This window comes from Pithys albifrons, chromosome Z (genome assembly GCF_047495875.1).
Source record: "Pithys albifrons albifrons isolate INPA30051 chromosome Z, PitAlb_v1, whole genome shotgun sequence".
NCBI classification, from domain to species: domain Eukaryota; kingdom Metazoa; phylum Chordata; class Aves; order Passeriformes; family Thamnophilidae; genus Pithys; species Pithys albifrons.
This window is the reverse complement of record NC_092497.1, coordinates 78,948,607-79,020,695: the sequence shown is the minus strand read 5'-3', so window position 1 is coordinate 79,020,695 and position 72,089 is coordinate 78,948,607.

The following is a 72,089-nucleotide window of genomic DNA, read 5'->3' as shown; positions in this document are numbered from 1 at the left end:
TTTGGAATAGTGATTATCTGCTCCGTTTTCCTTCTCCCCCGCCTCAGTCCCTCAAAAGCAAGGGATAGATTATTTCCAGCTCAGCTGTGGACATTCTTGTTTTCATATTTCCTACCAGAGGATTAATTACCATCATATCTTATCTGCCTAATGAAAAGTGGCATTAATTTTTGAGCTTGTATTTAGGCTATATGTCAGTGTGGACCTGTCTCGGTTTGAGGGGAAAAACCAAAATGTTTTACCCACAAGCAGGGGAGGGGCCTCCTCCACAATAATCACACCACTCTTTATCAAATTTAAGAAAAGGAATTTTAATACAAGAAGGATAACTGCTATATATATATATATATGTAAACAGACTAGTGCAACCCACTTCCCCAACACCATAAGAGAAAAAAAAAACAACAACAAAACCCAGCAGGTTTTCCTCCGGGAGAAAAAGTTATACTTAAGTGTCCTTGTCACAGCTCGGCTGGCTGCAGAGTGAGTTTCAGTCCCTCTCCAGCGAAACAGACGAGCAGTGGGCTTTCAGATGGACTCAGTCTCTTCCCCCTGTGTTCCCCGTCCAAGAAGCAGAAAGGTACGAGCAACCAGCAGCAAATCCAAGGCAGGCAGCAGCACGGCAGGAAAAGGTGGTCCAAAGTAGGCAGCGGCAAGACAGCCAGGGAAAAACCCCAGCAGTAACCAGCAGGGCAGCCTGCCTCCTTGGAGTCCCCACTCCCCCCTTCCGCCGAGCCAAGACTGAGGAGAATATCCAAAAAAAAAAACCAAAAGAGACAAACCTGCCCCCACCCCAGCGATCACAGTTAACTGCTTCTTTTGTTAACCGCTGGCCTGGGCAGTTAAGTGGCAGGGGAGAGAATTTACATAATAATCCCAAACTACAACATTATCCACCCCTAAATTCTCTTCCATGCCGATACTCTACATTAAACTTAAATTTTCTTTCAAATAATTAAGTGTTTACAAATACAGTAATATGAGTCGTTTACCCAGAGATAAGTTCCCCTTGAGGTATACATCGTGTCTCTCCATCTTCCTGCATCACCCACCAGGTGGAACCAGATCCTTGAGCAAAGACAACCCCATGAATGGGTTTGCCTTTGCCTGAGGCAGGGTTGATCCAGACTGTTTTCCCTAGCATACCTCTCAGGTGTATTACAGGGACTTTGTCTCCATCTACAGTGTGAAGGGGTTCTGATTGGGCAGGGCCGGCTCGATTGACAGAGCCTCTAGTGTTGACTAGCCATGTAGCCTTTGCTAAGTGTTGATCCCAGTGTTTGAAAGTCCCTCCACCCAACGCCTTCAAAGTGGTTTTTAACAGTCCATTACACCGCTCAACTTTCCCGGCAGCTGGTGCATGGTAGGGGATATGATACACCCACTCAATGCCATGTTCTCTCGCCCAGGTAGCAACTAAGCTGTTTTTGAAATGAGTTCCATTATCTGACTCAATTCGTTCTGGGGTGCCATGTCGCCACAGCACTTGTTTTTCCAGGCCTAGGATGGTGTTCCGAGCAGTGGCGTGAGGCACTGGGTGTGTCTCCAGCCACCCTGTGGTTGCTTCCACCATGGTGAGCACATAGCGCTTGCCTTGGCGGGTCTGTGGCAGTGTGATGTAGTCAACCTGCCAGGCCTCCCCGTACTTATACTTATCCCAGCGTCCACCATACCACAGGGGCTTCACTCTCTTAGCCTGCTTAATGGCAGCACATGTCTCGCAGTCGTGGATAACCTGAGAGATAATGTCCATGGTTAAATCCACCCCTCGGTCTCGTGCCCATTTATAAGTGGCATCTCTGCCCTGATGGCCCGAGGCATCATGGGCCCATCGAGCCAAGAACAGCTCTCCCTTGTGCTGCCAGTCCAGATCTGTCTGTGATACTTTCACTTGCGCAGCTCGGTCTGCCTGTTGGTTGTTGAGATGTTCCTCATTGGCCCGATTTTTGGGCACGTGTGCGTCTACGTGGCGGACTCTCACAATCAGCTTCTCTACTCGGGTGGCAATATCTTGCCATATATCGGCAGCCCAGATGGGTTTCCCTCTGCATTTCCAATTGGTTTTCTTCCATCGGTCTAACCATCCCCAGAGAGCATTGGCCACCATCCATGAGTCGGTGTAGAGGTAAAGCTTTGGCCATTTCTCTCGTTCAGCAATGTCCAGGGCCAACTGCACGGCTTTAAGCTCTGCAAACTGACTCGACCCACCTTCTCCTTCAGTAGCTTCTGCAACTTGTCGTGTGGGACTCCATACAGCTGCTTTCCATTTGCGATTAGTCCCTACAATGCAACAGGAGCCATCGGTGAAGAGGGCGTAGCGTATTTCCTCTTTTGGCAATTGATTGTATGGTGGAGCTTCTTCCGCACGTGTCACCTGCTCTTCCTCTTCATCTGCTAGACCAAAATTTTCACCTTCAGGCCAGTTTGTGATGATTTCCAGGATCCCAGGGCGATTTGATTTTCCTATACGGGCGCGCTGCGTAATCAGGGCAATCCACTTGCTCCAGGTAGCATCAGTGGCGTGATGTGTAGAGGCAGCCTGTCCTGACAACATCCACTTCAGCACTGGTAGTCGAGGTGCCAGAAACAGCTGTGCTTCTGTGCCAATCACCTCTGAGGCGGCTTGAACTCCTTCATAGGCGGCTAGGATCTCTTTCTCTGTGGGGGTATAGTTGGCTTCAGATCCTCTGTAGCCTCGGCTCCAGAATCCAAGTGGTCGGCCTCGAGTCTCACCAGGCACCTTCTGCCAAAGGCTCCAAGACAGGCCATTATTCCCGGCAGCGGAGTAGAGCATGTTCTGTATGTCTGGTCCTGTCCTGACTGGTCCAAGGGCTACAGCCTGAGCAATCTCATGCTTAATCTGGTCAAAGGCTTGTTGCTGCTCAGGGCCCCAGTGGAAATCATTCTTCTTACGGGTTACCAAGTAGAGAGGGCTTACGATCTGACTGTATGCTGGGATATGCATCCTCCAGAACCCTATGGCACCCAGGAAGGCTTGTGTTTCCTTTTTGCTGGTGGGTGGAGACATTGCTGTGATCTTATTGATGACTTCTGTTGGAATCTGACGGCGTCCATCCTGCCACTTCACTCCCAGGAACTGGATCTCTTGGGCTGGTCCCTTAACCTTACTCCGTTTGATGGCAAAGCCAGCTCCCAAAAGGATCTGGATGATTTTCTCTCCTTTCTGAAAAACCTCTTCTGCTGTGTCCCCCCACACAATGATGTCATCAATGTATTGCAGGTGTTCTGGAGCCTCACCCTTCTCCAGTGCAGTCTGGATCAGTCCATGACAGATGGTGGGACTGTGTTTCCACCCCTGGGGTAGTCGGTTCCAGGTGTACTGCACGCCCCTCCAGGTAAAAGCAAACTGTGGCCTGCACTCTGGTGCCAGAGGAATGGAGAAGAACGCATTAGCAATGTCAATAGTGGCATACCACTTTGCTGCCCTGGACTCCAGTTCATACTGGAGCTCCAGCATGTCCGGCACAGCGGCACTCAGCGGTGGGGTAACTTCATTCAAGCCACGATAGTCCACAGTCAATCTCCATTCTCCATCACACTTATGCACAGGCCAGATGGGGCTGTTGAAGGGTGAGTGGGTTTTGCTGACCACCCCTTGGCTCTCCAGTTCACGGATCATCTTATGGATGGGGATCACAGCATCACGGTTCGTTCGGTATTGCCGACGGTGCACTGTCGTGGTGGCAATTGGCACTTGCTGTTCCTCAACTTTCAACAGTCCAACAGCAGAAGGACTTTCTGAGAGACCTGGCAATGAGTTCAATTGTTCAATCCCTTCTGTCTGTACAGTGGCTATTCCAAAAGCCCATCTATGCCCCTTTGGGTCCTTAAAATATCCATTCCTGAGGTAGTCAATGCCCAGGATACATGGGGCGGCTGGACCAGTCACAATGGGGTGTTTCTGCCAATCTCTCCCTGTCAAGCTCACTTCAGCTTCTAGCACAGTCAACTCTTGAGATCCCCCTGTCACCCCAGAAATAGAAATAGTTTCTGAGCCCACATGTCCTGATGGCATTAATGTGCATTGAGCGCCAGTATCAACCAAAGCCTTATACTTTTGTGGGTCTGATGTACCAGGCCATCGAATCCACACAGTCCAATAGACACGGTTGTCCCGTGCCTCTACCTGGCTAGAGGCAGGGCCCCTCTAACACTGATCCTGGTCATAGCGGTCAGAACCTTTTCTCGATGAGTACACCTGGGAGGTGCCCTCCTGTGGGTCAGATTCTTGCCCGTGGGAAACTGGGACTGCACTTACTCTCACTGACCTTCTTCCATTCTCCTTCAGTTCTTGTACTCGGGCTGCAAGGGCACGGGTGGGTTTCCCATCCCACCGTCCCATGTCTTCTCCATGTTTGGCCAGGAAGTACCACATCTCAGTTCGTGAGGTCTGTCCAGTTCCTCTGGCTGGGGGGCGTCTGGCTCTGACTTCAGAGGTTCTCATTCGCACTGGTGCCACTTGGAGACTTTCCCTAATTTCCTCTCTGATCGCTTTTACCTCTGCAGGCAGCGTCTTGAGACTCTCAACCAATGTCTCTACAGCAGAAATACGGGCCTGCATTGGGCTGTGGGTCATGCTTTCATATATCCGGAGCTTATTTGCTACTGCGTCCACTGTTTCATGGTTCTCTTCCCTATACATGGATGCCAGGAAATCGGTGTATTCAGCTGGCCCCGAGCGTGAAAGGTCCCACCACATATGTGGTGTGCATCTGACCTTGTCAGGGTCATTATTGGCTTGCCCACCTCTTCCAAAAAGCACGTCCATCATTGCCATCTCCCTCAGACGTAAAATTCCTTCTTCCATCGTCTTCCAAGTCTTCCTAATATGATGTTCCTGCAGGATTTCTCTATAAACAAACTTCTCTCTTACACTCGTTAGAAGTCGTGCCCAGAGTGAAAGGGGCTTTGATTCCCTCACGAACACCTGTTCAATAGCCACGTCCTGGGCCAGAGCCCCCAAAAACCTGGCTTCAGCACCATCCAGTTGTAAGGTTTCACCCATAAGGTCCCAAACTCGGATCAACCAAGTCAGGATGGGCTCACCCGGGTGTCGAGCAATGTCTTTCCGCAAACTACGGAGATTATCAAATGACAATGACTCAGTGATGATCTCAGGCTCTGGGTCTGCTTGCTGTGGAGGTGCAGCAGCCCCCTCATCGTCTGCTGGATGGTCTAATTTGGTCTTATATTTCCTTTTCTGAATAGGGGCAACTTCCATAGGCTTGGCCTGTCCTCCTGGTTTAGCCTCATCCTTTTCTCCCTTCACTGTGGCATCAGGGGTTTTATTCTCTCGCTTTTCCCCCTTCACTGGGCTAGGTTTCTGAATGCATTCTGGAAAAACCCTGGCCCTACCTTCAAACATTCTGTAAGCTGCAGGGATACAACCCTGCAGAAAAACCATAAAGAGCAAGATATCTCTGGCATCCAGGGAGAATTTAAACATCTCAAAAGCTGTTGTAGCAGACTTGAATGGGGAATGGACAAAGGGTTGGGAGAAGAGATTCCCCTTTGTTCCTTCCCAAGGGTCCGTACTATTATCACTGAATCCCCAGAGGTAGCAGCTTAGGTTGCGGCAGGAAAACAGCCTGGAGAGCACCACCCACATGACATCCAAAGGCATCGAATTCATGGCACCATAAATCCAGAGTAAGAACTCAATAATAATTGCGGCTATTTGAGTTTTGCTCATTGATTTGTTGATAAGACTTAAACCTGCCGCTCCTTTTGGCATGAATTTGTACCAACAAAAAGCCAATATATTATACAGGATGGTCCTGATGAACCCTAAGCTCAAGACCCACATGGTGCCACAAAATAGCAGTTATCCTTCTTTGTTTACAAGCCCCACACGTTGGGCGCCAAGAAATGTCTCGGTTTGAGGGGAAAAACCAAAATGTTTTACCCACAAGCAGGGGAGGGGCCTCCTCCACAATAATCACACCACTCTTTATCAAATTTAAGAAAAGGAATTTTAATACAAGAAGGATAACTGCTATATATATATATATATATGTAAACAGACTAGTGCAACCCACTTCCCCAACACCATAAGAGAAAAAAAAAACAACAACAAAACCCAGCAGGTTTTCCTCCGGGAGAAAAGGTTATACTTAAGTGTCCTTGTCACAGCTCGGCTGGCTGCAGAGTGAGTTTCAGTCCCTCTCCAGCGAAACAGACGAGCAGTGAGCTTTCAGATGGACTCAGTCTCTTCCCCCTGTGTTCCCCGTCCAAGAAGCAGAAAGGTACGAGCAACCAGCAGCAAATCCAAGGCAGGCAGCAGCACGGCAGGAAAAGGTGGTCCGAAGTAGGCAGCGGCAAGACAGCCAGGGAAAACCCCAGCAGTAACCAGCAGGGCAGCCTGCCTCCTTGGAGTCCCCACTCCCCCCTTCCGCCGAGCCAAGACTGAGGAGAATATCCAAAAAAAAAACCAAAAGAGACAAACCTGCCCCCACCCCAGCGATCACAGTTAACTGCTTCTTTTGTTAACCGCTGGCCTGGGCAGTTAAGTGGCAGGGGAGAGAATTTACATAATAATCCCAAACTACAACAGGACCTGTTTCACTATTTTCTTTTTTTTTTCCCTTCCATCATGAAAAAACCCTAAATGTTCTTGAACAGATCTGGTTAGAAAGGTCTTTTTTCACACATACTTTCCTTGCTGTCAAGCACTGTCTTCAACAGTCTCCCTTTTTCTTACTGTTTACAAAGATTATTCATCGAGGTAGCCCCTCTTTGCAGACCAGTCGCCTTCCTTTCCTTGGCATACAAGCTCCAATTTGAATATAAGGCAGTGCTTCTTCATCTTCAATCATCTAGAACTCTTCAGTTCAAAATTTCAGTGTAGTTATTCTGAAAACATGATTTATTTAACAAAATTTATGCTTTTACATAGTTTTACAGAAATAACTAAATCACATGTTTAACTTCAATTTTGTCTAAACTCTTACTTTAAATGAATTCAGTCAGTTCAAGGTGTCTTGGTCTGAGGACATTTTTAAAGCTGAGATTTTGTGAGTTTTTTGCTAGTTATAGCGATATATCCAAAATATCTTCTAGGTGAATATTTGGTGGAGAAATCTAACAGCTGTCATTCCTGAGAGACTTCTCCAGTGGGGACTGTTTATTATTACATTAACAGTTCCATTACTGCCATTTTCTATCCAGAGCCCAGGAAACTGAATGTCATGAGGGATATGATTACTTCTATGAATACACTGAAGTGATGTGGCAAGTGATGAACTGGGATTAGGAGTTTTTTGAATTTCAGAGCATTGAGAATCTAAAATTTGCTATACCAAAAACTATCTAGAAATACTTAAAACAGCCTAAAAGTAACCTAGATCAAAACATATGGTTACTTGCAAGCAGTGAAGCTTGCATTTAGTATAATCTCTTCTTCTTAAAACAAAAATGCTATCAGGAATACATCTAATTTAGTTATCAAAATATTTCAATTTTATTCTCAGTCATTTCTCAGTATTTCAATTATTGCAGTAGTCCTCTTCTCTAAGATAATATTAACATTTTCTCTGTTAAATAAATCTATTCCTCATCATCCAAATTTGAACATTGAGTTAAATAGTACCAGGAATTACTGAACTTCCATGTGGAAAAAAAAGTGTGTCTGAGAGGACATCTCTGCAATGCTTTAGTAAGCTTGTCTACAGGTACAGTAATCACAACCTATGGGGGAAAATTCATATGGGAATTTTACAGTGACCTCTGCTCAGGTAATGGTAATACTTAGTTTTGATTTGGATCAGTCTGAGCCTATAACATGATTAATAATTTAGAGATAAAACCATAAAAGTGCCTAAAAGGATTCTAGACCAAAGGCTACTGATTGCTCAAGTGAAGTGTCTCTTCAATTCCACAGTGAGTAAATAAAACACTTCTCTCTTTCTCACCAGTGATATTTAAAAACAAGAAAAAAACTCCACAGTCTAAAGAAATGAAAGTCAAAAATATAGTAGATAGATGGCCAATAGCAAAAAACCTAAATAGATTGAATTAAGCTATAAAATTTCAATAAAGCAAATTAAAAACAGAATCAGTGTCAGAGGGAGGAAAATGGGAAAATGTAAGTTGCAGGACGAAATTTTAAGAGTAAATGTTATGATATTTTAAGCATATAAATGGCTTTCTAAAGCTATAAAAGATTTAGCTTCTATGTGGATAGAATATTTTAAATTGAGTAACATTTATAACAAAGGTCTGTTTAAAATAATTATTTTTGAATTTGACAATACACAGAAAATTTATGGCATTTTCCCCTCTTCCAATTAAAGTAATAGTGAATGTGACCTATGTCCTTATAGGTTCATCATAAAGGATAAAACTGTCTGACTAAATTTCTCTAGACTTTCTCTTCCTGATAAAAAGACATTTTTACCATATTAAAGAGAGTTTTATGATCTTAGCATTTTCTGACCATCACAGCTGTACTTATAAAAGTTTATATCAATTTATCAGTTTTCTTTAATTGCTATATTGAGATGACTCAACATTCAGTCCTTACACATCAAACTGAAACGGGATCTACTGGAAGGATGGGAAAGAATTCTTTTTAGGAACACTTGTGACAGGAAGAGGGATAACAGTTTTGAACTGGAAGAGGGTAGCTTTAGACTGGATACTAGAAAGAAATTCTTTACTGATAAGGTGGTAAAATGCTGGAACAGGTTGCCCGGAGTAGTTGTGGGTATCCCGTCCCACAAGGCCAGATTTGATGAGGCTTTGGGCGACGTGGTTTAGTGAAAGTTGTCCCTGTCCCTGGCAGGTGGCTTGGAACAAGATGATCTTTGATTGCCCCTTCCAACCCAAACCCATCCATGATTTTATGATTCCAGTCACTTTCTATTCCATCTTCATTCCTTCTCCAGGTAATGAATTCTTCTTGCAATAATAATAATCTATTCAGGTTTGAGTTTTTCCATTAGGTTTGTAAAAAACAGCCCTTCATTTAAACAATCTCTGTGAAGAAGGGAAGTAAAGCACCAGGGTTTTAAAGAACTACTGAGACGTTCTCAGAAAAATAACAAGGGATTTACACTGAATTTTTTGGGAGCTGAGAAAGTGTGTGCTTTGACCTTCTTCACCCTTCAGTGGAGAGTAATTGTCATTTACTTATCTGTCTTAAGATGTGAAAAAGAGCTGAGAAGCAAAACTACTGATTTAATTTCTGTAGCTCAAGAACTATCACAGGCTTTTTTTTCCTCCCACCCCCCTTTGTTTTCTTTTGTTGGCCTTTTTTAGCTTTATTTCTTCAGTGCACATGAATATGGATGACTGAAGAATCTTCATACAGGTGGATGTACAAAATAAAGAAAATGAAAATGCCTGCATCAGGCACAGATTTATAAAGACTGATTGAAATTACTGTTACATAAGCAAGTCATACTAACAGTTATTGCTGTAAAGTCTCATTTGTGCTTTCTCTGTTCTTAAGGGAAATTTCTGCCTTGAAGGGATCTGTTGCTAAACCATTAACATTTGTCAGATGATGAGATTAGACTCCTAACAACTTGTAGATGACATTCAGCCAAAGCAAATTCTTTTCAGTTGTTGACAGTTTGTCTAATAAGTGTGTACAGCACTGACATTTAAACAAGAAAATGTCTGTGAAATCTTAGTGAATGTAGCTGAAGCTGTTAAACTTTTAAAGGCTTGGGTTTTGGAGAGGTCTTTGTGTATGCATGCATATTCTTTTTTTGATTGTAAACTTTAATGAACAGAAAGAATACGTTCTACTCAGTCTCTCAAAAATGCAGACTGTGCTGATGTTCAAGTTAATTTTAAAACTGAATTTTCAAAAGAATGTAAATAATTATTCATCCTGAAAGTCTTGCCTCATTTTCTGTTTGCAAATATAATTTGCAAAGATATACTTCTAATAATATTATTCGGTTTTCTTCTCAATGTAATTTCAGCAAAAAAGATTCTTGTAAACAATTAATTTGAAACTTTTTAGATATATGAAATTTAAACCTGTTTGATTGGAAAGATTGCACACATTGCTGCTCTCAGACTGGGATTGTTCTAAATTGAGCACCTACAGCATTTGTTTAAAATCCATTGGTTTGAAATATATTTGAGCTAACAACCTCTTGCTTGCATGTTTGAGTGAAAAAAAGTTTGTAAGTAAATCAGGTTGAATTTAAAAGTCCAGATAGTTAGGGGAAATACTTACTCAAAATTTGCACTGACATTTACTGTAAGAAAGTGTCCTCCACTTCAAAAATTAAATAGAAAATATTAGGAGGCAAGATATATTTTCCTCAATTTTCAGAAATTTATTTTTTCTCAGTGAGTAATGTTAGCAATTTCTTCTCTTCTTTAAATTCCATGAAAACACTTTCTTTAGGCTAAATTTCTATAAAATACAAACTTTTGCAAAAAAAGGCTAGCAATTTATTTATCTCCACAAAAGTATATTGATGTGTACATAAAGTAATTGACTATATAGTAAAAGATTTATTAACTAACAATGATCAGACCATAGCATCATAGAATATTCTGAGTTGGAAGGGACCATGAAGGATCATCAAAGTTCAGCTCCTGGCCCATCACAGGACAGTCCCAAGAATCACAGTGATTACTTGATTTTTCATTTTATCTCATGATGCTTTGTAAATTGTTGATATGAAAGGTGCTTTTGAAATTTGACAGAAAAATTTTTACCATATATTTTTGTTTTGTTTAAAGCTTCCTTAGCTTTACAAAAACTTTTCTTCTTTTTTAGTTTTTTTTTCCTCTGAACTAATAATTTTGAATAACAGATTTATCTGGTTGTATGAATATTCAACCATAGTTTATATTCTTTTTCCTAATTATTCAAATAATTTTTAAAAAATTTAACAATTTGTAACTTTATTAACACAGAAATCCTAAAGCATAAACTAGGAAACTGACTGAAAAATACCAATTTAGCATTAATGACCTTTCTAAGCTGCAGAAAACCAGATAAATTAACAGATTTTAATTAAAATAATTTAATTCTGTAATTACGTTTCTCAACAAAAGTTTAAAATTCCACTTCATGCTTTCTGAAATTCTTGCTATTCTCATACTTCTGCACCAAACGTCTATTACTCAGTGTAAAAAAATCAGGAAATTGCTTCTGGACCGTATAATGTTTTAAGAATAAAATGAATACATTAAAATCAATGCTATTTAATATGTGATTGTTGTCTAAGATCCACAACACAAATAAGAAAAAAGAAGAGAAAACACTTGTGGGACCTAAAAAGATGATTATGTTTTCAAACTGCACAAATGTTAAATTTACTCTAAGGTTCTGCGATTTTATCGCAAATGAGTGTAGCCATTTTGCCTTACTGTATGAAAGAAGAGAATTTTGACTATTTCAGACTGTATCAACTGTAAGTAAGGAACAACCTGAAAGTCTGGATTCCTATTTCATATTTGAGTAGCTGATTTGGTCTGGATGGGATGTGGAATCACAGAATCACGAACCATCAAGGTGGGAAGAGACCTTCAAGATCAACTAGTCCAACTATCAACCTACCACCACCATAATCACCCCTTAACCATAACTCCAAGTGTGACATCCTGTTCAAGAAAATTTCTCATCTGACCATCCAAAAGTTACTCTGGCAGTCACACTTGCACCACCTGTGCTCAAACTGAGACTCCTTCACAGCTGCACACACCACACTCACATAGTCAGGCCAGATTTCCATACTGGTTCAACCCCAGGTTTCCCAGAACAGTCTCAGATGTCTGGATTCTTAAAATAATTTATTAATGGTGCTCAAGCTGGGTGACACTTCTCCAGACTAAACAACTCCAGTTTCCTCAGCTACATCACCTATGATGTTTTCTAGACCTTTCACCAGTTCTATTGCTCTTCCATAGAAATACTCCAGCACCTCAATGTCTTTGTTGAAGTGAGAGGTCCAAAACTGAGCACAGAACTTGAGATGCAGTCACACCTGCTGGCCACACTATTCTTCATACAGGCCAGGATGCCATTTGCCTTCTTGGCCACATGGACACATTGCTGGCTCATATCCAGTCAGCCGTCAAACAGCACCTCCAAGTCCCTTTCTGCTGAGTAGCTCTCAAGACACCCTTTCTCCAGTCTGCAGTGATGCCTGGAGTTGATGAGTCCCAAGGACAGGACCCAGCACTGAGTCTTGTTTGAACCTCATGCAGTGGTCCTCATCCCACTGATCTGTCCTGTCCAGATCCTTCTGCAGAGCCTTCCTACCCTCCAGCAGATTAACACTCCCACCCAGCATGGTGTCCTCTGCAAACTTAAAGAGGATATACTTGATTCCCTCATCAGTGAAAATATCAAGCAGCTCTGAGTTGCCCCAGCACTGAGCCCTGGGGGATGCTACTGGTGACCAGCTGTCAATTTGATGTAACTCTATTCACTGCCACTTTCTGGGCCCAGCCATCCAGCCACAGTTTATAACCTAAGAAAGAGTATACCCATCCAAGCCCTTACTAGTCAGGTTCTCTGGGAGCAAGTGTTAAGATGCTTTACTGAAGTCTAGACAGGCAACATCCACAGCCTACCCCTCATCTACTAAGCAGGTCCCTTTGTCATAGAAGGAGATCAGGTTGGCCATGACATTGGTTGGAGTGGTATCTAAGATGGTGACTGGTAGAAGTCTTCCTGTTTTAAACAGTTTCATATGTAGGTCTGGTTGGGTTTTTAGAAACTGTTTAGTAAATAGATAATAGAAGATGAAGTTCTACAATAACATTAAAATAAGGATGTATTACAGTGTAAAAGGAATAGCAACAACAATTGGCCAACAGTAATCAAATACTACAGGTTTGCAAGGAAAGAAAACACAAGGTGAATAAAAATAAACAGCTAGGAATAAACAAATCCTTCTGAACTATTTGTAAATTTTCAAAGTAATCGATACAAATTATTTGTAGTATCTAGCAACTTATCCTTCTGAAAATTGATAGAATTAAATCTCCTTGTGTGTCATTCTATAGATTTTTCTAAGCTGATATTCACTGTCATCTCCAATCATAAGCCAAAATACATATTGTGCATAAATATTCAGTAATTTATCCTGAAGACTGATGCTGCTTTTGTGCCCCACTTCTCCATCACAGCAGCTACAGTCTTCTGATATTCCATACCACACAATTAAATATTTAATTTGAAGAATTGTAGATAAAGGGAAATGGTAAAATACTTTTTAAAACTTTCTTTTTTTTGTCAGAAATTAAACTAGAATACTTAAGCTGGTGAATTATATAACCGGGACACTGAATTTCAGATTTATGTCAGAGCTTTGAATCTTTCTGTTTGCAGATTTTATATAATGCTCTGTGATAGTAGATGAAACTGCAATTTTAAAGTGAAACAGATATTGCCTCATTTTAAAAGAAACTATCTGGACTAGGAAGAGGGCCTCTTCCCAAAACCCAGCACAACCTTTGAAATTAAGAAAGTTTATTCAGAAAACTTATAGAAGAGAATAACAGTTCTTTACTACAAATATATATATATATATGTGTGTGTATGTGTGTGCGTGTGTATATATATGTGTATATATATGTATATGTGCATGTGTGTGTGTGTGTGTGTATGTTTATATATGTGTGTGTGTGTGCGTGCGTATTTAACCAAAACCAGACCAGAACAAAGAGCAACACCGTAACCAAAACTTTCAAACAAATCTAGTCCTATCTCTGCCCCTTTGGTGCAGTTTTATTGACAGACAGCAGGAGGTGATGCCGCACCTCGGGAAGCAGCAGACACGATGACTCACTCGGGGGCTCCGGTGAGGCAAAGATGGTAACCAGGGAGAGGCTCTGGCTCTGAAACTCACGGGTAGTGAGAAACCACAGGGATGAGATGAAACTTTTCCTGTGGACAGTACAAAGACCTTTTCCTACAGTCCCTTGTCTGAGGAAAAAAAAACAAACCAAAAACCAATAGTGTTGTGGAGTGGGGAGGGAACAGCAACCCTTCTGCAGATGGTGACAGCACCTTGAGAGGCACCACCAAAATCTATTATGTAAAATTATCTCTGTCATGTACAGGACAGAGAAGCCCTGTTACTTGAGCAAGAGGAAAGAGTTTAAAAAAATTGGAGAGACCTCTATATAATGTGATGCTTTCTTTTTTCAGTTGAGACAAAATTGTTCTGCATTTAGGAAATATATGCTTGTCACCCTCCTGAGGCAGTGAGTCTTGTAGTCATTATTAAATGGAAATTAGGTTTACATTAAATATACAATTTTATCTCCAAATTGTCTTATAACTTGCATCTTAGACATTGCAAAATTCTTCTGAATCCACCAGTGTTGTGGATTTATGCTGGCTATTTTTTGCTGCCTTTTTTTTATGGGTCACAAGAGGGTCTTAAACTTTAAAATATTTTTGTTTATTAGATACTGAGGTTTTTATTGTTTGCATTTAGATGAGATAACCACACTCGTCATCCCATAATATTAGGGAACTAGTGGATGGAAAGGTGCATAATCTAAACATTGGAGCACTGAAGGCACAGATTAAGTGATTTCTTTAAAACACACCAGATTTGTGATACCTCAAAACTGAATCCAAACTCTTCAATCCTAGACACAGGTAATGAATCCCATATTCTTTGTTTCTCTTAGTTCTCAGAGAAATATTTTAAAGCTATGAAAAGTTTTAAATTGAATATATGGGATAAATAAAAATGAAAAACTGAGACTATTACAAAACTTTTAATATTATTTCACCCCAGACCTGCTGAAGGTGCATTGATATCACTGGGTGAAGTATTTTTCTTTATGAAGGCATTGATTATTCTTATCTGAGCCATGTGTCTTGTATAAGAGCTGCTAGCGCTAAAAATCAGACACCTGTGCCTTCAAAATACTCAAAGATGATGAATGAGCATACATAGTAATGCCTTGGTTTGAGGGGAAAAACCAAAATGTTTACCCACAAGCGGGGAAGGGGGCCTCCTCCACAATAATCATGCCACTCTTTATCAGATTTAAGAAAAGGAATTTTAATACAAGAAAGATAACTGTTCTTAACTGATATACATATATATATATACATATATATATATATAAAAACAGGCTAGTGCTAACTGCTTCCCCAACACCACAAGAGAAAGGAAAAAAACCCAACAACAACAACAACAACAACAACAACAAAAACCAAACAAAAAACCCAGCAGGTTTTTCTCTGGGAGGAAAGTTATACTTAGTGCCAATGTCACAGCCCAGCTGGCTGCAGAGTGAGTTTCTAGTCCCTCTCCAGCGAGACAGACGAGTGGTGAGCTTTCAGATGGACTCTGTCTCTTCCCCCTGTGTTCCTTGTCCAAGAAGCAGAAAAAAACACGAGCGACCAGAAGCAGTCCCGGGCCAGGCAGTGGCAGCGAGCAGCTGAAAACAAAAACAGTCCGGGTCAGGCAGCAGCAGCTTCCCTCCTTGGCAGCCACCGCTCCCACGTTCCACCGAGCTAAAAAAGGAAAGATGTCCCCAAAAACAAAAAGAGACAAACCTGCCCCCATCCAAGTGATCAGCAGTTAACTACTGCTTTTGTTAACTGCTGGCATGGGCGGTTAGTGGCAGGGAAGTGAATTTACATAATAATCCCAAACTACAACAAGTAAATGTTTGAGTTAGGGCTTTCTCTAGCAACTATTTCACTAATATCAACAAAAACCAGACTGTTTTCCCTCCAGTATTCTGGTGAGGTTAGTTTTGCCACTGACATTCTATCTAATATAGTAAGTGCAATAGGAGCAAAAATTTTGTAAGAATTTAAGAAGTTAATTTGTTATTGATTATGCTGAATAAAGTGTATAACTCTCATTACAGTAAGGGAAAGATATAAAAAATCAAAAGGAAATAAAATATATACTTATTATATATCTAGTTGTACTATTTCACTTGAAAATTTCACTTCCTACAAATTTCCAAAATCTAAAACATTTTCATTCAACTGCCAAGAAGCAATAGTATTTGAAGCAATTACCCTTAAGTTATCTTTGCTCTCATATTCTGAATCCAAATCATCTCCAGACATTAGGTGTGTCTAGCCTGTTCTAGTGCCAATATATAAAGTAAGAAATGTCTCAAAATTATAAGGACTGTAAGGGAGTAAGGACTGAGCAATTCGTTCTTCTGTGACTCCTCTTTCAAGGAGTGTTCAATACAGGAAAAGATAATTGCATGAAGTCCATGGTTCATATCCAGACTACACAAAGGACAGAAGTTACTGTAGTGGGTGCTGCCTGAAGTGATATAGTTCAAGAAAGTAAGTGAATATGAAAGTTCTATGAACAGGTGGCAAAACAAATACAAATATGTATCTGGCTGGTAGTCTATTACTTCATTGCTGTGAGGATGAGGCTTATGAATGTTTCTTTTAGCACGTTGTTGAACAGTCGCTGGTGCAGCAGCAAGCAATGGAATAACAATCAATAGTTAACAGATCAGAGAGAGTACAGAAACTCTAAAGTGAGATAAGTTCAGCAGTGTGGAATAGTGTAAGATTTTGAATTGGCAGAGATTTCTGCCATAAATCATTGAAAATAAGAAGCTTCTACTTGAAGATAATCGGCTGTGGTTGCACTTGCTTGATTATGTGGTGCAACACTATGAAAAAGTTGTTGATCAGTGAGATGTAATTCTAGGACAATGGTGGGAAAAACCTTTGTGAACTGACAAAATGGTGAAGTTTTAGTTCTAAAAAGAGTTTAAAAAAAGGTGAATGTCATTTGTATTGAATGAAAATGAAGACTGAGGCAATCTATGATATAAATAAACATTCACAGCAAAACATGATCTGTTACTGGAGATAAAAGGTCAGCTGGAAGACTCTTGTGCAAAGGCCATATCTGAAAACTCAAGATACAAGTGTTTTTATAATTTGATTATTTAGAAATGAAACAAATATCAAACTACTAGAATGAGGGAAAAGAGGCAAAATTTTCATGCGTGCAGCAAACTTCGGACTCAAACACTCAATCAACATGCTCAAATGGTAAGGCAGAAAGAGGAACTCCAGGGCTGACAGCAAGAGTTTCAGAGAACATCTCTACTTATGAGGAACATATAGTTAAAATCATCAAAAAATAAGTCCAAAATAAGTCCAAAATAAGTTAAAATATCATTGTTGTTAAAAAAAACCAAACAATATCCATTTTCCACCATGCATTTCCAAGGTTAGACTCCAGTGATAAATGATCTGGGGATCCAAGATCAACCACAGTCATTCTGAGGTACTTTTACTGTCGGGTTGGTGTTTTGATTTAAAACCTTGGTAAAATGCCAAGTATCCAACCACACAACAAAGCTCCCTCCCTGCACTGAGAAAAGGGAGAAAAAACCTAAAATTTAAAACAGAACTGGTTTATATACTTACACAGAAGAGGGAAAATTAAAAGCACACTACAATGTAACACATATATACAAAGGTGAGAGAGAACAAACGACCTCCACGTCTCACCACGTCTCACAATCCCATCACTTCGGATCCATAAAGCACCCCAAAAGACACCTCCCAAGAGACACCTGGTAAGAGAGGAGAAAAACTAACAATAAAATGTTTACCTCCCAAGATAAGATAGTGGTAGGGTGACAGTGAGGCCTAATCTCAGCAGAACAGCAGCAGCATATTCTCCTGGGGCTGCAGCCATGATCAGAAAGAACAAGTGCCTCCTCTTCCACTGTATTTATACTGAGATGTCATCAGAATTTGATATGGAGTGTCATTGACCATAGAAGTCAGCTGGCCTCACCCAGCTTGAGTCAGCTGATAATCCAAGGCCTGCTCTAAAAATCAAATTCTAAATTTAGGCCTAAAACTAAACCCCATGAGAGCTGGTAGATTTAGTCATTTCAGCCAATGATCCAGCACACAACAGTGCTGCTACAAGATGTGAAGGACTGTACAAAGGGTCGCTGAAGGAAAGAATGAGAAAGGCCACAAAGAGGAAAGAAGAGCCCTTTCTCAGCAGCAGCACGGTGTTAGATGATCTCATTGAATCTGGGCTAGAGACAGCTAGGCTAATCAAACAACTGACAGTCACAGAGTGGGATTGTCCTGCAACAGTTGACAAGGAATGGGAAGCAGGACTGTCCTTTCAGGCAACAATTCAGCTGTTGTGCATTGTCACTGTCTTACAGTGAGCAATGCATCTATCCCCATCTGTTATAACATATATCAGTTTGTAAACAGAGAATCATACCTGATTGGAAACTTAAGTGGCATGAGTGTATGTGGCTTACTTTTTTTGCTTTATGGTGTGTGATCAAAATTGTAATGACTGACTTCTGGAGTTACAGTACATATGAAGTGACTGACATGAAGCCCTCTTTTCCTGAACAGTCTGCAGCTGTCACAGTAGAAGCATCTCATGCATCCTCCAAGGGCTGTGAACCTTAGCCCCTAAATTAAGGGCAGTTTTGGTGGTGAAATCAATCAAAATGTATAATGTTGTCTCATATTTAGTGGAATACATGAGGTCATTGTTAATTCTTGCCACAAGTCCTCAGTCTGTACCGTTCACAGTTCATGTGGAATTTTTTCTTTGGTTTGCAGCACGCAAAAATGTCTCTTCAGCGTTTCTTTGTCAATGTGATTTTGTTCACTGATGTCTACTAGAAGACAGCTATGACTTCTGAATATATGCCATTGGGTTATGTGTGAAACTACTGTATCAGAAGAGCACTGTCTGACAGCATTTGACGCATCTACACTTGGGTCTACAGGGCAAGCACAATGTCAACAGAAATTCAGGAGAAACTGGCTGAGTGTTGTTTTCATAGAGTTAAATGAATTTTGAAGGGTGCTGTAAAAAACAGGAAGGTAGAGGAGGAGGTGATGTCAGAGAAAGAGTAACTGCTGATAAAAAAGAACTTTGTAGAGCTGAAGCAATAATTTCATAGTCCTTTCTAGTTAAAATATGGAGGTGTAATTGAAGAACAGTGCCATGACTTAAGAAGCTGGGAGCTACTACTTACACATTTACATTCTACACATGAAAGTTGTCATTCCTAAAAAAGTGTAAGTTTTATGTACTTTAGAAAAAAAAGAAGTATGTTTGTTTCTTTTGTAAACAGTAGTGAGTTTTTGCAGTCTTCTTCCTGCTGTTTGGATCTCCTTCCTGCTGTTTTTTCATTATGAGGCTATTGCTGCTTTTCTGGTCTTAGTAGGGAAACAAAGAAAGGGTTATTTTAAGTCTCATCACAATCTAGGCTATTCAGAAATGAAATAAAAGCTTTAAGTCATCAGCATTTGATCAGTTATATAAGCGCTGTTTTCTGTATTCATTCAATTTAATTTGAAATGCAGTTTATAAAATACCAAATGGCCATTTGTTCTTGCAGGCCAGTAGAGATCATCAGTAACAGTTTCTGATGTTTCATGGGGGTTTTCTTTCTAAACAGGTAGGAAGCAATCAAGTTGATGTTTTCCTGCCTTAGTTCTAATTACTAACAAATCACTCTGCTTGTGCATCATGTTCTCCAGCACACATCAATTATCAGCTGGTCTCTTCTTCAGGAGATGTCTAGAGGTACCTCTTCCTTAAAAAACAATGTCCTCTTGAACTTTTAGACTGATTCTGAGGAAAGATGTCCTAATGAATCTGTCAGCACCTTACTTTCTCAGATATTGTATATGCATGTTGATTTCCCCTTTAGAGCAAAATGCCTTTATCTGTGACCTTGTAATTCTGTGTTCATGTGACCAGAAAAACACAGCCTGAGAAAAAAAACCCAGTATGTTTTAAAAACATTTTTTAGTAGAGTCTGGTACAGCTGTGTAGCTTCTATAGCCTAGGTACTCAGTAATTCTGGATTTTCACTCAGATATGTCTTTGTAGGAGGCTTTAGTATTATATTCCCTGAAAAGGTGATGGAATTAAAATTAAAATTTAGCTTCTTATATCACTATTCCCCATACCTTTCTTGAAACAATTTTCAAAGTCTCTTGCTCCAAACATATTTAGCCTTAAAATTATTAATTTTGTGCTATTTCATTTCTGATAACTAAGGCTATTACCCAGCATTTGGCCAATAGCTGGAATGATTAGAGTTTTCTCCCTTGTGTCTCTTTTAGTATCTCAGATCTGATTTCCTTCCCCAGACCTTGTTCATGAGGTTGGAGTACATGCATTTGTATAGTTTGGATCATACAATTTATTGGTTCTTTGTTAAGCCTCTGGGAAATTACCTTCTAATTTGATGGGAATTAATTCTGCTCAAAAATTTTGAAGGGAAAAGGGATATAGTCCTCTCTAGCACAAAGGCTATCTGAGAGTCAGTATGCTTCATTCTAGCATAGGAACCCTGTTGAGTTTTCAGTGAAAACCTTATCCAGTGAAGCCTTATCCTTTTTCTAGAAAATGGTCAATGCATTTTGGTTAGTATTTTTCATAAACCAACCTCTGACAGCAATGTGATATGAAAGGTATTGTGAATTACATGCTATTGAAAATAGTTTTGTTGATGAGAAGTGCTTGGAACTGATAATGACAGGCCATACTACTATTCCCTTTAATAACTGCAAGTTCTACCACTATAAATGGATTATAACTGCCTCACATAATATTTTTCTTTGTCAGGACCGCCTTTAGACTATTTTTTTATTAATAAAGCTGTTATTGAGATGAGGTACTCTCTATTATTTGCACAGATGATTGCTTATGCACACAATAATAACCTTCATATATAATAATTGTCCACGTACTTTACAGTTTTTGTGTATTTTATCTAAATAGCAGTTGTTGACAGCTGAGTTATTAATTTTGAACTCATCAAGAACTGATCCCTTCTGTTACCAGCTATTGCTATAAAGCATTGTGAGAACAGCATGGAAGTTGTAAGCAGCATTTCTTGAAGTGACCAGTAGCTAAAGAAATCTCTGTTTTACTGTGAGCTTGGGTTTATTATTTACATCTCCCTGTAGAGCCTGAAGGAGAAAATGCCAGTAAACTCTTACCAGGGGAAGATTTCGTTATCAGATATCAGCTTTCCTTATTAATTTTGTTGGTCACTTCCTCCCTCAGCTGTATACCCATTTCCTATGGCTTTGCTGTCTTCTCCACAAGAAGTGGTAGCTTTTTCAAGACAGGCATGCAGTTTTAAAATAGGATGATGTAAAATCTCCTGACATGAACAACAATCTGGTCTGTATTCTGGCTGAAGTATACAAGATCTTCATTCTACAAATTTTAGATGTAGGCTTTTTTCTCTAAGTTTATGAATGTTAACTTTTAGCCATTTGCTCATGTAATATAAAGACGGTTAAGACTATGAGGTTAGATAATGTAAAATGATTAGGTATCTAATCTCTCTCTTTTTTTTTGTTGTTGTTTTTTGTTTGTTTGTTTGTTTCTTTGCTTTAGCGCAGTCATGGACCCAACTTGGCTCTTGGTGTAGTCGTTAGGAAGTTCTGCTAGTAACAGATTATTTTAATTTTAATGCTTGGGAGAGAAAGGTTACCTTGAAAATACAGTCTGGAAACAGCACAGTCAGAACATGTACGTGTAAATCAAAGAAAGTTTTCTACTGAAGTAAAAAAATATGTTAACATTTTGATAGGAGATTCAGCAGTCTAAAAAGAGAAGCCTAATAAGTGATTAAAAGAGAAGCCTAATAAAAAGCAACATAGGTTTTTATCCCTGCAGTCAAAAAGCTGTAAAAAGAACGGAGGGACCACGGTAAGATCCCTTCTTCTATTTCCATCCTCACTTCCCTCTTTCATCACTCTTCCTACTCTTATTCACTGAGGAAAACCAAACCAAAATAAAAAAAAAAGAATAACCTGACAAAATGAAACTGAAATTTTATGATGGAGTGAGTTTATTACCTGTCTTTCATTCATTCATCTTTCAAAGCACTTTAAGTCAGTCTACAGCTTGTAAACAAGAGAAATATATTGAATACTTATAGAGACAAGTAGTAATTGATTGGTTATGTAAGAAGGGAACATAATTTGTTCATATTTAGAATGAGCAATGGTCTGGCTAATTCATTAATTGAAAAGTTAATTTAAAGATGCAATTTATTTGGTGCTACTTACATGATCACCATTAAGCCATTATAAAGGGTTTTTTTGATTGTGTATTTTTTGCTTGTTTATTGGTTCGGTTGGGGGATTTTTATTTGCTAGGATTGATTAGGAAGCATTTTGTGTTCTAAAATGTCAATGAAAATTAGAAAAGATTTGGGAAATTTTATTTATTTTCCTTTCTCTACTTTAGGTTGTTTTCTGTGCAGGAACATAAAAGCCTGATGAGTAGCAGAGCCATATCTAACAAGCACCCTAAGTCTGTACAATTACTGTGTTAGTGGGAACAGTATGCTAGTGATATACATAGCATTAGGTAGAAGCCTTTGTCCTGGAACTCATCCTTAAATGAGGTAAAAACTACATCAGCAGTGTAAAGAATTGATGGAAACACAAAAGTGCTTCACTTATATGTCAAAGATCATACACAGACATGGGCATTTAGAAAAATCACTTATTTCTAAGGTTCATGTGTCAGCTCACATAAAGACTTTAATATTCTGACTTTCCCTCCATCTCTTTCTGTTTGATTATGTCCTAGTAATTATAACTCCCTGTTACTTCTCTTCTGTTGCACAGATCATGATAGAATGACTATTAGAATTTACGTTATTGAAGTATCCACATGTTGAATATTTTGAAAATGTATAGTGCAGACATACTTCAAAAATTCCTTTCAATGATGAAGGAAAAACATGATTAAGAGAAAATGAAAGAAAATTGGAGTTTATAGTACAGAAGCAATAAATTTCCACTTTCCCCCTTCATTCTTTACCTTTCTTTCAAACATTTTAACACTCTTTTTGGAACAGCCATGACTCTGGTTTCATCTCTTTCTATCTCTCCACCTGCCCATTTGAAAATATGCATGCATGTACTGAGAAGTAAATGACTAAGCACTGGGGGAAGTTTCAAATCTCGTGGCTCATTTTGATGTTGCATGCATTGCTTAGGAGTAAAAAGAGCAAGATATTCACTATTTATGTTCTTTTTCAGGAACAATAGTTTAAATGCATTGGAAAGAAATGTATATAATATACCTATTGAAAGCAAATAGGCTGTATTTGTATTTTTTGTTGGTACAGATATGATGTGAATAGAACAGTGTTATGCTGCATATAATAGAGGAAAAGAGTGAAAACAAGAAGGTGTCTTTAGGTTTATTCCTAGCTGTGTATAGGACAGGATGCATTTCCACTAACTTCAGGCAGCTACAACATTGATGTGAATATCTAGTTTGTCTTCCTGAATCCTTTGGTAAACAACAGAGAAAAACAGGCTCTTTCAGGGTGCAATTCATCGCCTTTTAAGGGTGATAACTAAAAGAGGTGGGGTGAATTATGCTATTTAGAAATACCTGTTTAGCTTTGTTGACTAAACAAGGAGGCAAACAAATTAAGCTTAGATATCAGTGTCTAGAAGTCAGATGATATACACTCATTTCTGATTATTAAAGAGAGCAGATATGTCAAAGAATGGTCTCAGTTTTGTTAATATGATGGTGTTACACTCTATTGCTTTTGGAAGTTTTATTTTGTCATGCAAAAAAAAGAAAAAATAATTATTAAATATTACCCTTGGAAAAGTCCCACAGAGCTCAAAATAACTGAGATTTATTCTTCCTTAGCCCTCTTTAATTCTCTGCTTAGTTTTTAGTTTCTTTTTTTTTTTCCCTCTCGGTAGTGATGGTTATTGTCATCTAACTTTCCTGCTTTTCCATCCTGTTGTGTTTTGGTTTTTATGCACATATGAAAAGGTAGAACTTTTGTTTTTCTCTGGATGATAATTTAAATTTTAAATGCTTTTAAGCATTACAAATTGTATTCCAAATTTCTCAGTATTTGAAATTACATCCCACAAGAAGCGAAGTGAGATAGCAAATTTTTACTATTTTTTAAGTTGTACCAAACATCATGATTGCTACCCAAGTGGGCATCTCCTCCTTCAATACCTAGCCTGTGGCAACATTTCCATGGGAAGCCTTGCATAATGCTGAATCTTCCCTGTAAGCCCCCACAACAGTCTTATATTCTCTTTGAAATCAATACACACTTCATAAGAGCACAGGGGAGAATTGGATTTTCAGCAAAATCTAGCCATGAATGAGGAAGGATATCAGTTTGCAGAGTGCTGAGCCTATTTCTATCACTTCATTTAAATTATTCTTCATTTTGAAATAACATGCAAACAACATTTACAGTCTACAAATGAAATCAATTAAGAAGCAATGAGTGAGACTTGAGTTGTTTACAAAACTAAGATGCTATGAGGTTCCAGAGAGAACTCCAGTTGTATGCTTGAAGGCTACGCTATCATTCTGGTATTAAAAAATAAAAAATAATAAACAAAACCCAAACCAACCAAGCAACCAAAAAACCCAACTCAACCAAACAAAAATTGGAATGTCTGCAAAATAACAATTAGAGAAAGAGAGAAAGAAGGGGAAACCCATATTAAATATTAGAAGACAGTTTTAATTTCCTGTTGAGATGCAGATTAATATTTATCAGTATAAGTTTAGATATTGAAAGGTCTTTTTAATCAAGGTGAGAGGCAATTTTCATTAACTGATCTTTAAAAATGGATAAATATGTATGAACAGATTAAATATCAAAAATTCTAATAAGGATTAAAAAATATATTGCTCTGTAATCCACCAAAGGAAAATCATTGTTTTCCCTCTCAGTTGAAGAGATTACTACTGTGATGAAGGAATAAAAATAAAATATCTAAAATTATAAATAAGTAAGTAAGTATATATAAAGAAGGATTGGATAACTTTTGGTTTGGCTTTTTATTTCACTAGAAAAAAGGAAGAAGAAATTATTAAGGAATAACTTACATAGTCAATAGGACATTGCCCTTGTAAGGTTTATTTTCTAAGCATTATTTGTGCTTACTTGCTGTATTTCAGCTGTATTCACAGTAAATGCACTTTCTTTCTTATTTTAACCAACTGTTCTGTGGTCCTATTGCTGACAGTACACGTTAGAGGGCTCCTAGTTTTTTCTTAGAACAAAGCTATGCAAGCCAAAATCGACCAGTTAGATGTGAATACAGTAAAAGTTACAAAAATTAGCCTACTACAATGAAGCAGCCAAGTAAAACTTTATAGCTCAAGATCTTTGTCATATGTCATGAAAATTGTCTGCTATCTTGAGAACTGAACTGCATCATGCTCCAAACACATGTTCTGACATGGCCTTCTTCAAGTTCTACAGTTTAGAATGACTGAGTGAAAGTTTAGAGGTTACAAATGGCACATTAATTGATAAGAGGATGATCTAGAATCCAGATTTCATATATTATACAGTAACACTATTACACTACACTGCTGCTGCTCTTGAACTGTAGTGCATTATCCTGTGTGAAATTATAGGTTACCTCATGTGCTGGTTTAAAGGTAAACTAGTGGGAACAATGAACCCAACGTAAGCGAGATTACAATTTAGAGTTGCAATTTACTAAAAAGATTAAAATAAATACAATGATAAGGAGAAAAGTGGGTTTTAACCCTGTCTTGGATTGACCAGGCAAAATGCCAACTGCCCAACACAGTGTCAGAGCTTCCCTTCCCCCACTGAGAAAAGGGAGGAGAAAAACCTCCAATGCTTAAACTTGAACTTAACTACTTATATATTTATACAGAAAAGAGAAAATTAAAAGAAGACTACAATATAACAGAAACCTACAAGATCTAGAAATAACAAACAATAACTTCCTACTTCCCATTGAACACAAATCTCACCATTCTAGCTACAAGTCACCCATAGGAACTCAATCCCCCAAGGGGCAGACCCAAGCAGAGAGAAGACTAAGTCTAAACATTTTATTTTCCTAAGATACCATAGCAGCAAGTGGCGGTAGGGCCTGGTCCAGGACAACAACACAATATGTCTTTCCTAGATGAGAAGCCATGAGGAACTGATCTAAGCCCCTCCTACACCTGTTTGTATATTTGAGAAGGTGTTGGAATATGGTATGGATTACCATTGGCCAGTAGAATTCAGCTGTTAGCTAGCCTGCCCCAGCTCAAGTCAGCTGATAATCTCAGGCTTATTCTAACGAACATACAAAAACCAGAGGTATAATGCAACATTCTGAGACACAGAATGGCATTCATTAGCCCCTATACTGAGCACCACATGGTCCTCCTAAGTATAAAGTAAAAGGAAAAGAAGCCTGTTGGTGAGGATGATGGTCACAGTCCTGTCAGGGTTCTGGTCCTCTTCTGGATCTGACAAGTCATACCAGAAGACTCAAAACCTGAAGATTATATATGCTTAGGTTCAGGTAGGCATGCCTTCTACCTCGCCCAGGGCAGAGAGTTTCACAGTGGGTGATTTAACTCATTGACTCATGGGATATTTTTGGAATCTCTGATGGTCTAGGTGGTTGCAGCTGCCTATTATGCCAGTCCCTAATGGCCCTTTAACAGATATGACCCCTCAGGCTGTGTGTGAAGGTGCTACTGCCTCCTCTATCTCATGGGGTTCTTTAACTCCCATCTTGTAGCCTGAGGTGTCAGGTGTGCCCTGGGCAGCTGCTGCAAGTGATCCATTATTAACAGTTTATTAGAAATAACATAGACAGTGTAGAGTACACAGTTTTGGTTATACCCACATAGTGATATACTAGTCCCAGATCCTGTAATTAGGGCCCCTCAATACACCTTGGTGAGATGTAGCTATAGTGATATTAATTAGAGACCATAACTTTTTTATTTTCCTGCTCTAAAAGGGAGGAGAAATAATACAATGAAGTTCCTGCAGGAGATTTTTTTGTCTGGAAGCAATAGATTGAGTTTCACTTCTAGGCAGAAGGGATAAGTAATTTTTTCCTAAGGTTAGCATGACATCTCTGCAGCATTCTGCATTGTGCTTAGCTTGAGTTTCAAGGCTTTGAATGCATCTGAAGTAGGCTAATCAAAAGTAGTAGAGACAGGGCAAACTCTGCTGTCAGATCACAAAAGCAGTGTAGTGGAAAGACTTATTAAGAAGAAAAGTAAATAGGAAATAATAAGACTCTGCAAACTGAGGAATCTGGGGAAAAAAATACCCACAAACCAACCATATGAAGGTGGCTACATTATCACTTCTGATAAAGGGGCTGAAGAACAGAGAAGAGTGACTTAATTACTGACTTTGTTCTGTTCACAGGTGTTCATGGCATCTGGGCACAGCAGTTCTCTCACTTTTAATTTGAGCAAACCACAATTCCTTCAGAAGGCTTCCATATGAGATTAGTTATCAGCTTTAATAATATTAGACATGAATCCAGCTGCTGAAAGTGAAATCAAAATGAAAATTTGGGGCATTACTTGACTGTTTACCTAATCTCTGAAATAACTTTCTTATCTTCCCTTCCCATCTCCTTGCTCTTCTGCTGATGGAGGGCAAGTTTGGGGAGGAGTGTAACACATAACTGCTATAGCTGGTTGAAATTTAAAGTATCAACTGATTGAAACCCTGGCCAGCTTCAGCCTTTTCTGGTTAGGACAAAGCACAGAAGCAGCTCTCAGACTTCTTCTGTGACAGCCAAACTTAAGCACAAAAGCCATTTCTTCCTGCCCCAGCTGCATGCCTCCTCAGGCTGGAGAATGGTGCTGTACATAGTGTATCTGCCTTGTAGGGTTTTCAGAAACACTGTGTTGTGATTTGACCTTGGTAAAAGTGTCACCGTCAAAGGAAAATGAGGAAAAAACCTGAAACTGAAACTTAAAACAGAACCAGTTCATGAATTAGGTATATGTGGCAGAGGACCTACAGTATCAAAGATGTAAAAAATTTTGTAAGAAATGGGCTTGTGAAGATTATAAATGCCCTAAAACCAGAAGTTTTTACAGTTGTGTAGAAATGTGTTACAAAATGCATTCTCTATCCCTATTTCCCTGAGTCACTGTTCCTCTTCCCAAAATCCTTTTAGGAGCCCCTTCCCCACCAACCAGGACAGACTGTGCTAACCTTGAAATGTTTGTACAAGTTTTTCTTCTTGGTCCCCATTTCACCCTCTCCCATTGGTTGTAATCCATGGTTCCTTATTGGTTCATAAAAATTGTAACTTGAATCCCCCCCAAAACCTTTAAATACCTTTACCCACTGTAATAAAGCTCCTTCTGGTTCCTCCCTGGTGGTCTCTGTCCATCTCTCCTGGGGCGTCTCAGGGGCCATGTGGTGGGGGGCAAAGAGGGAGCATATTTCCTTCAGGAAATGGGTTATTTCTCGGGATCTGGGTGCTCACAACCATTGCAGGTATATACACAGAAAATGGGAAATTAAGACAAAAGCAGCATAAAATATATAGATATACACACTGACAAAAAAAGCCAACAATAAGCAATGAGGGAATTTCCAACTCCAACCCAACAAACAGTTATCTCACAGATGTCCCTGTCTCCCGATGAGACACCCAGCAAAACAAAAAAGAAAAACTAACAAGAAAATTGTTTACTTCCCCAAACCAAAACAGATGTGAAGCAGCAGTAAGGCCCAGGTCTCCCAAAACAGCTACAGCATGTTTCCAGAACACCAGACATGAGAAGAAGAAACACCTTCCACACTGCTTTCTATTCCCCAGTTTGCATCATATGGTATGAAATATTTCTTTGGTTGCTTAAGTCAGGTGACAACCTGTGTACCTTCTAATCTACATAGTACCTTTGGGGCCGACTAAAACTAAGGCCTAGCCTAGGCCTAAACTACACACACTGACACCATGACCAGGCAATGTGTCGGAAACTGCTTGTGTAGAAATTACAATGACAGCTGAATGAAAGTTGGGGGGCCTTCTTGTAGCCTTTGTTATATTTTTTTCCTTTCTCTAAAGACAAACTAAGTAGTCTAATATTTTCTCTTGGGAGCACTTACAAAAGCATTTCTCAGAAAGGATGCTGATAGTAGAAATTGTTCATTATTGATGGTATATTTTATCCTTCTTAAAAAAGAGATATGTGGGGTTTTTTTGCATTTCCTGCTTTGTAAATGAGTAATTTTCACTTTGTATTTATCAGAAGGATCCTTGGAATATATATTTTTTTTTGTCAAAAATAATTTTGGAATATTTATATCTTGAAGAAAGAAGGAGAGAAAGCTTTTGTGCTTCAGCAAACTAAAGCTTTTATTGAGAATGTTCTTGTATCTGGGGAATGGATTCTAGAAAGAAAATACACAGATTAAGATCTTCTTTCTTTTTCTTTTTCAACAGAGAGGTTGGGTGGAAATGCTTAAATGGAATCTGTCCCCTCCACAATATGTTGTGGCAATATAAAATTAAGTCTAAATTGTGCCAGACTCTTCACTCTTACCTGCATACAATGTAGAACAACACAGAAGAGGGGAGTAGATCAATTCCTACAATTCATATGAAGATGTTTTAATTCATGAAAAATAATTGCAGGCGTTTATTGTTTATTTGGTTTCTTTTTTTGTTGATTTTTTTCCTTTAATATCCTGCTCTACACTGCATCTGAAGTGACTGAGCAAAGCTAAAAGAAATTTGCATGTTTTTCTTTTTCGTATCAGGAATAGAAAATAGAAAACTAAGTCTTCTTATTACCTAAAACCTCTGGTAACAGTTCTAGATTGGAGTAGACACCTAATGATTCTCCTGCTGGAAAAAATAAGTGAAAATTTGCTTTCAACAAAAGTTTCCAAGCCAGAATTAAGTGATAGATGAATAGGCATGATAGCCTATTGAAGCCAGAATAAAACAATACATAGTCAATTGCACGGCAAAAATTTGCACGTATTTTCTATTGCATTCTAATCCATGTTTTAGGACAGACAAGATATGTTTCAGAGCTTATCTTTTTTGTTCCTTTTAAGAGTGTCCCTTTAGCTGAACAGACTAAAGACAAACTTAGCTAAATCATATCATACTGATGAACAATGAAATGAAGACCTTATCACATGTGACTCAAGTCTGTCTCCCAAGGAAAGGTACACTGACTTCAAAAGACTTAAGGAAAGCACTTCTATATATCTGAAGTCTGTTTGTTGTATGTATGTCTTACATTGATTTTAATAATAATCTTGACTCTATGAAGACTGTAGGCTTGAGTATATGAATAACAGATAATAATTAAAAAATGCATCAGTAACAGGGCAATAGTTCACCCCAATATCCACAGTATTGGGAAGCATTAGGTTAGTGTTTCTGGAAACTTAGCTTATAAGGACTGAATTCTCAGGTTTGTTTGATCTAAAGATCTGAAAAGAGGATAGTTTAAGGTTTGAATCAGAAAATTTCTTTGCAAATTGTAACTTCAGGTTTCAGGGAACAGCAGCTATTATGCCACAGTTCTAGCAGTGTAGCAGAGCTGGTGTAGCAGGTATGTAATCACCTGTGTAAATTCTTAGGTAAGTCTGTCCATGTTAGGAAGAATTGTCCAGGGTTAGAACATCACTGTACAAAATGAATTGCTAGACTAAAATTTAATGAACTTTAATGACAAGGAACAGAACTTGCACTCTTGAGAATCTGAGAGTCTTGTGGTCTTTCCCAAGTAAGGGAGCTGCTTGCAGATGACAAGTGATGGCACAAAATACAAGTGGAACCTGTGGAAGGTGGGACCTTCAAATAATAAGAGATCTTTCTCAGATTTTTCCTTGACTTTTTTTTTCTGCAGTATACTGATATAATAATAGCTCTAGTTACTTTCCTCTGCCTTCATGACCCTACTATTTTTATCCTGTGTGCTCTGGCATAATCTCTTTACCCTCCCTTATTGTGTAACCTTGTAAGTATATTTTTGATATACTTGCAATCATTTCATATTCTGAACATAAGTTTTCATACCATGTCTATTCAGATGTATTCTGAGCTATGAGACATCTGTAAACACTGGACCTAAATCAAAACAGATTGCAGGCCCTCAGACTAAGTACAATTGTAGTTTTGGTGCTCAACAAGGGCAAAATGTATTCCAGTTTGTTGCAACTGAGATTCTCGATTCTCCTTTCACCTTAGCTCCCAGAGAAAGAGAACAATGACCATTTCCACAAATATCCAATTATTTTGCAGAGTAAACTGGATTATGCCATATCAGCCCTGAGATTAGCTAAACTGGTTGGTGAATGGTGCTAATAATGTCAAGGTTGCAGGTTTGATTCTCCATACAGGCCATTCTCTTAAGTGCTGGAATCTGTCATCCCTGTGGATCCCTTCCAATGCAGAGTATTCTGTGATTCTTTCTGAGTTTGTGCCTAAATAATCTTAAAACAGCAGCATATATGAGGAACAACTTGCATTATCAGTTGAGATGAGACATTCAAAAGTAGCAAAACACAGTAATACTGGAAATAGTAATTGTAATACTCATTTTATATTAAGAATATCCAGCTGAAACAAAGCATGTTCAGAAAGCTATATTTGTTTTAAAAGAGGTGGAGCTTACTGTTTCATAAGTTTTCATGAACACTGTTGTTTGACAATTTGGCAAACTCTAGGCAATAAGAATGGTCATTTTTAGTTTTTCTCTAATAAAATGTCCAATGTTCCGCATCTCAAAAAAACCCCAAAAACTACAGTATATTGAGTCCATTTTTTTATTCATCAAAATAATTACCCTGGACAGTCTCATTGACAGTGCATGTACAGAACTGAAGATGAACTTTTACATCATAAAACTGCATTTGACTATGTGCTTCATCTGTTGGGAATATTGCTATAAATTAATGCAAGTCATGTTTACAAAACATGAAACCATTTGCATAGACAGCTTGAGGCTCTAAATATGTAATTTGTGGTAATTAGAAGTAAAACTTCTGAATTAGCAACTCCAAGGACCAGAGATGGAACTTTCAAGGGAAAAGGAGGTGCAGGTTTTGCTCATTTCACTTCAGAAATGGGGATAAATTGGTTTTAATTTTTCATAAGAATGTTTAGAGTATTCCACATGATCTTTTGAAGCAGGCAGTGATTACTGCACATGTGTGTTTCTGAATGCTAAATGATTGCAGTTATGCAGTAGTCCAGAAGTTGTTTTCTTAAACCAGAGTAAACCAACTAACCTCCACAGACACACAGTAATTTTCATTAGCTGTATTTACTTTCTCTGTTTATCTCTAAGTAGGGAAACAAAATTGGAAAGAGGAAAAAAAGGAATTGTAAAATCTTGAAAATATTCAGTATGCAGATTGTTCATACATCTGATGTTCAAAATTTTTTATGCTGTCAATCACAGTAGCCATGTACCATTTTTTAACAAATTAGTGTTGTTACTTTGAAGTGTCATTTTCTGATCAGTACGCATTTGAATACCAGAACCCTGGAATTAACTAAATTAGATAACTGCTGATCTATCTTTTTTGTCTATTGTGAAATAATATACACTGTCCTTATTTATTTGTATGCATGTGGAACTGAATTTTTGATATAATAAGAAATATTACTTGAATAGAACAGGCCATATGCATGTCTATTGTAGTAAAAAAAACAATAGACTCTTGTGGTGATATAAAAAATTCCTTTTGAGAAGTGGATCAGTGTTAGGCACCAGACTGGTTATTACTGGGTTACAACCACATTGTGAGGGTGTGTCTCTGTGAGTGTGTGATGGGGTTGGGGGGGTGGAGGAATGGCTGGGACTGGGACTGCCAAGAGCACTTGGCCTGCAGCTCAGATGGCCATGGGAGCCACGAGGCTGAGCTCTCAGTCAAAGAAGGCCTGCCTGATAACCCACCCCCACCACACCCCCTGGATCCTCTAATTGGGGGTGGCACCCCTCACTTGGGCTAAGAGGGAAGGGAGTGATCAATGAACCAAAGCTCACACCTGGAGGAAGTGGCCACAGTGACGACGACAGATAAAGGCAGCAGTGCAAGGTCTCCATTGTGGGCCCCGGCCTGTTCTCTTTGAAAATATCAACGTCTGACCTTCTTAGTAGTAACTATGTTTTTCCTCCTCTCTTTTTCTCTCTTTAGTCTGTTTTATTTTTTGTAATATTTTGTGAAGTTGCAAGTTTATCTCTGTAAAACCTTCTTTGCTAAAATGCTTATTTTCTCACCAAATTAGAAGAAATCTCTTAGAGAAAAACATATAGTTATCCTCTGGACATTAATTCAAGGTCCCAAAGAACCAAGGGTTTTACAAGGGCTTGTGTAAACAAAATTTCTTGAAGCCTGAAATTAGGATGTAACACCCTGTAAAGGTGGAACAGTTTGTAACAATCACTTCTAAATACTCATGAGTCCTGTACTGTTTAACTTAACAAATATGTGTGTTCGTGCCGGATACTAACAACTTATACCATTTTATACCTGCTGATGATAAATATCTGATTACTTTCTTTAACCTGCAAACCTGATGTTTCAATATGTAACTTTCAATGCCACCAATACAGAAAACTCAAGTATACCTTGATCATAACTCAAGTATATCAAACTACGCATGTTTCCAGATGATCTTTTAAATTCTGTGAGATTAGCTGTCTGATGGTCATGTCATTGAAGCCCTATCCTTCAAAATATTTTAAAATATTTCAGTAAGATGAAATACTGCTAAATAAGAAGAGTAGATCGGGAATCAAATTAGTATTTTTCTGTACTCTAATTATTATACCATTACATCCAGATAATTTTTGAAGGATTGTTTTTTGCATTCATATAATTAACTGATGAAGACTGTTCCTGGCTGCATTCAGAAAAATCAAATATCACAGTTGTCTTACTATATGTTTTCTCTTAATGTGCGTGGATTTTACAGCAAAAATTCCTCCTTTTTTTTTTTTTTTTTTGTGAGGGATTATTTGTTTTGGGGTTTTTTTGTCTGTGTATTTTTTCTTCCCTACACATGTGCAAGGTAAACACAGGCTGGATGGAAACTGTGACTATAAAACTGCATCTGTGGCGTAACACTACATTGTCTTCAGAGAAAATTCTCCACACCTTGGACAAACTGCATGGATGTTCTGCTTTAATTAAGTAAGTAATTAATTAAATTTAATTAAGTAATTAAGTAAGTGTTTAATTAAACAAGTAATATTTAATTACTTGTTGGAAAAAGCAACATTCATACATAAAACATATGTACAAATTCATCTGCACAAATGGTATCTAATCTGCTCATATAGATATACATCATAAATGTGAATAATATCCGCTTTTGTGTCACAAGATCTCAAACAGGTAAAGACTTAAGGAGGCAAATTAGCAGGTTATTAACCAGACACATTTCTACCTGTCTGCTTTTCGTTAATGTTGTATTTTGAAATTATCATGCTCTACTTATAAATATTGTATTGGGAAAATATGTAGCTAAAAAAATCGGGAAAAGCCTGTAGACTTTATTGTTGGGCTAAAATTATTATAGATGCTAATACTGTTAGGACTTTCTACCCAGTTTTGAATTTACTTTGCACTGAAAGAAATTTAGCAGATTCGGAAGCAGAACTTTTTTTCACCTTCAGAGATTTCACCAGATTAGAAAACTGTATTGTAGTTTTTGAAGTAAGTGCAAGAAAAGATCTCAGACCATGGTTTTCAGTGTATGCTAATACACATACATTTGCCATTATGTAATGAGCCAGAGAAATAAATTTAAATGAGGAACTGGCATCCATTGAAGATATATTTTGAGCAGTAGTCTGAATTCAAATCCTGAATTTGAAATTTGCCCTTCAGTACCTTGAGGTCAGCTTGCAAACTGCTTCCTATTCTCCTTGAAAAGGAAACATAAAGAAAAGATGTTCCTCTCTGATTAACAAGCATCCTTCAGTGTGTCTATTTCTCTATGTAACACAAGGTCAGATGTGTCCATGATGTGTATAGGAGTGGTTAAGATGGAAAAAAAGTCTTACAGTTTTACTGAGCTGCATACAAACACTTCATGTAAAGCTTATTTTAAACTCTAGATTATTTAAGTCAAAATACCACGTGTACTAAATGAAAATGTCAGACTTTTTGCAGTAGTAAGAATTAAAAGCTAAGTAAAGATTATAACATGCTTTTTCCTTTTGTGAACACATATCAGGCTGCATTTATGAAATGACCTGTGTGCATGGGTGTATGTGACATGTGCATTTGTTCTTCAGAAGAAAATGAAAAAGCTCAAGAAACAGTACATTGTTAGCAGGATCTTGTCACAGTTGATAGATGATTGAAGTAAAGAAAGTGGATACCACCTTCTCAAAAAAGTGTCACAAATACATACCAAGCAGGATGTGAGCACAATAAAATTTGACATGATAAAATTGGTTCTGGGAATGTATTCTTGCTGATTGAGAAAGTCCAAAAAGAAAAGCCTTAGATGTGAATATATAGATGTGAATATAACCATGAAGCTCTGAATTTAAAATAAATACAATGAATCGTAAAAGCAGCTATCTGCCACTGATTTGACTTAGATCTCTGCTTTAGTGTCCACAGGAACCTTGACAATATTTTTATGACTTCAATAGTGAAATACTTGGAATGAAGTGTAAAAGCTCATTTTCACAGCACTAATCCCACAATTATGGGAAAAAACAGCATGCAGTTTGAGCTTTGACTGTACTGCACGTGTACATGTTATATCAGTCACTGAGAGCTGCTCTAAGAAATGTTATTTTGTTATTCATGATCTGTTTTAATGAAGTTCAATGTCCCTTTTCTCCTAATTTAAAGTTACTTATCCAAATGCTGGATAACTTCATTGATTCTAATCTGAAGCTCTGACTGGGATCTTCTTAACCTGACATCTTGCTTCAGGTATTAAGCACTAGAGATATAAGATTTAATTTCTTATGCAAACACTGTCCAAACTGTAGCAGATTTAATGTAATCCTTGGATACCATTAACTTACTTTGAGTAACTAAACCACATTAGTTCCCTACACACTTATTACAAATAATAATAGGGTCTGATATTGGACAAATTCTCAATACAAGTGAGGTAATTTTCATTACCAGCACCAGTGAACTAAGTGGGATTATCCCATGAAATTCACAGTCATTTCACACAGTCAGTATAAAAAATTGACCTCTATAAATGAAGTGGGTTTTTCTTAAGTCTGTGGTTAAGATTCAGGAGCTGGTTAAAAAAACTTGTGGACTGGCATTGAGCTGCCTATATAATTTTGTGATTCATCATTGGAGTATTACCATGTTCAAAACACAGCTTTTGAATAATTTTTCTGTACTCTGTGTTAAGCATGTGTCATCTTCTTCAGCTGAGGCAGTATTTTCAGAAAAAAAATTAATAGCTAAGAACTGCTAGGCAATTTAAAAAATGTCTATGGGGAGACAGTATCAAAGACACAGCAAGCTCTAAAATTAACATCAAATTTATTATAACCAAAAGAAAAACTTGCACCTACTATTGCTTTTACAGCTGCAAACCTTTTCATTTAGAACACTTTCTGTATCTCATGGCTGTGTTGTTCACAGTTTTTCTGAAACTTTGGTTTTTTTCCCATAGGAGCAAGTGATTATTAATAGGAGACTGAAAAATAGAAGTCATTTAAGTGAGCTGAACCACTGAAGTCTGGTTGGATGTTGACCCAGAAGCTGCTGTCTTGTGGGATGTTTTCGTGCCTCAGCAATAACTGAAACTCACCATTACTATGTTATGCAAGACTGCAAATAATGGTTCCATTTAATGAATTATAGAATAATCCAGCCTTGTCATCACTTAGTTACGTTCTTATTCAAAATGCTACAATGAATGCAAAAGCAAACATTCAGAATTTCTATTGTCAATCATCTGGGAGTATTTATCAGAGCAAAAAGAGAACATTGAAAATAATTTTTGGACAGTTGTCAAATTTCATCCATTTAGTTTTTTCATAGTTAATCACAAGCTCTAAAAAGTTCTTTACTCAGAAAAAACCCCCTGATTATGGATCTTGTGACTATGAATACAACTTTAATTATTGCACAAAAGATTAAACCCAGAAAACATCTTTGTTTCAAAATAACTGAAAAAAGCTGCAACAACCACCTCCACCTTCTGTGCACTACCTTTTTACAACTCAACACTGCTACATTCGTTGTTTCTTTTGTTCAGATTCCTTCTTTTGTTCAGATTCCTTCTTTTTAGCATCTCTATTGAGGCATTTTGCTTTTATAGTAACAACTCATCTTTAAGACAGTCTAGAAAAGTTCTTTAATAGTCTGGTGTTAACAAAAGTAAAGCTGTTTTCACAGCACAGTCTCTGTCTTACAAAGGCACAAAGGTGGCCCAGTAGGGTTCCCAGGAAAATAGACAGTATAAGTGTGCTGGTTTAAAGGTGAACCAGCAGGGGAAATGAACTCACCACGAGAGAGATTATAAGTCAGACCTAAAATTTAATAATAATATTACAATAACAACACTGACACAAAAGGGAAATTGCTTTCAACTCACAAAACCCCAGCAGTATAACCCAGTGTCCTGGGGCACAAACCCAAGGGGGTTTGTTTGCCCTTGTGCTGAGACCCCTGTGGTTCCCCCAAGTCCAGAACAAAAGGAAAAGAAAAACCTGTTGGTGCAGGCGAGGGCTGTGGTCTGGTAGAGAGCGGTGATCTCCTCCTGTCAAGGTCCTGCTGCTGCTCTGGATCCGACGAGAAGTTACCAAAGTCTTCTTACCCACCACTTATGTACCCTCAGGGAGCACTCAGTCCCTCCCCCTGGGCGGGGACTCACACAATGGGTGATTGACTCTGGGAGCCAGGGGGTGTTGAACTGTTGATGGCCCATTAGCAGCTCCGCCCCCCTCAGGCTGGGTGTGAAGGTGATAATGGCTCCCTGGGCAGCTGCTGCTAATGGCCCATTGTCCTTGGGGAATGAATAGAGGGGGTAGAATACACAGCTTTGATCACCCCCACACAGGGTTAGCTGGTCCCTCCTGCTGAACTAGGACAATAAGTTGATTCTGACTTCTGGTTATCAGATAGAGTAAGAGAGCTGATACAAAATACTGAAAGAAAAGTTTATGATTCTTCCAGAGGAAAAAAATGAGAAAAGGTTCTGGAATCAGATAAATGCATATTAAGTACAACCCAAAACTGGTGTTCAGTATTTCAGGGCTAAATGGACAAAACCTGGACATAATCCGATGGGTGATTGTAGTAGATTAAAGACTAAAATTAACAACAAGACAAAGGACAAAGGTTTAGAGTGTCTGATTCCTTAGATTTTGATGCAAGAATGCATCAAATATAAAAATATTAGTAGCTATAAGTTTCTTCTGGAAACTATGTCCAGAAGGTCTGCATCTATCACCACATGCCTGTTACTTTTATCTTTCTATTTTCATTTTAAAAACAATTTGAAATACTTGTTATGTCCTTAGTGGGGGACACCTATGCATTTAGATGTGATGCTTATGTGAATCGTATTTCTTTAAGTTCTTTCACTTTCAGTGAAGTGTGAAAACCCAAGTAAATTCATTGAAACTAGAAAAAGCATGCATGTTTGGAAGAGTTTTTTCAATGACACTCTCCATAATACTGTTCTCTTTGGAGGCTGAAGAGAGTGGCTTGCCTTGTGCTGTGCTGTGTTGGGTAAATGTTTGTACTTCCATTACTTTTTATCACAAAATATTTTTTTGACACAGTGCAAAAGACTCACATGAAAAAAGATGGTAAATGTCCCTTTATTTTCACCATAGAAAATTTTTCTGTGGTTTTGAGTAGAACAAGAAAAAAAAATTGGTTACTGTTATTAAAGATTATAGCGAATTGCTTATATGCTGAAACAAGAAATAAATGGGACAATAATTTCTGACTGTACACTCAGAACACAACAAAAAGATTAAAAAAATTATCCCTATAGATCACTTTTGAACAAACAACATAAAGTAATTAATAATCTACAGGGGAGATGTTCAAAATCACTAAAATACCCAGAAAACCATTTGAACTGAAAGTTAATGGCATATCTTCTCATAAATCTCTTGGATGTTTTTGAATACTCAGTTTCCACATGAATACGTTGCAAATTATGCTGTTGGAATACCTGGAAAGATCTGTGTGTTTTCTGTTTCTCACTGTAGTGCTCAGTAATTATTGTGGTTAACATTTGCCTTCCAACAAAGTATACACTTTAAAAATCAGTTAAATCAGTTTATTATTTTTGTCTTGTCCTTCTTTGATCAACATGTAGATCTAATTTTCTGGACATATCTTCAAATTATCTCTAGGAGATCTTTTCCTGATGAGATTCTGAGTTCTGTTTATCTTGGCTGTATTCTTTGCTAATAAGAGAGATTATTCTAGTCATATTTTATATTCTTTATGAAATGCCACTCAAGATGAGTATCTCAAAGCTACAGATTCAGCCATCAACAATGTATCTTCTCAAACAGAAAAAAAGATTCAAGCCCAATATCTTAAGTTTGTGAGGATATTAGTCTTGGGTACATGTAGATTACTTCTCTAACTAGACAACATATTGGAGCTCTCAATTTTCAGCAAAGCAGATACCTATCTGATGTCTGTTAGGTTTATGGTTTCCAATGTTTTACGAGTTTTTACATATTTCCAATGGCTACATATTAGGCTTGTATCAGGGAACTCTAGGGTTAATAGCTTCCTTTTTCTTATTCTGTATGATTTTGGTCTATATTGATGTGTAAGAAGAACTTCTGTGATGATTCCAGTTGCCTAGTGATGTATTAGTATTAGTCTGAAGTCATGTCAGGTGGCCTAAGTTACTTTAGCAATGAATGGTCCCCCTTGCCTCGATTGTAATACTCAAGGGATTAATAATTTCGATCTATGTGATACCTTACACAGAGATTTCGTTCAAGAAAAGTCAATGCTGAAATATGAACTAGACACTCACCTCTTCAGACTGCCTGATTTAACTGTTTAATCAGCCTTCCCATACATTTGCTAAGTGGCCTGCTGATTATGTGACGTGATAGACTTGAACTGTCTATCCATCTGAATATTTAAGAGTGAAGGTTTTATACCTTCACTCATAAAACTTGTAAAATATTGAAAACCATAAACTAAATAGGCATCAGATAGGTATCTGCTTTGCTGAAAACTGAGAGCTCCAGTATGTTGTCTAGTTAGAGAAGCAATCTACACGTACCCAAGAATAATATCCTCAGAAACTTAATGTATTGGTTTTGAAACTCTTCCTCAGTAAATACCATTTTTAAAAAATGTGTCTCCTTTCCTATGCCCTCTCTATGTCTTCTCAGCTAGATCTGTTTTGAAATATACAAATAAGTGCCTGGTGAAGCTCATGTTTCTGAATGTAACAAATTCAAGCACAAACATAGTTATGTCTTCTGTGTCAAAATTCTTTGTCAGAAAATCCATTGCTGCAATTCCTGTGTCTCTGAAATTTGACATACACACCACAATGGAAAGCAGATAATTAAAATTATTTAATTTGGCTTCATTGGCTTTGTTAATCACAGGTAGATCATTCAGTGAAGTCTGTGAAATTAATTTTCTAATAAATAGATTTTACAGTAGTCTACATAAATTTGAATATTTTAATAGAAATAGAAAAATAAAATTGAAGAGCAAAGTATGGGCAGCAGTTTCTTTGGGTAGTTTTGTTAGTGTAAAGACTAGAATTAAAATTTGCAGTCATATAGTCCTTCAAGTAGCTTGACTTTGAATGAATGTAGGCTCACATAATATTTAATGTCACTATTGATTAAGCAGTGATTATGAGTTCCACATAAACTGCAGTAATGGTCCAGTAACATGACAATGCGTTTGTTTGGTTTTGGGTTTTGTTTTTTTTGTTTTAGATTCAGTATAATGATATGAAGTGGAGCTTCTTTTTGGCTAATACAGTGATTTCACTGGCAATCCTAAGACATATAATTAAAGAATATCAAAGGAATAAAGTTTCTCTGTGCCAGATGTAATCTTATCTATGAGTCCTCAAACAAAGACAAAATGAAGCCTTGAAAATTACACAGCAAAAAGGGAACTTCATTAAAGACTCAATCTGATGTTGTGTGTCATTTTGTTCATTCTTTCTTACCGTTATAATACCTTGGTAATGTGAAATGCTCCTGCTGAGGTTCTGGCATCCATTCTCAATGTTGGGCTGCAATTAACTTTACAAAGCTTTTGTCAGATGTTTGTTGAGTTTACCATTTCTATTACATATTATCAGGTAATACATATCAAATGTGTATGTGCAGTACTCATGAAAAGGCTGATAGTTTGGATGAGCAGAGACCTATGCCCAAAGAAAACTTACGTCACTTTGAAATAAAGGCTTGGCTCTCTATGGACAAGCACAGTAACAGAACAGGTCTAAAACTAATACAGAAAAAAATGAAGCTTCTAAAAGACTACATTTACACTTTCATTTGCAAAGAGCACACTATAAAAAGCACGGCTTTAATACTGCAAAACAAAATACTTAGCAATAAGGAGATATTAGTCAACAACTTCTGTAACAACAATATAATGATCTTTGATTATTGATTCCACCTTCAGGTACTGGGGTATTTTTCTCTGCTAAACTCTTGCATCATGAGAAAGATGTTCAATATTTATTTTTATCACCATCATTCACTATGTGCCTTTACATATTTGTTGTGCATCATATGAATTCTTAACTTTATTAGTGTTAAAGGTTCAAACACAGGAAGGTGGTGTTGGGAGGAGCCTCTCAGAGAATATTTCTCACCATACCAACACAAAAGATTTAGGTTTGGAAGGCCAGGACTAAGAACAAAAGATGGCTGATGACTTTCAGATTCCAGCTGAATAGTGGGGTGAAGGTGAGAAAACAGAACCCCAGCACCTGGGGGTGGGGAGAGGTTTTTCTTTCTTTTTCCCTGTGTGCTGGCTTGATTTTTTTTTTTTGGGGGGGGTGGGGGGTGGGAGGTGGTGGGGGTGGGGGGTGGTTCTTTGGGCAGCTGCAGAAAAAGAGCCACACTTGCTAGTGAGAGCTCTTTTTTCTGGCTCTGCTCTTTGCATTTCCCCCTCCATCTCTGGGCACCCTGAGCTTCAGAGTGAGAGAGAGAGAGAGAATAAGAGAGAAGAGAGGAGAGACACAGCTGCTTCAGGACACACTGCAGACCCTGTTTTTCTTTCCTGGGCAGTATCCCATGATATGGAAGATCTCTGAAGAAAGTAAAGTCTCTTTTCTTGAAATTCAGGATGTGATCCTGCTTTTTGCCCTGCTCTCTCATCTCTAGACCCTGAACTTCACCATTTCATAGTCTCTACAGCTAAGACTGCTCAGAACTTTTGCATTCCTAGATAGTTTTTTCTTTTTTCCTAAGTGTGAATTCCACTTTTAAGTATTACCTCCTTGATTGCCTCTGCCAGAAAGTTTTTCTCAGTGCACTTCAGAAATGTCTTAGATTGTTTTGCCCTGCTGAGTTGCCTTTCCAGCAAACATTATAGTGATTGAAGTTCAGCTTGTAAACTGGGGCCTGTGAATGTGAAGATTCTTCCATATATTTCAGGAAGGCCTCATCTTCCTGCCAGGACCTCTGTGTCAGCACCACAACAACATCTGTACTGGTCTGTTTGCTAATTTTGAACTGTATGCTCTTGACTGGTGTCACAGTCTAGGTCAGAGCCGGACTTGTGATGTGGTTCTTTTAATCATTTACTTGAAGGCAAGATTAAAATACACAATACCAGATGTTGGAGCTTAAACAGGCAATTTGCTTTATTTTACCAGTAAATGCAAACAAAGGGGAAAAGCAGCGTGGGGAGAGAGAGGTAGGAAAAAGTGAAAGTCTAAGTAAAAAGTACAGAAGAATTACCACAGTGAGAAGCTGCAAACTCTTAGGCAGCCTGTGGGCAGGATGCCTCCTGAGAGGCGGTAAATCAAGAGATTGCAGGGGAAGTGGGTGGTCGTTGGCAACTGAGAGAAAAAGTGGGACCCAATGAAGCTGGCAGGAATGAAGGTAGGCAGGAGACTACAGACAGGTGGGACATGGGAAGTGGAAGACCAGCAGGATGCAGGCAGGCAGGATGGATAGATAAGGAGCAGGGCAAGAAGTCAGCACAGAACCCTGGGCTGCACCAAACTGGACTGGACCAGGTCAGCCCAAGGTAGGGTGGAGGCAGGACGGAGTGGTGAGGAGTGGGAACAGCAGTCTGGACGGAACCCTGGGCTGACCTAAGCTCGACTGGCCACTTTGCAACTCTGGGCATTGCCTTAAATGTCCTCTGTTGGACACCCACCGGCTATCTTGGCTCCAGGCAAACTTTTCCACGGTACCGATTGGTCAGGCTGGTGGTATCCAGGTTGGGTTTGCTCTAAGTTTCCTGCCATGGTGGGAAAACATGGCAGTTTTTATGTGCTTTTTTGTTGTCAGTCACTCTCTGGGGTCCCTCAAGATGTCTGGGAGAGGCCTAAAATATCCCCTGGACTGGCAAAGGCAGCAGTGCACAGAGCTGAGCTCGCTGCAAAGAGCTATGTGCAAACTCAGTTCCCGCCATTTCTGTACGGTGTTGGACTCGGGGGGGGCTCCAAGGGGTCTATAAGAAGCGTAGCTTGCATTTTGCAAGTGCTTCATCTGCTAAAAATAGTAGCTTGGTTGATGAAAAATGGCTGGCTGCCACTTCTGTGAATCTAAAGCAGCTAAAACAAGCCTTTGCCTGAGGCGAATAGAGAAGCAGTTGGTTTAATTAGCTGGTTAGAGGCTAAGGGGGCTATTGAAAACTGACTGAATAGGTCACTGGAGGCCAATTGTCTATAGAACCTGGCAATGTTAAAACAAACTGGCTAGTTAGAGACAAAGTAGTCTCTTACAACTGGCTCCTGAATAGTCCCAAGGATAGTATACGCTCCACGCATTTATGCCTTCCACTGCTCTCTCACATGCAGTGTAATACGTGTGCTTTTTCTTCACGGTGTGTGATTCCTAAAGTGACTGCACCCATCTGTTGCAACTCTCCAGCCATGGAAGCCATCCCACAATATCTCTGCAGTCCCAAGGAGGCCACAGTGCTGTAACTGCACATAAGCAGACTTCTGCTTTAATTTCCCATGCTATATGCATTAGGGTAGAGGCACTCAGAGTGGGTAAGCAAGTTAACTGATTCCCCAGAAAAGGCTTGACAGTTTTGAACATTTGTATTAATTTCTTTCAGGAAAGAATACTGCATTTAAAGAAGCCTAGGATTCTCAGCACAACTCTGTCTTTCGGAGTCCAGCTTTAGATAATAACTTATGTCTTCTTTCATACACCATATGAGTTATACTAATATAGACTTTACTCAGACAATGATATAGTCACAGTATTTGAAAAACTGGAAAGGTTCCAGAAGCAGGAATGCTATTAGATAGCATTCATCTCCCAGTATGTATGTGATTTTAACTGTTATTTTCATTGAGATGAGACATCTGATCATGGTTGTTCTAAAGAATAGTGCATTAAAATTTTCTGACTCTCACATCTAGTGATTGGCTGCAGTTTACTAACTTTCAGCACTATACATTTTTTGAGTCAATACAAACTATGTGAGGTGTGAGTGATTCTGACATACATCAGTAGCGATGGAAGACTGTGTGTCAGATTACTTAGCAAGTTTTTAAATTAAATATGAAAGACAAAATACAGATAAACATTAGAACCATGCAAGCCTCTATTTTCCACACACACCCCCTCCTCCACCCCCTCCTTTTCTTTTTTCTCTTTTCCCCTGATTTTAGCAGCAGGTCAAAGATGAAACTCAAATTTCTGAAATGAGTGGAAAATTTCACTTTAAATTTATAGATTTGAAAAATAAAAAATTTGGATGTGGTTATAGCTACTTTTTTCTTCTTGAAACCTCTAGAGATTTCAGAGGCTAAACTGATGAGCTGAAACATTATTACTCAGATAATCAAATTCTGACATCCTCTCTTGTAGTCAGTGCACAATTTTTGTGAAGGGTTGTATGACTTCAGAATTTGACTATACACAAGGATCAAAGACCCTTGATTCAATGTATTCTTTGTCTACATTTATTTATTCAAGAAAATGAAAGTCACTATTGAATCAATTCAGTAGTTCAATATATAATTAAAAATACTTAGAATACTTCCTGTGCACCTTGTAATTCTGAGTCCCTTGACAATCAACATCAAGTAGCAGATACTTCAACTGATGAGTTTGTTGCGGTATTTTCTGGTTTAGAAATGATAAGTTGTTTTGTATTTTGAATTCTGGATAATCTTATGCACTGGGAGAATTGCAGAAAGCATGGTGCTTGAGGAACTATGTCTATTCTGTTTGGCTGCACATTTAGGAAATCTGTGCTGTTATTAACTTACAAGATCTTTGGGAAAAGTAAACTGTGTATGGATTGAAGGGTGGGTAGAGTGTAGTGATCTAACTGGAAGACTGTTGCACATTGAGGAGTAACACATCGAGGAGATGAGTGCAGCGTGACATACGAAAATCCATTCAGCAGCTGTAGGAATATGGGGTTATCAAAATCTGAAGGGAGAAAATTGTTTACTCACTATATTCCTCTTTTTACTTTATCTTATTAAACAACTAAGTCCTTTGTTGTTGAGCCTGACAATTATTTTCTATGTCTCTCTCTCTGTCCTCTCCTCCTCCTCCACCAGTGCAAGACACCTTTTTATACTTTTTTCATAAAAAAAGTAAAGTTGAAAAATTGTTTGCTAAATAATAAAATGATGATTAAATGGTATGATTTAAAATTCTTTTTTTATCTGATTAAATACAAATACTTAATAATGCAAAATACTCATAATGAACTTGAAAAAGAAGTATGATATTTGATATACTGAAGGAAGTAATTCTATGTTCACATAATTCATTAAATTTTTCAATATGCTGGAGTTTGTTGATTGGCTGAATGAATCAAATTACAAACACTGAAAGTAATAGCAGTAAACTGTATTCTATACTTTTTGAGCAATAATTTGATATTTCAACAGTATATAACAAGATTTTAATTTCTTTAGTAATAATACTGTTAATTATTCCCGTTGTATTTATTGAGATATGGTAATGTGTATGATCCTAAACAGAGTGCTAATAAAAATCCTGTTCATCACTTACATATAAAATTGAACTGGAACAGCTTTTCCATGCAGTTTTAAGTCTTGTCCCATCCCCATCCTGATTCTTGACTTAAGCAGATTTTTAAAAATGCTTTGTGAAATCCCCACGTTTGTTCTGTCTTTAGAGTAAGTAATAAAGCCTCAGAAGATTTAGGATCAAGTGTTTGCAGTATAAGGCACTTTGAAAATGTCTTGACTTCCATGTCTTATATTCAGTCTCTGTAGTCCAAAGAATGCTTAATTATTTTTTCCTTCTCTTGCATATGAGAAAACACGTTGGTTTTATGTGTAAGCAGAATTAAAGTAATAAGAAATTCTGGAGTTACCTGCTTTCTTTTTGTTGCTTTAGCAGCTTTACCAGGGCAATAAAATTTCTTTCTCTATTCCAAGTTTTCTCTGCTTGTGAATATTCACGTGGTTTTCCCAGTGTATGAATATTTCATGTAGTTTAATTTCAGTGACAGAAAACTGATTTTATTTCCTACAGATGAATTGAAACACTTCTTTGATTTCTAGAAGGTGATGTAGTTTGAGATTTCTATTGTAATAATAGGGACCATTAAGGGTAGACTTTTATGCTGATTCATCCTTTATGTCTACTTTATATGTGCATTTTGTCCTGCTGTTCTTACATATCTCCAAAGAGAAAACAACAAGGAAGCATATAAAGGAATTTACAAAAGTATAACAAAAGAAAATTCAATATGATTGATTAGAAATATTTGGGTATTTTTTTATCCTACATAAAAAATAGTATCTGCAAATTCATGTTACACAGCATTGCATTTTTTCTTTAATAATTTTAGTGACATATAATAAATAGTTTTAAAAGGGGTATTTTCTAGACAATGCAATTTTTCATCAGACTACCTTAATATTCCACTTCTTATGTGATAGTAAAGATTAAGAAAAAGCTAACCACTCATCATGAATGATAGACTTGTGAAGTTAATGTTATTAGAACAATTAAGTTCTTTGATCCGGACTAGAACATGATAAGAAAATAATTAGATAGATTTGCTATGCATAAAGAACATAAAAATATTTGTATATGATTCCAAGAAGGAAAACATTAATTGGAAGCAAAGTATAGCCTTGGGGTATTGCAAAAAGGCTCTGATTTCAAGCAGATGATGTGCTTGCTTTCTTCTATACTGCCATTTTCCTTTAAGAAGAAGTGAAATATAATGCTTTTAAAGGCTAACAACTTTTTAAACATGTCATGCAATGTTTGAACACATTTGAGTACAAATTGTTATAGTAGTTGGGATCACATCAGGTTGGTGACCTGTCTCTAGTAGACTTCTGCAGTGCTACATCTTAATTTCTGTGCTCTTCACCGTCTTTGTAAATCACTTGGATGCTGGATTTGAAGGTATATTAAGTAAGGTTGCTGACAATACTAAATTGTGAAGAGCTGTTAACTCTGTTGAAGGCAAGGAGGCACTGCAGAGAGACCTTGACAAATTAGAGGACTGGGCAACTAGTATTGTTATGACATTAGAGAAGGATGAGCTTTGGATGAGCTTTGGATGGAGCTACCCTGGATGTATGTACCAACTGGGGAAGGACACACTGAAGAGCCGCCCCTCAGAAAGGGCACTAGGGGTCCTGGTTGATGGCAAGTTGAATATTAGTCAGCAGTACCCTGGCAGCCAGGACAGCCAACCATGTCATGGGGGGTATGGTGGAAAGCATTGCCAGCGGGTGGAGGGAGGGGATAGTCCCACTCTGCACTGGGGCAGCCTCACCTCAAGCACTGTTTTGGACACCACAATGTAAGGACATAAAGCTATTAGGGAGCATTGAAATGAGGTCTGTGAAGATGGTGAAGGGCCCTGGTGGGAAGCCTTATGAGGAGCCACTGAGGTCACTTAGCCTGGAGAAGAGGAGACTGAGGGGACATTTCTTTGTGGTCTTCAGGTTTTCAACAAGGGGAAGTGGAAGGCTAGGCACTTATTTCTTCTCTCTGGTGTCCAGTGAGAGAACCTGAGGGATTGTCATGAAGCTGTGTCAGGGATGTTTAGGCTGGGTATTAGGAAAAGATTCTTTACCCGGTGTGGGTGGCCAGGCACTGAACAGGCTCCTCAGGGGAGAGTTTACAGATTACCAGAGTTCAAGAAATGTTTGGACAGCACTCCTTGACACATGGTGTGCTTCTCTGTGTTGTTCTGTGCAGGGCCAAGATCTAAACTAGACCCTCCAACTCAGGGTATTCTAGTATGGGTTTGTTTTATTTTCTGTAGTTCTGCATTTGGTTATTCAACTGTGGGGTTGCTACACTTTGGAAATACCCCATTTGGGTCTAAAGTTGACTAATAATCTTAGTGTTCTGGAGTTTTAGATGAAAATATCCTCTCTGTTATTTGACATTATTCATCTATTTCATCTGTTTTCAACTTTTCAGTGGAAATTTACATTTTAAACTTCTGTGTACATAAATGACTATGAGCAAAGTTTTGTCTTCATGTAAAAAGGGCGCTTCTAAAGAAGGTAATGTGTTAATGATTCTCTTATTCGAATTTCACTCCTCTCTCTTTTTCTACAGTTTATATATATATACATATAATGCATAACAGTAATTCTGAAATTGAAAAGCCTGTCCAGAAAAGAGCAGACTTATACGAAAACAGCACAAACCAGACTAATTCTTCTGTTTATTTTAAATAATATATTTTTACAGTATAAATATACTAGAAGGTGTGGTCTTTAAACATGACCATTCTGGAGGAAGAGTTCCTTAGCATTCTGAGGAAATAGCATTTGCAACTCAAAACTATTCCAACTTATTTATACAGGCCAAAGTTAGATTGACAATGAAATCATAAAACCAGCATACAGATGAAGATATCTGAATCTCAGTGAGGAAGATATTTATCATATTATGACAACATTCTGGTGGCTTTCTAATACTTAAAATTTGGTATATCTGTAGTCTTTTACAGACATTAAGACTTTGTTCAGTTTCCATTTGGTAACTGGCATATGTTTTGTATTTGCATTTCATGAGGATTTAAAATGTGTACCAAATGCAAAATCTGAATCTGTTTCTCCCCTGAAGTAGATGCCAGTACAGAGAGGAATGGTGAAAATTATCTCTCTGTACGGGAGTTTGAGCTGGTGGTACCTCAGCATTGTGTGAGGTCTGTGGGACTTGTGGCAAACTGCAGCCCAGTGTAATTAAAGGCGGCACTTTAACAAATGGCTCTGCTAATCACAGGCATATTGGTAAGCCACACGTCATCATCTGGCAGCATGCATTTCATTGAGAATGAACCTAGCAGAGTAGAGAAAGAACATTACTGGTATAAGAGCTGTCAATTTTGACCATTAAAGAGGAGGTAGTTATAAATAAAAACAGGCTTAGCTATTACCTAGTCTGGCCCTAAGAGCTCTAATGCCCTAAACAAACAGACAAAAAAGAGTCTCTGCAGCCTGGCATCTAGACAGACATGCATGCAGCCAGCATTTGCAGTGCTGCTGTGTTATTGCCCCAGGCAACAGGCTGTTCCTGGAGAGCATCAGCAGCCCTGCCAACCACACAGCTAAATAACCTGGGGAACGGCATTGTCTCTCCTTTTACATTTGCACATGTATTATTTGAAATAGGATTAAAAAGTACACGTCTAAAGACAATTATTTCGATATATTAGGTTTATTAATTGATGGTCTGTGCTAATTAGGGAGGAATACTTCATAGACTAGGGCAGGCATTTTTCTTGTGCTGTCAGTGAAAACAGTTTGATTTAGCTGAGATACAATAATTCACTGGATACAAGGTAGAAGAAGTTTCATTTTGAAATGATGATACAGTCAACCTATGCTTAGACATTTTTCTTCCCCTTTGAATAATTTCTGAATGTTGAATACTGAATTAATACAAAGATGGTGTTAGAATTAATATAGAAAAAATAGTGACAGCTACTGTTAGCTGCTTTTGTTGCCTTAGCACAGTACACTGCAGAACACATAGGAAGCAACACCACTGACAAATGGCTGATAATAGAATGATTTAAATTCATGACTTCTGATTTTAACATGTTTAAAGTGTAGGGTACCAGATCAAGTGTGTTCATTTCCTCTGAGTGATCAAACATTGGCTGTCTCTAGGCAATGATTAGAGGGGATTGTGATCCAGAGCTCTCCCAGTCCAAAGATTTTTTTTGCGAAGAAGGAGCAATTCTAAGACAAATTACCTTAATTTGAAAAATCATTGTGCAAGTATGCTAATGAAATAATTATTTAGTTTCAAAAATAACTTTAGGCCTTTTGGTCAGGCAGTGTAGTTTCTGGAGCAGTAATAGACACTTTTCATGAACAATGTTTTATTATGTTAAAAGTCCTATTTTCTATCTGAACAAAAGACACAGAAATACCTGTAATATGCTGAAGTCTAAAGAAAAGCAGTTGATGAAGAAGGAAATACCAGCATAATGATTTTGTTCTAATGAATGCAAAACACTTTTAAAGTTTATTATTATTATAATTCTCTGTCTGCTGTTCGCTGTTCGTGTTCACAGTACAGGGTCTAAGATTCAACTGTAAATCCTGTAGGTCATTCACTGAGTCAAATGTAAAGCATCTAGCCTTACTGAGATTCTGTACATACAGTAACTGCAGCAAAATTCAACCTTGACTTGTTGGAATACAATTTTCTTTGAGTATAGTAAGACCTCTGGCTTTATCAACAGGTCTGAGTTCAGTCTGATGTTCATTGAAAGTGCTTATAATCACCATCCCTGCTTCTACAGAACTTACAGTCTTTAAACATATTTTTATCTCAGCATCTGACAAAGGCAAACAACAGAGTATTATAAATAGCTGCATTCTACTTTTTGAAAGCAGGTTGTGATTTCTTAGAACATCCAGATACTGGTTTTAAATGGGATAGAGTTTTTTTTCTTCACAGTAGCTTCTGTGTTTTGGATTTGTGACCAAAACAGTGCTGGTATATTTTTGTTACTGCAGAACAGTGCTTGCACAGCATTAGGGCCTTATTCTTATGCTGTCCTACCAATGAACATGCTGGTGTTGGCCAAAAAGCTGGGAAAGGACACCATCAGCACAGCAGATGCCAACTTCCCAAAGGGACACCCCATTCCATAAGATGTCATACTCAGTAATAAAAGGTGGAGGAGAAGAAAGAGAAAATTTGGAATTTGGACTTAACGGTATTTGTCCTCTAAAGTAATAAGTATGATGGAGTCCTGTCTTTGTTGAAATGGCTAATCATCTTTTGTCTGATTAGAGGTAGCGAGTATTTACTTTGCTTGTGTGTGCAGTTTTTGCTTTACCTATTGAATAGTCTTTACCTCAACCTACAGGTTTTCTCACTTCTACCCTTTTTTCACTCACATGACAATGGGGAAGAGCAGAGGAAGGTGAGTGGTCAGCTCTGCGGATTTCAGCTGTCATCTGTGGTTAAATGACAACACAGGTAAGTGAATGTAGTATACAATGTTCTTGGGGCTTTATTCATGTGTAGTAATTGCATTCCAGTTTTATGGAACTTGATTTTTTAATATGTCAGGGAAGGCAGCTATGATACAATCCATAAATACATTCACATATTTTCTCACAGGAAGCACTAATATATTTTATAAGGAACTTTCGGTCCAAACAAGAAAAAGTTATGTGAGTCTTGTAACATAAATACTAGTAGCCTATCTCCCCACTGTAGCAATGCATTCTCAACACATGGCTTGGAGAATGTCATGTCAGAAAAGGGCTGATGAAGAAAATCCACCAGCCACTGAGAATGCTTTAACAACTGATGTTTTTAATGTGGTTTGAGTGTACTGAATGTAAAAACTGCATTTTCATTCCTTTTTCTTCCCATAAACCCCCTGCCAGGCCAGGGGGCTGGGAGAAGGACAGAGACCTCATATTTCCTGATACCCCCTCCCATTGAATGTAAATCCCCTTACTCCTATTGGCCCAAAGCCAGACTCCCCCCCCCGTTGTCCCTTATTGGTAAGTTTGTATCCCTCCAAAGTCCATATAAGCTGTACCCCTGATTAAACTTCCTCTTTGTTCCTGCCTTCCCTGGTGGTCCCTGTGTGTCCTTTCTGGGGGCTCTCAGAGACCACATGGTCGGGGTAAGCAGAGAGCACACACTTCTCCTAGGTTAATGGACTGATAATCCAGGACCAGGAGAAGTTCCATATCGTTGCAGATTCCTTCAGCACACAGCATAACGAGGCTACAAGAAACCAATCATCATAGATGGTGCCCCATGTGAGGCTGGACTGACTTCAAAGCTGGAGGGTGGACTGGAGCTTCTGGCTTAGCAACGATACCAAGACCTCAGCGTTCCTACATGTCTCTGCTCAGCGTACAGAACCACGGAAAGCAGCAGAAGGACACGAGCACTCTCAACTCGCAGGACAGAGGTAAGAGCAGGTCTTGTCATTTTACGTTTCACACCCTAAATTAAAGACGTGGGTGCATATTTGTCAAGAAGAGAAAAGCAAAATTATAAAAGTTTAAAAAATATATTGCTTTCAAATGGAAAGATACCTCTCATTTAAGAAGCTTGAAAACTTTGTTCAGAATTAGTTACAAGTTTTGAGAAAAGGCATGAAGTATACTGCCTCTTAAATAAAAACAGTATTTGGCTTCTGCATTGTTTGTCAGGTGTATACCCTATTCTTCAACCTTCCACATGCCTGATCACAACTCCTTGAAGCATCAGAGCATTTTCTGGATAAAGTTTGCCAGTGCTTTGTTTTGTTTATTGTGAAAGCTATGTGCATCAAAGCAATGTACATCAGTGTAGTGGATTTAGCTGAGCCAAAGTTTATTTTCTCCCTGTAACCCTGCAGTGCTGTGTTTCTGCATTGGTACCCAGAGAAGTGTTGATAACAGGCCCATGTTTTGGTTACTGGGAGGAGACACAGATTAGGTCAGCTGACTTACACTGATCAAGGAGGTATTCCATACCATATGTCCTCAGCCCAGATATAAAAGAAGGAGGGGAGGAGGTCCTCTCTTTCTGGTAATGGCTGCCTGTTGGCAACTATTGCTGTGCTGAAGCTCTGCATCTTGCAGGAGTGATCACTCATCACTGTTTGTGGGAAGTAGAGAATTACTGTTGGCTTTTACTTTGTGTGTGTGTGTGCACTGCTTTTACTCTGTTTGTTTTCCTTTTCTGCATAAAATATAAACTGCCTCATAGTAACTCATAGTTTTTGGGGTTTTTTTCCTTTCCTCTTCCCTCTGGGAAAGGGAGGGCTGGGGTGGCTGGGTGGACACGGACACCTGGTGTTCAGCCGAAGTGAATCCACCTCAATCAGTTAGTTCAGCAGAGGAAGAAATTAAGCAAGGTACAAGGTCAATAAAGGATCTAGGAAAAAGTCCTAATGATGATATAAATGCTATCTATAAATGGCTTACTTAATTATTCAGTGACATACAGCTTTCTTTATTGGAAAACACAGAAGTTCCTTAATAGCACATTGCATCAAAACATGACGGTTCAAAGCACAGAGTTGGACCAATGTCAGAATATAAATGTAACAGATGTGTTTTATTGGCATCTACCCTGGAAGGATTATTGGTGCACAAAGATGAAGGCCACAGAATAAAGAATTTTAATCCTTTTTGGATATTGTAAGTATGAAGAAGAAAAGCTGGTGTTAACTGTGATAGGAACAAAGAGTACTGTATGATTTCCTTTCAAAGCTCAAATTATGTGTAGAAATAATAAGACATCTGATCTCATATCTGACAGAATTAATTACTTTGGAAAATGGTTATTGCATAAAAATGGTACTGGTTACAGAATAGCATATAAAAGTGCATGGCAATTAGAAACATGAAGCTAATTAGATGTGCAAAATGTTTTGCTTCAACAGCAGAATGAAGTAGAGCCCAGGTAATCAGTCCGTGTTTGATTGGATCTCTAATTATCATAATGGACACATTTGAACAGACAGCAAAGCCACAATAAATGCTCGTGAACAAGCTGGTTGCAATAGCAGAAGAAATGGCAGCAGAACTGCTTTTTAAACTAGAAAAAGCATCTAAATCAAGTTATGCACTTGTTATATTGTATTTCCCTTTCACTTTTTCTTTCCTCATCATGAGAACTACTAGAGAAAATGATAGCTTACAGCAACAGGTAGAGAGATGTGAATGTCAAATATGGAAAACCAATACAATAGAGGCAGTTGGTGTTGGGGAACTCCTGTAATAGTTTGTGTTAAGATACAGCACTTAAGGCATTAAAAAGATTGCTGATACAAAACTTCTAAGAAGTTCTATATTCAGTGTTAAAGAAACACTCCATACCATTAAATATAGCTTCAGAATTTCATGAACTTTTGAATTATTTTAATTACATTCGATACTAGGAGTCAAGACTTCCATCAATATTCTGCAGCCTAGTTGAGACAACATCTAAGGGAGGTGACTATAATTAAATCTGTAAACTCACTAAGAATGGAAAGAGGAATGTTTTAACCTATTTAAGTAACAGTTCAAATTAGGAGAGCATGGAAGTGCTCACAGCACCAAGCCTGTCTGAGTTCTAGAAACATGTGGATAATGCTTTCAGGCATATGGTGGGATTTTTTGAGTGTCTTGCACAGGGCCATGAGTTGGACTCAGTGATCCTGATGGGTTCCTTCCAAGTCAGCATATTCTGTGATTCTAATGTAGAAAGTGTATGAAAAAGGATAAATATAGAAAATGAAAAGAAAAATGTCTAATTTCACGACAGAAACCTATAATTTTCTTTCTGTGTCTTAAGAAGAAACCATCAAATGTCCTTGTGGGATTTGTGTACCTTTCCCTGAAAAAATATTCTCTGGAGATTCTGAATTGAAAAAGGTCTTGCCAACATGGCATTTGCTTTTCTCCAATCCTCTTAGTCCTTAAAAATAACTTTAGTAAAATATTTTGCTCTCATTATTTAAAATTTTTAAATCAGCTCCCCAAGGTTAACATATAAAGTGTTTCAGATATGGAAAATAAGGTGTTTTTCTCTGTTACGTATTTCATCTTTGTATTACCAGTGAAAGTAACCAATTCAGTTTCTACTCAGAAAATTAGGTGGAACACAAGCTTTTATTTGAAATCTTAATTATCAGATGTGAACTTGGTGGATCACAAATGAGATTATTATTACTTCTGTGCTCTGAAAAGTGAAGTATATGAAATAAGTCAAGGTCAGGTAAAATCTACCATAAAATTGTGATGTAAATCAAAGCATGGAGAAACAATGATACGTCAGAAAGCCTGTTAAGTATTTTAGAAGACAATTTACTACTGTATATTAATTGAATAGATATTCTAAATACATTATAATCAGGGACAGTTTAAAATGATTATAATCACTTTTAGTTTAAATATGAAGAAAGCCTGTTTATAAGATGAGGTAAAGCTGTGCCCTGGTATAATCAAATTTGGGCTCTTCCTTTATTTTTTTTTTTTTATGTAGCTTGGATATACAGAATCAGACTTTGCCAATGTCAACCACAGCTAAATGCATGTAAGATTATTTTTGTGATGTCAGTGCAAAATGTCTTAAGAACTTCTTTCTTTCTGTTCTTCATTTACAAATACAAAATAAACTAACACACATTTAAAAAGAAAATCAAACACAAACCAATCAACAAAAAAACCCAAACCCAAACAAAAGAAACCCAAAGAAAAGACAGATTACATATTTCCAAGCTGAAATCTTTTATTCTGATTTTCAGTCCAGTGTAATTTTTACAGCAGATGTATAAAGTATTGAAAATAGGATTTTTAATGGAAAGGCTCAGAGCTCCTTTACTGCAGTAATGTGAATAAGAAAGTCACAGCCTACTGCATATTTGACTATCATGTATTTTGCAGTGGTTTGTTTAGTATTCCAATGTATTTAAAATATATTTCTTCCTAAACTGGTTTTAAACACTGCAATATCATGATTTTGCCAAATGAATGCAAAAAACTAGATTAAAAACTCAACTTGTTTTATGTATTTCTTTTGTGATACCCATAAATCAAATATTCACCAAGCAAGAGCATTGGATTGAATTCTTATTCAACCTCTGAAGCCCTGATTCACTCCAGTCTAATGCTAAGCCATGATTTCAGGAGTTAGTCATGAAGAAAATAGGGAAAAGGGAATGCCAACCTGCAAAAGATCATCCCAGCTACAAAGCCTAAATGGAATGTTATGGTACAGTGCAATTCACTAAGATCGTACATGAGATGGATTGTGCATTCTTAATGCAAATTTTGAAGAGTGTTTAGAAATTTAAAATTTTTTTAAGTCAATGTGAAAAACCTTTCTTAGATGTGAAACAATTTTAAAAATGGAAATATAGCAATTCTACACTACAGTCACCAAGGCCACAAGATCATTTTTTTCTCCCATGAGAGTAATGTAGTGTAAGGCCTCCTTAGTGATAAATGTAGTGTAAGGCTTCCTGCTCATATTTTGGTGCCCTCTATTGTGTTCTGCATTCATCGTAAAGAATATATCTTACAGTAAATAAGTTGATGTTAATCTAGGTAAAATTTTTTTCATGTCATTACACTTGAATATATGCACAAAATAGATGATTATTATCATAACTTAAAACTGGAAAAATATTAAATCTTAAAAGAATGCGGTCCTTTAGGCGTATTCTAGCATACAAAGTTATCCTGAAGATTTCTATAGCTCATGGCTTCTGTCCATATGGTTCTAACTCTGACATTCATCATGGAAATTATCTAGCTGCAAATGAGGTCTCTGATGCCACATTTCTCATGTAATCTTTTGCTGTCCTTTCTCTGCCTTCCCTTTCCCTTCTTTCTCTGCCCTTTCCTGTCACAGTTTCCTGGTCTTACAGTTTTCTCTCAGTCTTAAATTACTGTGGAAAATCTGGGGCAGTGAAGTAAGTGTTGGCTTATGGAAATTCACCTCGTTGTTGTGTAATAATATTTGTTCTCATGAAGACAATTTCCAAACTGAACAAATGCTGTAGATTTAGTTACTGTACTCCGGAGATTTCAAATACTGAGATGGGCACAGGTAGGCAAGGTGGACAAAGAATGGAAACCACAGTCTTTCTGTGCCATGGTGTTATGGAGATATAGAGAAGGTCCCCACACAGAGATGACTGCTTAAAGAACTAGAAAATCAGGGGACTGCTAGTGACCAGACAGTGAGTTGAACCTGTTATGCCAGCTCTTTGTTGGAGGGGCTCTGTTCAGCTTCACTGAGAAGAGACAGCTTTTATCAGCTGAAAGCTAAGTCCAGTGTAAAGGCTTCTGGTAGTTCAGGATGAATTGGAAAGCATAGTGGCTACATTTTCTGGTTTTCAGTTATGTGGTAAGTAGGATTTACAACAGAAATTCTCACATCACCAACTTTCTGTCAAGCAACCATGCTGTTTGTTGAACTGCCAAGAACTTTTACACTGCATGGGGCACCTAATTGTACTTTTAACCAATGATAAGTGACAAAATATATCAATCAGATATCTACACTATATTATTAAAGAATTTAGAGTTAGAGCTTTGTGAGTTCTTTAATTAATAAAGAATCTCAGTAAAGATGAAGGAAATCCAATTGTGTCGTCTTGTTTGCTCTTTTAGTCTTATGATCATCAGAGTATGGACTCAGTGACTTTTGAAATTTTCCAAAGTTCACCAGTAATTATGTCAACACTTTAATTTTAAGAAATATTTGTATTTCACCTTGGCAGCATGAAGCTGTAAATGCATTCTCCTTTTAAAACTGAAACAAATTGTAGTACTTATCACTTCAGCTGGAAAAGAGGGACATTGATAGCATGAGCCATACACGATGACTACATGAACTCCTAAGTTAAAATAACCTCTCCAAGAACTTCTGGAGAACTTTGCAAAATATGATCAGCTCTTCAAAAGAGATCAAGTCTTTTTACAGTCATATCATGTGATTATTTATTAAGTGCAGATTAAGAATCCATTCACCTACTGGTTTGAAACTTACTGTATTTTCAGTCTTTGAGAGACTAAAAGAAAGGATAGGGCCCTCATTCACAGAGAAATTTCTTGACAAGGAATTTTTTCAAAGAAAAATGGAATTGACAGTGTACAGATAACTGAGACAAATACTTGTTTTACAGTTCACTTACAGAAAATGCATCTTTAGGAGTCTCCAACTAAGGATGGAGTAGAATTAATGAGAGATGAATGAAATAGGGAAAACCTCCCAGTATTTGAATGACCTACCAGGTCTCTAAGAAAAGACATTTAAAAGGACAAAAAAAAGTTGTCTGATATGTTATTGCCTTATTTCCCTGAAGAGATCCTCATTCCCCAAACCAAAACTGGAACAGAACCATGGAAGGGGGAGTTCTAACATTAGAACTAGTCAGAATATGCGAACAGTTGTGAAGTCGGCTTCTTTACTTAAAGGAAAATAATAATTTTTTTCCTGAAGTAGTGTCTTACACATTGTCTGTTCTTTCTATTTATTCCACTGGTATATGGATTACATTATATAATTGATGTTCAAACAGCTATTCCTTGTCCTGCAAAACAGAGCTGTTTACCAAGGTGTTAAGCATTTATTAGAAGTGAAATTTCTTTTCACAGGGAGTCAATATAAGATGTGCGCATTGTTTGAATCAGCTAATTCTTCCTGAAGGGGAGTTTTATTTTTATTGATCTAGAAGATCAAAGAAAATCCTAAGGCTGCACTTTTGATGATGACTCAGGATGTAAATGAGTAGGACAAAGGACTTTTTTTTCTTAGTTATTTTGAACCTACATTTTGCCTGACTGTTTTGATACAATATCAGCCTTTTATTATAAGTCCATCTTTTGTGTATTAGAAAGATGGAAAATGCTATGGCTAAAGCTATACTCTGCCATTTTTCTGACCTGTGTTTTTTGGTGGTTGTTTTTGTTTGTTGTTTGTTTTTTTTTTAAATTTTCTTTCTTGCAGTGGCTTTAGAAAAAGATCAGTGTCAGGTTGGCAGGGTTCCCTGGGGGTAAATGGACCTCCAGCACTAAGGGTTGCAAGGTTTTTTGGTTAGCACAGGTGTCTTGGGTTGAGCTGGCAAAAGGCCAACTGTCCAAGACAGAGAGAAAGGGTTCCTCCTCCCCCCAACCAGCTAAGGGAAAAAGAAAAGGGAGAGGAAAAAAACCTCTAAACCAGGTTTATGCTGAAACTAACTACATGTATTTATACAGAAAAGAGAAAATTAAGAGAAAACTACAATGTAACACATACTTACACAAGTTATATATATATATATAACAAGAAATAACTTCCCACTCTCCAGTTAATATAAAGCTCATTACTCTAGATCCATAAGCACTCTAAAAGACACCCTGCAAGAAAGAGAAAGTATAACAACAAAATATTTCTACTTCCCTGAACTCAAACCAAAAGCAAGTAGCAGCAGCAGCAAGAGCAAGGCCTACTCCAAGACAGGAGCTACAAGATGTTCTCCTCCTAGTTCAGCCATGATGGAACTGACCAAGCCACTCCCACACACTGGATTTTACCCCTTCTGAGATGATGTAATATGGTATAGAATACAATATTATTGGCTCGAAGAAGTCAGCTGTTAGCTAGCCCAGCTCAGCTCAAGTCAGCTGACAATCCCAGGCCTAGTCTGAACTTTAAAGCCTAAATTTTTTTGGCCTACTTGGCTAAACCCATAACAACAGGGCAAGTTCTTTTAAGGCAAACAATTCTTTGTCTGGAAAAGAAATTCTGAGTTTCATTCAGTCCTATCAAGCTGGACAATTTGAAGCTATTCTCATGTAGATTAAGAAGTTTGCTATGTATTTACAATGTAAAATAAACATTACAGTGTGAGTACTCACTGAAATCCTCAAAGCTGCTGTTTCTAACAAATTAGTAGCTGGTAAGAAAACATACAAAATAGATTTATGAATAGAGTGACCTATGTTATCAAGAAACACCTTATTATCAAATGAAACTAGCATTTAGAGACTTCATTATTTGTAAAGGACACTTTCCCTCTGCATTTTTACACATTTCATGAAAGAGAGATATTAATGTAAGACATTAACTCCCCCTTTTTAAAAGGAGTCCTATAACACTTTTTGGGAATCTAAAGTTCCCTGAATATCTTTAACTAACATATATACTGGTCATAAGCATGATTTCTGTTTATGAAGGGACTGTTGCCTTTATAGGAGTAACTACTGTGTGACTCTCTTCCTCTGTGCTTCTCCCTCAGCAACAACACAAAACTACTCTTCCAGCATCTTTGAGTGGATTGATACCATGACTGTAATGGTGACAGAGAAAGTAATTCATAGCATCTGGTGGTAGCTACTTCAGTGTGAAGAGGTAGTTAATCCATTCTGCCAAAAAAAGCACTGGAATGAAGACAGGATGAAACCATTAGTCTTACTGGATGTTAACTGCTCCAACATGCCTGCCCGCATCCTCTATCCAAGTCAATAGACAAGCAAAGTTTTCACAGTGAGTGTGAGCACTTTTAGGGAGTATTTTTCGTTCCCCCAAAATGATGGCAAATAAAAGTGAAGTTCTGTTGAACAGAATATGAATAACAATTGAGTTGAATAATACTAGTACGTGTAAACATCGACAACATAAGAATCAAATGTGTGTTGGCAAAGACAGTCACTTCATAACTGAATGTGACTAGTTGAGAAGTGTACTGCAAAGCCTAGAAGCTCAGGCTAGTCTTTCATCACAACACCTAATTTTGTAATAACAACTATGTGATATCTCGGAGCCTCTATTGCAATGATGCTAGGCTTTCCACCTACTTATTTTTTCCAGCTCTTTTGAAAGTTATAAAACTGGATCTTGTTATGTTACTTTGGTTATAGTACTCAATTTATGAGTAATTTAGTATAAATACTTTGGAAAATTATTTCAGTTTCAAAAGTATTGTTTTTTCTCACTTCTTCAAGAGGTAAGAATGAGATTTCTCTGCTATCAGTAGAAAACTGATTTCTGCAGTCAACTTTTCAATGAAAATCCTTTTTACAAGAATAAAAAAACCAGCAAAATATTTTTAACATGAAAGTAAACTATTGTTTTTCCCCCCTGAAAATGTTTAGGAATTATAAGAAAGTCTTTTTTAACGCATTTGGCAAAGGGCACTTAGTCTTGTCTTCCTTTGTTCATGCTCCTGCACATGTCAGCATCTCAGTGTTCAGCTGTACATCCAGTGGAATACTGTTTTTTTGCTTTTGGCCCATTTCCACTCTAGGTAAGTATGAAAACTAGGTCTTCTCCAGATGCTCTGATCCAATTTTGCCTTCTCCAGATTTACTGGTTAATAATTTTTTGTGAAAGTCATGTTTTGTTTCCTTCTCGTTGGGATGGTGGCAGCTATATGTTAAGTTACTAAGCTACTTCAGCAGCACCACTGCTGAGACAAATCCTCCTTGTCTGTAGCAGACAGAGTTGGTAAACTGGATGTAATGTTTGGGCTCAAGGGATTTTTGAAGGTATTTTCATAGTTGTTAATTGCATTGCTAGCTAGTTTTACGGATGGGGGAAAAAAAATCTTTTGTGAAAATAATAGTCTTTTCTCCAGAGGCTTCAAAAGGATCAAAAAGAGGAACTACACGAGCATTTTTTGTTAATTTAATGAAAACAATAATCAACTACAATACAAATGGAGAGATCAAACCAAATTTAGAATTTTGTAATTGAAAAAATAGAAAGAATTCAATATACTTGTGTCTTCGTTTGAGGGGAAAAACCAAAATGTTTACCCACAAGCAGAGGAGGGGATTCCTCCACAATAATCACGTCACTCTTTATCAAACTTAAGAAAAGGAACTTTAATCTGAAAATAGATATAAGAAGGATAACTGTTCTTAACTGCTATATACATATGCAGATACACGAATATAAATATATATATGTATATATGTAGGTATAGATATCACCGTAAACAGACCAGAGCAAACTGCTTCCCCAACACCACAAGAAAAAAAGAAAACCACCCCTAAACTGGCAGGTTTCCTCCTGGAGAAAAGTTATACTTATAGGCACTGTCAGTGTCACACCCTGGTTAGCTGCAGGGTGAGCTCCCAGTCCCTCTCCAGTGGGACAGAGGAGCAGTGAGCGCTCAGATGAATTCTGCCTCTCCCCCTGCGTCCCTTGTTCCAAACAAAGAAGGAAAACTGGGAAGTGGAGAACCACAGCGTGTCTCGGAAAGCAGCTGTAACTTCTCTCTCCCGGGTCGCTGCTGCAGTGGGGAGACCAGAGCGGCAACCGGGGGTCCCAATGCTTCTCCTGAAAAACCAGGAGAAGCAGCAGTGGCAAGAAGAAACTAGCTTACTCCACAGAAGCAGTGAGGAATAGGAGAGAAAGGTTTCTCTCTGACAGCTGGCACATGCAGCTCCAACCTCCCCCAGAGCTGTGTAATGTCCCCTACAACAAAAAAGACAGTGCAAACCAGTTCCTTGCCACCCAGTCTGCCCTTAACCCAAACGCTCAGGCAGTTAACTACTTCTTTTGTTAACTAATGGCATGGGAATTAGTGGCAGGGAGGGAATTTACATTATCATTCCAAACTACAAGTACTTGATGTTTATGTTCAGTTTACATGCATTTGATCTAAATTGATAAAATGCCTAATGATTGATGAATACTGTTGGAGTACTCAGGTAAGAAATATTAAATTAATTCCTCTGAGAGAGAAATTTGGATGTTTTCTTCCACCTTAAGCATCCAATGATTGGGTATTCTCATGCTGTATTTTAATGTCTGGTATTAAAATTCTATCTAAACACACTATTTCAACATTATCTGAAATAGGAATTTGAACACAGAAGACTGTTATTTCATCTTCATTTCTGTGTGGCTATTCCACCAATTAACTTTTTTGACTTCTCTTTCAATAGGTATTGGATGTCATAATAGTAAAATATTTCAAAGGGGAAGAAGTGAAAAAGTCATAGATGACTATTTAAAAAATTCAATCAGGTATTTGAAATAAAACCCCCCAAACTTCCATTTCTGAGAGGAAATAATCATTGCCTAGCTCTGAGTTTATTCTGTGTCTCTAGATACCTTGTTAATTGCCATGAGACAGACCCTTGGTGAGAGATTTCTTACTGACAAAATCACAGTGCCCTTATAGCCTGGAAAACAAAGTCTCACTTACTTACCCTGGCACATTCTTTTTTTCCATTTCAGGAACATGTGATCATATGAATATTCAGTTATTAACTAGTATGCAGACCTTTGTGAAATAAATGCCTTTGGAATCCTACAGTAGTAAACAACTTCATCAAAACAGTCTTATCAGTTTCATATTTACTCCTCATTTGTAGTTCTATTATTCTGCTTGTAGCCTTGTTTAGAGAAAACTGATTTTTATAGAATAGTTAATCTAAACACATACCTCACTTATCATCAAATAAATTAAGGTATGATAAGCCAAAATAATCACTTTTAAGTTTTCATTTAGCTATGTCAATGTACAGATTTGTAAGTGCAGGTAAAAGGTGTTTCTGTACAAACAGCTGAGGCCAAAGTCCCCTCTGTTATTTCTGATAGCTACCTAGTAGTGGGAATGGCTAGAGCCCTAAAATAATACAGGAAAGTGACTACTGTTTTTGATTAATATTTCTTTCCTTTCTGAATTTTTCTTTCCTGCAGAGAATACAGCTTTAGGAGTCCTTCATTCACAGACATAGCATTAAGCCCTCCATTTAGAGAGATATAAATTATAGAAGAGAAAATCCAAGATGATCTTTGAATCTCTTTTGTATGTGGCAGTTTAGAAAAATCTTTTTCTTTCTTAGAAGGACTTGAAAAGTTAAGGGGGTAATGTTTAAAATTCAGCCTAAGCATTCAAATGATCCATAGGGTTAAGGTCAGAACACAGTACTCACAGTTGAATTGGTAGCTCCTTTAACATTTCCCCAATCCATATATTGGCTTTGCTGGAAAAAAACCCCAACTTGATCACTACTAAGAAGAGCAGCTGGCAAAACAATCTGCATTTTTTCAGTGAGATGAAGATGGAAACTAATGCTTGTAGATTGAGGAGATCATTAATATTTTATTGTTTAGTTTGTGATTTTTTGCTGCTTTTTGGGGGCTGGGATTAAGGGAAAGCTGTACAGGAGGGGCAATAATTTTCTTTTAAGTAGAGGGACATCTCTTCACAGAGGTAGTAATTGTCTGATGGGTGAATTATAGACCTGCTGGATTAACCACTTATCTCTGCAGGATAATTCTTTTGTCTGCAGATGCATGTGACAGCAGAGGAGTAAAATATTCTCAGTGATTCTTTTAGAGATCTTTAAGTAGGATTGTTCTGTGATGACACTGAAGGTATTTGAAATAGGTTTTGCGCATTCAATAGCACAGTAGTACACTGAGTTTTTAAAATTATTTGATGATAGTTTTACTTATAAGAGATGTAGAAGCAATGGGATCCAGATATTTCAACAGAAGGTGATCAATGAAAAGCTTTACCTATAGTGCAAACTGTGAGGACTGAACACATTCACCTTGGTATAAAAGTCTGAAGATATGTGAAAATATACTTTTTTGCTTAGGGGACAGTATTGGAAAGAGAGAGTGCTCTTACTAGCATTGTGTTGTCTTGGCTACATGAAAAAGTATGGCAGTACAATATACTGAGTTTATACACAGTCTTCCACCAGAAAACTAGATGGTCTTCTAGTTGGAATCATTTAAGTAATGAAAAGATGTTATTTTTTCCCCTTTCTTACAGACTCTGTAGATGTATCAGCAGTTTATATTTCTGGATAGAACTCCTCAATCTTTAAAGGAACAGCAGTCTTTCTTCATGTTCTCTTCCCACCTTTCATCTCTGTTTTTCTAATCAGGTTTATTGTCAGAGACCTTTTTGTATTGTATTCATGTGTAGAGTAGCTGAATGTTGTATTCAGTTAAATGTTAGTCACCCAGACAAGGAATTGCCTTTAGTTAGAAGTATGCAATATTTTATCATGCTGTAAAAGCCTTTTGGTGTAAAATTATTAATCTCTTAGTTCAATAAGAATCAACAGTCCATAGTTCTCTAAAGGATTTCCAGTTTATACAGTTTTCATCAGTGAGTTAAATCAGAAAGGCCTTTAACTGTTTTGAGTGGGAATGTATGGTGACAAAATGTATTAAAAGGCTTATATGGCAGTTTAAGAATTCCTCAATGATATTGATGCCGTGAGAGACCCCAACAAAGCAGGACTCTGAGCCAAGTTGGTGTGGGATAAGATAAAAAGTGAAAGTCCTTTAATAACAGGCCTAGGGGCCACAGGAATACATATTGACGTGCACCTCCCGAATGCTGGTTTCTATGGTTTTGTAATATGGTCTACCCAATCCCCACTTCACATATCTCTCAGTCCAGCCCCTGTCCTACCCCTGTTCCACTCCCTTAGGATTTGAGTCTGGGGTCAGTGGGACCCTCTCTTCATCAGTCTTCTTCCTTGGGCTTTTGGAGTTCTTCCAGCATTGTGACTTCTGGGTCACTCTGCCCCATGTTTGTGTCTCATTCTGCAGGCCTTTCTGATAGCCTTCAGCTCTTTACCTTGGAAACAAGACTAAATAACTAAAAGAATTTGAGCTGCTGATAAATGGCAGAGGTTGGCATGTATAAACATTGAACTTAAGCTGCTAGAAATATTAGCATACTAAATTTCCCTTTTACTACAGTTACAAGTGCTTCTAAAATCTATAAAAATGAAAAAATCAAAAAACTCCTTTAGGCATCAACATTAATTAATATCGTGGTTAGAAAGTAATGGGTATGGATCACCATTTTTTTCTGTAGAGACAGTTTTGCTACATGCAGAGCATGTTCCAACACTAGACTGGTTGCCCCGGCTCAGCTACCCCTAACATATATCAGCTCAGTATAGGCTACTAGTACTTACACTGTAGATTGAAAAATGCACATTAGTTCCATTGTAAGTGCTTCAGCTTTTACCATGAAGTTGTTGAGCAGACCTGTTGGCTGATATAATATTAAATTACTTCACTTTGAAGAAGCCTTATGGGACTGGGAAAAAAGGAAAGGTATTGTTTTAGCCTTCCTCCCACTAGATTTTTCCAGTTTAAGAAATATTTTGATTGTAGGACAAAGCTTTAGTGATCCTGATAAGTTTTGCTGGATTGACTCAACATGATTGATTCTCCCCAAACAGGTAGGCATATCCAAGAGATTATTATGAATTGTCAATATGACGCATAAGTAAGCAATAACCGTACATGGAAGTGAATCTGCAGGGCAGTCACGGAAAGAATGCACTTTTGTAATATAAAGTTAGATACCTACAATCATTAAATTAAGGTATTTTCCTGTTATTAGTGTTTTACTACTTTTGCAATATATACACAATAATATAATTGTTAAGATCTGCATTTAATCGATTTTGCTCTTGGCTCTAAAGGCATAAAGTAACTGAATTGACAGACTGCATTCTGGAAAACACTGTTTATGATTTGGTTTTAGCATGAATTGGAAGTTTTGCAAAGACTGAAAAAGTATTTCTTAAGGCACTTAGAAGCATTCAAGCTTTATATATTTTAATATAATTCTCATAAAAATAAAAGAGATTTAGTTCTAAGATTCCTCTTGCAATACTGAAAGCTAAACTTCATTTTATGGAGACTTAAACAAGCAAGCAGACAGTTAGACTAGTTTCTTATTATTTCTCCCATAAAATAAAACCCAGATTTCTATCCATATTCTGAAGTTCCCCAAGCTTATATGTAGCTAGGGTTTTTTGTGTTCACAGAAGTGCTTTTGACAGACTGAATCACTTCTTGTCCATGTGGTCTGGAGTCTGCACCACAGAAATCTTTGGAAAGGGGACTACAGCATCATATGAAGATGCTTAAGCACTTAATATCAGATGCACACTTGCTTTTTTTTCTGTCAAATGAAAGGGGAACTGCTTTGTGCACTGTGGGACAAATTCCACAGGAATTGTTGAACTCAGAATCTTTTTTGCTAAAATTGCTGGATCAATAATGGGTCTGCTATTATGCAGTTAATGCTATAATTAGTTTTCTTACTAACTTCTGTTAGAGGTACTGCAGAGTCTGTTTTCTTATATTATTGATCATTGTCTTACTTATTTACTGTTTTATTTTGGTTCTAAGTGCATCATAATATATTAAATAGGAAGAAAAATAACAATATAACTTCCTCGAAAGAACATTGAGGTTAGAGTGAAAGGTTTGCTGAAGTAAATTGAATGATTTCCCTTAGGTACTGTGTCAGGCTCGAGGAGATATGTCATCGGTTTCTCAAGGTGATTAGGGAGGAAAACACAGAGCCAAAGCTCATGATGGCAGTGAGCACCTTTTATTTCTTGCTTTGTGAACCAGAGATACAGTATTGATAATGTCAACAGATGTAGATGCATTAGTCAATTCTCAGCATCCCATGTTTCATGTATGGTCACATATGAAGTTGTATTCAATAGGATCTTTTGAAATATCTCATTTACTAAAATGTGAGAGGATTAGGTTTTAAACAACATTTCTATTTCATCACTAGGGTATTTTACTATTCCTTATTTTCACCACCCAAAATGCAATCAGTCTCTGATGTTTTACTTTCACTTGTCTTCTTCTGCACTTTATTTATGAAAGAAAAAGGAAATACTTTTCTAAATTTCCTGTTTGTCTCCCTGCCTGAATTTAGTCTGTGATGGTATTCTCTGTCCCAAGTAATGATCATTACTTCTCTCATTTATCTCCTTATATGCTCTCCCTTTCATTTGGCTCTTTATAACACAGTGATAGGAGAAATAGAATGCTCACAGCATTCTGGCCTAATAAGTCCTAGAGATTTAGATAAGGGATGTAACTCAAAAAACCAGGATGTAAGCTGAGCTCTTGTACCCAGATAAGATAAAAAAGAAATGTTAACAGTTTTTGTGGTAAAACATTATGATGCCATGCCTGTTCAGAATTGAGGTCAAGAAGAAGAAGATCTGGAAGGACCAAATAAGGATTTCTGAGAGGGGTGTGATTTTGCAAAGCAAAATGATGAATATGTATTAAGAAAGTGAGAATATATAATGAATATGTAAAAAGTATGTGTAATAAAAAGTCCTATCTGTCATTCAGCACATTTGATTGGAGGAGATATCCTCCAAACGTGCAGTGAGCTGAATGAAGAATGTTCTTTTAACACCTACCCATTGACATTAAGGGGTTTGTTTCTGCCACGTTTTGGTATCAATAGGAATACACTCATAAACAAGAAGTAGAAAGTAAACATCATCTCCCATCTAGACAAAAAGAGTAACCTTTATGGAGAATGCACATAGACTATTAGTAAGATTAAATGGTTGTTTGTTTTGGGGTAGTTCTCCTTAGCCATTCTCTCTTCAAAGAAGAAATGGCTTTTGGTTGTATTTTAAGTTCAGACAGTCAGCCCAATGGCAATACCTAAAATGGGGTTTCATCCTACAAATAGAAATTTTCTTCTTAGTCTTTTGAAGGAGGTGTCACTAATAGGAAAAATTATCTGTGGTATACCACCCTGTACATTATAGTTGTGTCGACAATGACTAATGCAAAAAAGCATTCTGCCTTCTTTCCTAGGTGTAAGCAATGACCAACAACAATAGACTGAAAGCAAGATTAGGAAAAAAGTGCTATTAAATGGAAATTTCTTTTTGGTCTAAGAATTTTCTAAGAAATTTCTAAGAAAAAGATGTATGGTAAAATTTTTATTACAAGAAAAAACCAGCACGCAGATCCATTGCAAACAGCTTAAATTTTACTCAAGGTTTTATTTTACACTGAGCTGTGTATACAGAGGAAAACACCAGAAGATTTGTTAGTGCATATCAGCAAAAAGAAAGGTTCTTTTAAATTAAGTTAATATATCTTCTCTTTCTCCTGCTATTTGTCTTTAGAAATAAGAGAAAACTGGTACATAAACTAAAAGCAATGGTCCAACTTCATGTGTTGAAATAAATATATTTGTATGTTATTTTTAATGTATGTGACCCTTTGGCTTTGCCTGGTCTGTCTGCCTCTATCCTTCCTGTTTCTAAGCAGAGCAAAAGGAAAGTACACAATCTCTGAGTCACAATTCTGAAGGAAGCCTACTGTCCTGGTTAAAAAACAAGGCATTATCTGCTATATAAATGTTGTAGTTTGGAATTATTATGTAAATTCTCTCCCCTGCCACTAACTGCCCATGCCAGCAGTTAACAAAAAGAAGTAGTCAACTGCTGTTCGCTTAGGTGGGGGCAGGTTGTCTCTTTTGTTTTTTGGGGACATTTCTTTCTTTTGGCTTAGCTCGGCGGAACTCGGGAGCAGTGTGTGTGCTGCCTAGGAAGGAAGCTGCTCTTTGCTCTCCTACTCCTGCTGCTGGCACCGCTGGGGCTTCTTGCTGAGCCACTGCCTTTTCTCCTCGCCACGGTTGTTCTCCTGGTTCCTGCATCTGGGGTCCCAGCCTCTGCTCCAGTCTCACCACCGCCTGCACCGTCACAGCCTGCCCGGCTGGGGCAGTGACCCGGGAGAGAGAGGTTTGCAGCTGCTTTCCAGGACACGTGGCGGTTCCCCACTTTCAAGTTCCTTTTCTTCATTTGGGACAAGAGACACAGAGTTCATCTGGGAACTCACCCTCCTGCTAGCCAGGCTGTGACACTGATACTGCCATAGGTATAACTCTTCTCCCAAAGGAAACTTCTTGTTGTGAGGGGTTGTTGCTGTGGAGGGTTGTTGTTGTGGGGGGTTGCTATTTTGTTTGTTTTTCCTCTGTGGTGTTGGGGAAGTGGTTTGCTCTGGTCTGTTTATAGTTATACCTATACCTACATATAGATATATATATATATATACACACACACATATATATATATATATATATATATATATATATATATATACGCACATATATATCTACAACAGTTAGGGACAGTTATCCTTCCTGTATTAAAATTCCTTTTCTTAAATTTGATAAAGAGTGGCGTGATTATTGTGGAGAAGGCCCCCTCCCCCGCTTGTGGGTAAACATTTTAGTTTTTCCCCTCAAACCAGGACAATAAACAATCTCCAAGTATCTAAAACATAGCTGGGTCAGGAGCAGTGGATACTCCTCTCTGCCCAACACTCACAAATGCACATCTGGAGTGTTTGGTCTGGTATTCAGTTCATCATGTTCAGTAGAAGGCCAGTGAGAGATGGTCAGAGGCTTGTGCACCTGATGTCCAAGGAGAGGCTGAGGGAGGTAGTTCGTTTAGCCTGAAGAACAGAAGGATAAGAGGGGATCTCTGGGATGATGTCTGCTGTTTTGGTAATGCTGATTCTCAATAAAAGAATGGTGTGGAGAAGATAGAAAAGGAGATACATAACAAATGAAGCCATTGTCACAAGCTGCTAAAAGCGGAATTCTTAGTAGATATAGGAGAAAAATACCAGAATATTTTCAATGTGTCATTAAGCAAAGTGTTGACAAAGTGCTTGTGCAATATCCTTTGAGATTTCAAAACATTCTCAGAGAAGGTCCTGTGTGATGTGATCTGGATTGCTGACTTTGAACCATGGATTAGAGTAGATGACTTCCATATTTTTTGGTTTCCTTAGCATAAAGACTTGGCTAAGATTTACTGTTTCTCAAATATTTACTGTACATACTGACCCCCATTGTGCTCAAGATCCCAAGTATGACTTGGGATTCTGCTGCATCCTTGGGCTTTGGTAGGCTCAACATGCTTAGCAGGCATCCCTATGGAGGCAACACACGTCCACTTGGAGCAGGAACTGTCTGTTTTTATACACTCAGTCTGTGAAGTCATTTAGGTATATATCTACAGCACACACCCAGATAGAGGCCTCCAGTCCCTCCCGTTATATAACTGGAAATTCCCCTGCACTTGCACAGTGTATATTGAGGGTCTCCCTTTTTGGATTGGTTGTCATTAATTCATCATCCTCATGTTATTTTTCTCCTTGACTCATCCTTGACTTTCTGTTGGCAAGTGGCCAGACTGCAAAACAGTTTCAGTGTACACAAGAGGTTTCTCCTTCAAGGACAAGATCAAAATTATCCATTCTTGTTTTTCAAAACTTGTCAAGAAAAGGACGACTCTTGCTGGTGGCAAGGTGAGACAAGGACCAAAATAACACCATCTCATCACACATGAATACATCTGGGTACCATCAGACTGCATCCCTGGTCAGTGAGGACACAATCACTGTTTATGGTTTCCCTGTACTGCCTCACAGTTTACTTCTGCAGGTGAATACCTACAAGTTGCCTATGTCTTTTTGCACATTATGGTTAGCTATAACTAGTGTTCAGTTTCTTCTATGTGAAATAGACACCAGTGTAATGACATTTAGAGGTCGGTATTTACATGATCAGTTGTGTGATGGTTTACTTTGTGAATAATAAGGGAGTTGGTGTTTTGCTCAGTGATCATTCTAGGTAGGCATCCACTGCTTTTGACTACTTCCATGCAGTAGTCCTGAAGCAGAAGAAAGAAACGTTACACCAGCTGCAATATTGCCTTTGAAACCTCCACTTCCAGGCTTGCTTCAGCTACTGCATAGACTTTTCAAGGCAGATGTACCCTTTCAGTAAGTCTCCTTACCTTTTCTTTATGTTTTTCATTTGTGGTGGTGGGTTTCTTGCTTTAGATTTTGTTTTATTTTGTTTGTGTGTGTATGTGTGTGTGTGTGTGTGTGTGCAGAGCTGAAGCTGACTAACCATTGTTTTTTCAGTCACATATGAAATACAGATTAAATTGTCATTTCTAAGGAAGATACCCACCTGAGTGCCTCTGCAGTTAAAAAGGGTATTACAAGCTGTAATGGTTTGACCAATGGCTTCCTCAGTAATCATTGTATCTAAGGAAGTTACAAGTATTCCACACGTGTCTTCCACGTAGCAGGAGGGGGAGTGGTTTTGGTTTTTTTCTCTTGGCTGAGGAGCTGGTGGGAGGTGGTTGGAGTCTGGTCCCTCCGGTTGTTGATGGTTCTTCTGTTCTGGGTGAGATTGTTTCATTCTTGTTCCCCTTCCTTGAGGTTTTTAATTGTGTTTGTTTTGATTCATTCGGTTTCTTTAGGTTGGGTTGGTGTCTTCCCTGTTTTCTGGCTAATCAGTCCCCTTTTTTCCCTTCCCTTCCCCTGGGGGTAGGATCCTATGTACTGTGTATACAGTGTGGTTTG